Source organism: Cupressus sempervirens, chromosome 1 (assembly GCF_028749045.1).
Source record: "Cupressus sempervirens isolate cs-2001-9-10 chromosome 1, ASM2874904v1, whole genome shotgun sequence".
Lineage (NCBI taxonomy): Eukaryota > Viridiplantae > Streptophyta > Pinopsida > Cupressales > Cupressaceae > Cupressus > Cupressus sempervirens.
In genome coordinates this window covers 405,095,404-405,167,492 of record NC_143118.1, presented here as the reverse complement: position 1 = coordinate 405,167,492, position 72,089 = coordinate 405,095,404, and the positions used below count along the sequence as shown (strand labels likewise).

Genomic DNA, 72,089 nt, shown 5'->3' with positions numbered 1-72,089 from the left:
ATCATATTCCACAAACCAAAAAACTAAATCAAGATCAATAAGGCCACAAATATAGTAGATGATAAATTTTTTGCTACATCTTAGAGTGCTACTACTTCTTCCTCTATTTTTCAAATGAATTGTAAGTTTAGTCCTCTATCTAAGTCTTTACATTCCATTATGACTAGGTTGGTTAGTGCTAATATGATTACACTTCCTCTTATTAAATAATGCTTTCCTCCAACTACATCAAGTCCACATTTTAATCCTCAAGATTTTCATCAATTTCATCACCAACCTAGAGATGATATTGAGGCTTGTTATTCTTTGAAACATAAGATTCAAGATTTGACTTGTGCTAATTCTTTATTTGTTTAGGGTCAAGTATAAGGAGCAAATTGGTGGTACCTCCTAATCAAAACCTTAAAATCTACACTAATTCTTTACCTCAACATACTAATACTATTGTTCAGCATCCTTCTTCTTCTCCTCCTAAAGTGAATGTTTCTTATAATACCTTATGACAAGAGAATGATAATATTGTTAAAATTTTGGAAGATGTGGTTCAACCTCCACCTCCACCTAAAGAAGACATTCCTTCTACATCTAATAATTAGCCTAAACCTAAACCAAATTGTAAGCATCCTAGAGCCCTTATTATCTCCTTCATTGATGTTGATAAGTTTAAAGTTGTGGATGGTCCTCTCTATATTGCTACTTGGATTGCTAAATTTATTTCTTATGGGTGTATTGTTGATCCTATTGCAATGGTTAATGTCATCATTGAGGAATGTCTTTTTAACAATAGGAACAATAGTTATCTCTATGACTCAACTTATACTTGGATTCAAACTTGTGATGGTTTCTTGTATCCTCCACAAGGTTCCATCTCTTTTCATGTTGAGATATGTGGTAAAGTGGTGAATAGTACCTTTTTTTTCATTCCTACTTCAAATTAGTTGCAAGTAGAGCTTGGTTTACCTAGGTTGACTATCATGCAAGCTATTGCTTCTCCTATTCATAAATGCATTAAATTTCCTTGTGATGGTGAGATTAAAAAGATCAATCTATTAGAAAGTAAAGTCCACAAAGATAACTAAAAGGGGGGTGAATAAATTATTCAATTAAAGAAACCCTTATTAACCTTAGTGAATTTTAAAAATGTAATTAGCAAATGCAATAACCACAAGAAGATAACCTTACACAATAACACCATATTTGTTAACTGGAGAAACCCTTGATCAGAGGGAAAACCTTGATGGGGATTGTACCCACAAAATGATGTACTAATATATAAGTTCCTTGCAAGAGCATGGACTGTGTTAGTAGTCAATTAAATGCATTCGATTAATATTGGTCCCTATTATGAGACTTTGAATCCCTCTGAGAAGATTCCAACCTAGTTAGGAGTTGTGTCAGGCCTATTAGGAGTTTCTAAAGGAAGAAGGACCCACTATGCAAATAGGTTCAGGGTCAAGATGATCGTATTCATTATCCAATTGGCCTTAGTAGTATTCCTTTCAAAATAATACCAAATAGTCAACTGCCCTCTAGCACTATTTTCAAGATTAATCACTTCGCTCACTCACTTTGCCTCTACACCAGGCACTTCTCAATATTAGATTCATTAGATATTACATCAAATTTTGATCACATCCATCACATATAATCCCTTAGATTGCTTACTTCCTTTTAATAATTAATTTACACTTTTGTACTTCACATTTTTTCACTTACAATCAAGGGGAACATTTTTCCTTTATACCAAGTCCTCAAACTAATTATTGAGTCGACTTGAGCCTTTCCCAATTTATAATTGCAATATATGACCATATTAAATTAATTCAATACATGTTCCATTACATCTTTTCATAATTACATAAAATTCTCGGCTCACAGTCTTCATAATTCTTCACATGTGCAACCTATGTCTTAGCATGATTAGCCACGCCATCTTCAGAATGTCTTCTACCTTGAAGCAATAGTGCTTAACCAGATTATATCCATGCTACGAGATATAATGCAATTACTATAAATCACTTCTCAAGAACTATGTATGTATAGTCTTCAATAAATCTTGAATAACTATCACCACTCTTTGACTTTCTACATGCACACTTAACCATGTCGTTAGGACACTATATGGAACATGTCCTCAACTGTGCATAATCTCATTTGTGATCATCAAGCCTCACGAACTCAATCTCTATGTGCTACTTTGTCATCCTTCACAATATTACCAATATGTTGATATCAATGAAAAATAGTGCTATGAATGCCACATACAATCCGATAGCTCTTATTTTCACTGTGCCAAAAAATTAAAATTTTATTGTGAAAATACTTTGAATTGTGTTGCATTATTAGGGTTTGTGCTTTATTTTTTATTAGTTTCCAGAATGAACCCTACCCTAGTTATTTTTTCCCTAGCCCAATGTTGAAAATCTTGCCCTAGTGGAATAATGTGATATCCTAAGGTTGTGTCTTCACAATTGTCATGAAAAACTCATCAAAATTCACAATCATTTTTACCCTTCCCTAGGTTTTATTTCAAGCAACAAATTGGATTTCATTTAAATCATATGTTAGGATCCTACGATCAAGGTTTAGGTGTCTAATCGTGAGCTTAAAATTTCCCTTGCAATGTTATGATGTAGGAGTTAGTGAAGGGTCATAGGGGTAATGTGAGTCTCCCAATATTAAGATATGTTATAAGTTTGTAGCATTGCAAGTGTTCAAAATGAGGTCTTTGATCTTATGACTCACCTTGTGCAATGTCATCTTAAGTGTTTGATGGAAGGGTTTAAAATCAAGGTGTACAATGTTATGACAACCAGATGATCATGGGATCATAAAAGTAGAAATGGAGGTTCTTGACCATACAATAAAGTGGTGATCATAAGATCACAAGGATATCAAAGAGCAAAGGGTTGTGGAGAGTTTTGATCTTACAACAAATGGGAGGTCAGGACATCATAAAGGCTTTCAAGGAGACCTCTAAAGATACAAAAAGCTTATGATCATAAGATCATAAGAGAAAAATATGAGGTGTCTGATGGCACAATAGAGAAGCGATCGTAAGATCATAAGATAAAAATGATAAAGCAAGGTGGGGCCAAGTGCATTTACTTTAAGTTTTGAGAGACATGGAAATTCATATCTTTTGATGCTACAAGAGGAAGTAGATCGTAAGATCTCAATGGAAACTCAAGAGCTTTTTGAAGGTACAAAGCAGTGTTATATCGTAAGATCATGAGGATAGAAATTGAAGCTTCCAAGGCTACGGTAAAGAAAGGATAACCATCGTCATGTGATCATAGGTAAATGATAGTAGCTAAAGGTAACCTCTAAAGTTTCGAAGTCAGTTTAGTGATTGTGATAGGGAGGTCATAAGGAACTAAAAGTGGAGACACAATGTTATGCCATAGCTGTGCTCGTAACATATTAAGTATTTGAAAGGTAACTACTAAAGTTATGAAGTGGTCCAGTGAACCGTGATCATAAGATCATGGGGCAAAGGAAAGAAAGATAAGAAATGCCCCTCCAAAGTTGCAACCCTTTAGGGGTATATACCTTACAGAGCCTAACCCTTACCCTTTAGCTCAAGGGCATTGTCCTCATCCATCTTGATTGGCGCTTGGCGTCTTGAGCGTATTTACCCTTCCCTTCCCTATGATTACCTATCCTCATACTTACCCTATTTGAGGCCCAGAACGAAACCTTTATGTGTGTCGTGAAGGTCACCCCTCTTCGAGGACATTGTCTGCATCTTTTGATGCCTGGAGGCCATGGGCATCCTTGTTTAGGAAGGGCCTTGCCAATAAAGATTTTTGCATAAGATATCTAAAGTTATAGTATTCAAAGGGTAAATCTACCCACCCAGACTATAGCAACATGCTATTCCTTGATTTTGTTACTCAGGTATGTTGTAGTGCCAGAATGACTTAAGGCTAATTAGTAGCTATGGTGAGGCTACTGTCGGCAAGCCTCATCCTTTTTAGGTGGGGATCACCACTATCAGCATCCTCTCACAGTACCTTCATGAGTTGGGTATCTTCATGAGTCGATATCCCTATTAATCCTACCCTTTACAATTGTACCCTTTCTTTCCCTATCCCCTTTCCATGAGCAGGAATATTCTCTTCTTCAAACAGTATCCTTTTTCATGAGCAGGAACCTTCTCTTTTTCAAATAGTATCCTTTTCCCCTATTCTGATATTCATGAGCCAGTATCTTCATGAGCAGGAACCTTCTCTTCTTTAGACAGTATCCTTTCCCTCTCCCCTTTCTTTCCCTATCCCCTATACAATTGTCAAAACTGTGGTCGACCAATTTACCCTTTCTTTCCTTGTCCCCTGTAAAAATCCCCATCAATGACCCCAAACTCCATATTTTATGCCTATAAATCAGCCATTGTGGCAATCAAAGATAAATCCCCATTAGTGACCCTAAACTCTTGATTTTATGCCCATAAACTATGTTACGAAAGGGTTTATTAACTGCTTAATATAACTTCATAGCTCTTGAAGGTGTTCATTGTTTCTAGTGTTCCACCCTTAAGATACATTGTGTCTTGTGAGATTGTAAGAGATTTAAGGGTAAGTTCTAAAGACATGATAAATGGTATAACATAGGATCATGAAAGTCATTTTCAAGGCTTACGATAATGTGATAAAGGTTTGAATTCAAAGGATCCTAAGATCATAAAGCCAAAGTTCCCCACTTAAGATAATATGAAGAGCTTACATTTCAAAGTCGGTCGTAAGATCGTAAACCTAGTTTGACATGAAAAATGAACTTTTCTTTTCTGAGCTAGAAAATGATAGAACACCCATGGCCAATGAAATTTTAGTAAAGTACAAAAGCTCCTGAGCTAGATTGTTATGTGGATGCTCCATCTGAGGTGATAGACAACATTGAATTTAAAACTTGAGCATGCATAATATCAATGCACAAAGAAGGTTGATGAAAGTATGCACAACATAAAACATTCCATAATCCAGTAACCATTACCATTTGCAGATTATTATTTTCAGAGCTAGTTGCAGAGCTTTTCAATTTTTCATTCTACTCTCAAGATGTCTGACAAAGAAGTAGAAGAGATACAAGCTTCAGACATGGAAGTTGCAAAAACTTCAACTTCTAAGGGAGGAAAAACTACACAGAAGAAACCTAACCAGTTTGTTGAAGAATGGATTAATTTATTCCCAGAATCCTCTAATGCTATCAATGTGAATGACCATGATTTCAGAGACCCTTATACATTTTTCAGAGATGCTACATGCCCTAGAATCATTTTTATGAGCTATTCAGATACTTTTATCACAACCAAGCAGAGAAGATCCCTATTTGCAATCCCTAGAAGAAGAATCTGGAAAAACTTATCTTTCTAGAAGTATTTGTGGATGTTGATTTGGTAAAGGTCCTAATCAAATCATACAACCCAGCCACTAAATCATTCCACAAGTGGGATGGAACCATTCTATGCACATTGGACCATGCTTCTTTCATTGAAGCATTTGGATTAGATAGTGCTATGAGAAAACCAGTAGACCTGGTTGACCTGCATGAGAAATTTGAAACAAACACCAAAGCTTACACAGGAAATTCTATGCTACAGGATATCCCCATGGACCTCAAACAAGTGGGTGATTACTCTGAAAAGGTGGAAAAGAAGATGCCTTTGGACAAATTCAAGAATTGCTTTGTGAAAACAATGTATGGTGTCTACAAGGTAGTTGGCATAGATGAAATTGACATGGTATATGGAGCACAATTTATCATTGCCAAAGATGTGAAAGACTCCTACCATGGTGGAGAATATGACTATATAGAGTATATTTTGGAGAAAATAAAAGAAAATATTAGACTGGCACAGAGTGGAGAAATGGGAAATTTTAAGCTTCACCATTATTCATTGTTGATGCACCTGATCTTATACAAGAACGTGGGGTACATAAGCCCAGATTTCATTGATCAAACATCTTATTCAAATTGAGATTTTTCAGTTCAACTATGGACACGAGTATGGGATAGTCCCTATCACTACTCTAATTCTATTTCATTTTTTAAATAATTTTAGTACAGTTATCATGAAAATGTTAGACCCAAGTTACTTTAGGGAAACTAAGATATTGAAGAGTCTTTTAGGGCACCTAAGATATTGAAGAGTCTTTTAAGACCAGCCCTACTCCCTGAGAATAAAAGATTAGATCATAATTGGGGAGATATCTTTATTTCTCCTACCTTCTCCCTAATGAGAGTTTATGGTTGTCCTCAACCACCCCATATATTGCCAAAATTCAATCCCCCTAGACTGGCCATCATTGAATTCATGTGGCAATTATTCATGGTAAACAGGGAGTATCTATGACCAAAGGTGCATAGAGGCACATTTTTATGTAGGTGCTTTAGGGTAGGGGACTTTTCAATTGTAAAAGAATCTCTAGATCAAATTCATTCTTTCCTCCACCACTATAATCTGTCAACTGGCCCTTATAGGATGTATGACCCTAAAAATTGGATGAGGAACACCCTTAAAGAAACCAAAAATTATGTACTACCAAGTACCAAAGAATTTCCCCATGAAGACCTCATTCCCAATATTGTTGTTGAGGGGGAGGTAGCTAACAAATTGTCCAAATTTGATGATGTGCTAAGGGTAGAGAGGGAATTGAAGAGAATAGATCCCAACTTCCATGCGCGTGCATTTGTCAAGCAGCTGGCAGGGCCCAATCTTTTGTGGTACTTCCAAAATTTATGATCATTGGGGTTGGGTTGGGAATATGCATGCCTACGGGCACTCATCATTGGATGAGCATGGGTAGGGTAGGGTAGCATATGAAGGGGGCTTCTATCTCTGCAACCCAGTGTCTATTTTCAAAGGGTTGGCGTGCAGAAGCTTTAATCAAGTGATAATTAAATAAAATGTGAGTGGTAATAAGACTTAAGATAATAAAATGTGTGAGCACCCGATTAAGTTTGAGGACACAATGTGTGAGCACCCATTTAATTTTGTGGACACACGGTCCGAGCTTGGGCTTTTTGATGCCAAGCGACTCTCCATAATGTCAATTCCTACTTAGTAGCCCATTGAGTGTCTGACCAGGACCTGTAGTTTATGCATTGTCTATGTTCTTGGTTTCAGTCATCATACTATCTAGCGTGAGTGTTAACCATGGATGTTGTGCTTTTTGTGTTTTTTTGGTTGGATCATTATCTCCATCAGCACGATGAGAGTGGACCTATGAGTTCCATGTGGTTGGGAGGCATAGCTACCTATACCACTGTTGGGGACTGATGTACAGAGATGGTCTTTTTTTCCTAGTGCGACCATTGCTAGATGTTTTCACTTGATACTTTGAGTTTTGGAGTATGCTTTCTTGTGATTCATACTTTCATTAGAATGCTTGGATATCATGTTTAGATGATGCTAGTTTATTTGAAACATTCTTTTATTATAATGTTTAGCATATGATTAGATGATGTGAACTGTTTCGTTGGTGTATCTATTGCTTCTTTGTTTAGCATGTTAGATTTCCTATTTGTATGAGGTTTAGCATATGATAGATGATGTGGTTGATTTATTGGATTATCTAATGCTTTACTTTTAGCATGTTAGATTTCCTTATTCTTATGTTGTAGCATGTTTTAGTTGTGACGTCCTCATAAGATAGCACCGTAAATTTGGTCGGTAGTTTGGGATGTTATGCACGGGGATGGCTAGATCCATGACGGTCTTATGATGCTATTAATGGTTGGGAGGAACCACGTACTTAGTTTGGTTGTTCAGTTATTTTCATGTTATTTCTGTACATTGCAATGTTATTGAACTGTACACTGTAATGATGCTTTCAGTACATTCTTTTACTACTATTGGTTTAGATGGATAGATGTTCCTCTTTCTTGTTTCATGGCATCTTGTTGTTTATGCACTCGAGTGTTCATTCCTCGATCTACATGGATCCAATACTCCCTGGTGTGGAGAGAATTTATTTCTCATCTTTTTTACCTTTATGTTTTTTGGCTTACTGATTTGTATACTCGTGCAAAATTGTACTTTCTCATGCGAGAATGCAAATGTTCGCATGGTGTGTTGTGTTTCCTCATGCAACTTAGGTGAATCCTCGCACAAAACCTCACACTAGCTTGGGTGTTTTGGCTGCTACGCCAAGCATATCCTCATGCGAGATGGTGTTTCCTCATGTGGCTCTATGTACTTTCTTGCACAAAGAGGTACTTCCTTGTGCGAGACTATCATTTTTTATTCTCTCACGTGAAAGACATGGGGCATCTATGCTATTTTTTGGAGAATGCAATTTGGACTTTTGAGTACCCTCTAGGAATGCTAGTGGTTCCATGATTTGATAGATCGAAGATTTTGTGTTCTGATGTCATCTTGGGTTTTCGTTTTTCAGTTTGGTCGTGTCAGTTAGGTTGTAGTGTTTGGAGATCCATTAGTTGTTTGGATTGTTGTTGAAGTCTTCTAAAAATTAGCAACCCCAAGATTCAATATAAAATAATTCTAAAAAATGAAACCCTCTAAAAGAAAAAGCATAGATTTGAAAACCAAGCCAAAATTCTCATAAACAAAATAGGGGCATGAAGATCTAGAGCTCTGATACCATGTTGAAGTTGATGAAAGATCAGCCCCATAGCTCCCAAGGATCACCTACATGCAAACACCTGTTACAGAAAGAGAGAAGCAAAAGGCTATGGAGGTTTTAATTCCTAGATCCATAGATGAGATATTCTTAATGAGAAAAATTAGAAATTGCTATTATCAAAAGTGAATTAATAAATTACAAAGAGATCAATCCTTATAAAAGGAGATCAAAGCCCTAACAAGTAAAACCTAGGCTGCATGATAATAATTAATAAAATAATTCATTATTATATGCCTAAAGTTTATCTTAAGTAAACTAGAGATAATAAGTGACTTAATAATTAAATCAAAATGACTTAATTAATAAGCCAATATCTTATTACTCTAGCAACCATTTGTGAGTGACCCCTTCCAAGTGATGTGTTGCAAATTTGATTTCCTTATCCTCGAGCATCATGTTAAGATGGAAATATTTATCTTCCTTTTGTACTCATGCTCATGTAGATGTTAACCAAGATCAATTAAAGGATGATAGATTTATCATGGTTATCTTTTGTTTAAGATATTCATTGTACTAGACACAACTACTATCACTAGGGTATCAATTTGAGTATCTATATAATCCTTGAAGAATGTCTACTTCTAGATCTGCATTCCTCTAGTCTTGCCTTAGATATTCTTGCATTTTGTGGAAATTTGGTTATCACTCTCTGTGATTTGCTTTGGTTTTCAATAGAAATGTTAGCATCAATGGTAGGCAGTCTGAACAATGAATGTTTGACCTCTTAATAATGAAATTGTCACCATGTCCATGGTGTTCTAAATTTGCTTTACTTTATGAAAACTTCCACAATGTTTACTACATGGCTTCTTGCCATTGTTCTACTTTGATTTTGACTTTTTTCAGTTGCTTTAACAATGTGGTGATTGCAAAGTTAAGTTCCTAGGGTTCCTTGAATTTTATTAGTAGAACAAGTACCAAATTCTAGTGTATATTCTTAAGGAAAAATAAATTGTAAGCGAGTGGAGTGTTCTCATATGTACTACAGTACATCATTCTTAAGGCCTTTCCAAGATAACCTTTCCCATATTTTTCTATAGGACTACAGATATCCTAGGTGTCTCTTTGCATGACAATGTCACAAGTTTGGTTGGTTCAGTTGGATCTGCACATGATATACCATAGAATTCAAATTCTTGTGCTGGGATTGTTGGTCATGCTTTTAGTATTGAATGTTTTGTTGCTACTATATCTTTGGTTTTTTTTGGCCATGTCTCTCAAGTGGATGTTGACCCTACTCCTAGTTATCATGATGTTATTGGCCTTCCCCTAGTGGATGGTGGGATTCTAGTATTTGATTATTTGCCTTGGTAGGTTGCAGAAGCTAAGGTGGAAGAGGGTTGGACATCAATAAAAGGAAACATATCAAGATCTTATATTCACTCTTTCAACATGAAAATTTGTTCCCACAAGAGAAAGGCTAAAGGAAAATGTCCACGTCTTGTTGGTAGTTGGATTGGAGTCTTAACTCCTTTCTTTTGTTTCTTGTTGCATGCTTGTATTTTTTGTGCATCGTAGTTGCGAGTTGAGGGAGCCTATTGGTAAAACCCTCATTTTGGTATTGATTTGTTTCTTAATTTAAGATTTTATGGATTATCTTATATAAGCTTCTTGTATTGGATTTTGAGGCCCCATCAATATTTTACTTTAAAATCAAAAAATAAACCAGTCTTATATCTGTCTATTTTTCCTTTAGCATTGCACTTGGGCTTGTAGACCAATTTCACCCCAATAAATTCCATATTGGGATGCATCCCATTTCTATTCCTCTCTATTATATGTGCTCCTCATCCATGGTCTTGCATTACTTATCCTATTTCACAGAATCCTCAAAATAAATTGGATCACTATGAAAAAATAATGTGAATTAATGTTTTCATTAAACTCTTAATTGTGCCTTTCATTTTGGTTGATTTCCCTTATACTCTTGGTCTTTCTTGGCAATAGGAAGGCAAGAGTGAGGTCAAAATACACATTATATTTATTTCTTTGTGGTGTGGATTATTTTAGAGCCATCTAGAGATTTCTAGAGCTATGTAATTCAAATCTATTTGAAGCTCTCAAGAGCAAATTATATTATTGTCTGTATTGCTTTCCTTTCTACCTATTTATGTCAAGATTTGTCATGAGGTTTCCAAAGATATTTGTATCTATGAATGCTTCACCTTGTTAGTCATCATACTCATTTTATTCATTATCAATTGGCACTCTACTTGAAGTTCGTGAAGATGCATCCATTGTCATTCTCAATGCACTTTGCATCTCTAGTTGTGATGATCTTCTTGGTGTATGGATTATATAACCTATATGCATTAGATTGGGGGCTACAGCTTGAGAAGATACAATTCATACCGTTTTCATCAAACTTTTGTCTTATTTCCTTTAGCACATGTATATAAGCTACCCACTCAAACACTCTAACATGTACAATTATCTATCAGCATATTACTTATTGTGTCAACAATGGTCATATCCTCCTCTTAGCCACTCCATTTTGTTGTGAAGTATAACCAGTAGTTAGTTCCTTTTTCATGATATATTTCTTGCAAAAATTTACAAATATATTGGAGGCACACTCTCGCCCTCTATTTGACATTAGGACTTTCAAATAATATCCACTATCTTAAAGGTCATAAATGTGTACTCCCCTCAATGGAAGTGATTTGCATAGGGCCAACTAGATTAGTATGCACAAACTCCAATGGTTTTATTACCCTTCTAAACTTTCCTAATTGAAAGTGAAACCTATGTAGCTTCCCAAAATGTAAGCCTCGCACTTGTTACTAGACTCTACTACATTTGTAAAGTCATCTACCATTCTTTTCTTAGACAACAAACTTAAACAAACGTCATAGCCAAGATGTCCATAACTAAGATACCATAACTAAAAGAGTTCTATGGTCACACTTTTTGAGGTCAATTTTTGTTGTATTGATATGCATGCTCGGTAGGTGCAGCAATGGACTACGAAGAGAAACATGTATCTATCATCAAAGTAAACATTTTCTTAATTTTTCATTTTTCAAAATGTCCACACCTCTCACTCATCCAACAGCCACATTATTTGGGTCTTCTCATGTGGTTAGTATTGTTCAACCTTTGTGTGCTCTCTCAAAGGTTGCTTAACCCCTATATATGTTGTCTCCCCCTGGGGTCTTACGAGGACTATTGATACTTGTGGCATTCATTAGAGCCTTGTGCATGTTTCCTTGGGTTGGGAGCTCCTTCAATTTTTCATAGTGGGAAACAAAAGGATCTATCTACCATTCCTCGATTTGGTTTGGTAGTTTCTAGCATTGGGAGTGATGAATTCTATAGCTCAAGGGTTGTTAAGAGGATTGCGCTAAGTGTTCTTAGTTTTTGTCACATATCTTTTTTGTGAACTTGTTATATATTGTGTTTGCCAACACCTTTATTTTTTTGTGGTTCATAAGGGCCAGCCCCCCTTGTCTGGCTATTGTTATAATAAAAAACATCTAGTTATTTTTCATTTGAATTTCTACTACTTTCTTACTCACATTTTTCACAAATTATATGTTGGTCATTCTCTGTCAACAAATTGTATCTGTTTTGAATGAGTTGTCTAATACTCATCATATTGTGCTTAATATTAGGAGAAAAATAGATATTTTGAATATCATTCTTCTAACCTTACTTGGTGCAAATCATAATACATCATTCACCCACAATCTCATTGTTTCCCTTCTTTATCTCAAACTTAACATTTTTATCAATGAAATAAAAAAAGACTTTCATTAACACTCATGTGGTTACTATAGTCATTATCCAAATAAAAAACTTTAGGACTTCCTTCTTCACCAATCTTGCACATGATGAAGGTTTTGAAGTGATTACTATCAGCCACATTTACATTTTACCTTATCATTTTTTTCTTTTTTCTACCACTTGCTCACATAATGTCCTAAGTTATGGCAATAATAACACTCACCATTGATTTATCATACCTCTAATTCGAGGAATTTTTCTCCTTACTTTTTTTTGAAGTTGTTCTATCAGTTGATTTATTCATCATAGTTGCATGCTCATCCTAGATTTCTCCTTCAACACTTCCTTGTTCAAATTTGTCACAACCTCTACCACTTGAGCTTCTTCCAAAATTGTATTCATTTCCCCCTGCCTCTTACATTGGCTTGAACTTTGAAGCGTTTCTCATAGAAAGAAATTGTGGACATTTTTAAGTGTTTCTTGTGGATTTGGAGAAACCCCATCAACTTCTACATGGTCAATGTGGAGATATCCTTTGACACGTCAGTAAAAATCACTAGTGTGTCAAATATTCAGGGAAAAAAATTAGAGGATTTTATTCACTATCCTCTCACCTTTTACCCTTAACTAGTTTAACAAATCAATGACTTTTGTCTGAAAATATAAAATGGACTCATTACCCTTCATTTGAATAGTCTCAAAATCTTGTAAAAGGCGTCTAGAGATTCACAAATCTACTTTTAGTCTCCTTATGATTTGTTTAAAATATTTTCCAAGCTTCTTTGGCATATTAATGTTTTTCTATGAACTATTGCCTTTATCAAGATTGCTTCTATCAAACTCAATGTCTTAGCACATTTCATCATTTTCTTCTTCTATTGATTCTTCTAATTGTTTTTTATTAAGGAAGACAAGTTTTGAAGGGTGTCTGAAACCCTTTACAAATCAAAATATTTTCAATGAAGCCCAAAGAAAAATATAACAACCCAAGGGTGAAACAAGTTGCCAACCAAAACTAGGTGACCAAGGTGTCCACACAGATAACACAATACACTTCTACCACGAAAAAAAGTTTTGAATGCATGCCTGAAACCCCATGGTTACAAAAGAAATAGACAATTAGTCTTGAACCATGTCAAACCACAAAGAACAATAGGCCACAAGGGCCAGTAGAACCAAACAAAAAGGTCCAGCCTCAAAAAGAACAGGCGAGCAACAAGTTATGAAAACCAAGCCTCAAGATTTACATTTTGGTACCATCTTTTGAGAACATAAAGACATATCAAATGATGGATTGGAGGGCTTGACTTTTTCTCCTTTTACTATTGTTCATTCATCCTCCACTTTCCCAATAGCCTTCTAGCACACAAGGTCATCACCACCATAACCAACCCCCAATACCCTCATGGCAGGAGAAGAAACACCACCACCACACGATTTATGGACCATAGCAATAGAAGGGACAGTAGCCATGTCCTAAGATAGAGCCATAAGAGGGGCAACAATCGAATCAATAGTTACAGCATCCAAAGGGGGGAGAATTGTATTGGTCACCGCTGTAGGGGCAACATTTGAACCATTAGGGATAGCAACAAAATCTGCCACCAAAGAAACTTGAGAAGAGACTACTAACCCATCCCTAGCAGAGGAAACTTTTTGAATTGTGTAGTGGTCATCTGAAACCCCCATCCACCAAGAAGGTGACTTCTTCGATCTAACCTTTTCAGAGGAGCATCACATAACGAGGCGGCTGATCATATGGCATTTCCTGCATCTAAAGGAAATGCCCTCATAATCAAGAAGCTAAATCCAAGAGCCTTTTGGAGAGGCCAACTTAATCATCTCAGGGAGCCCCTTGGAGATGTCAATCTCCACAAGAATGCAAGCATATGTAATCTAAAACACATTAGAAGACACGGTATCAACTAGCAGAAGTCCCCGAGGGCCTCCCCTGCAACCTCCAGGATAGAACCTAGCCATAAGTGAAGGGGAAGATTTGGCAACCTTACCCATGGAGGAATCTTATTAAAGGATTCAGTCGACAGGTCAAAATCCTTATACCAAGGTTTAGCCATCAAGGGGAACCTCTCCTCCCAAGAGAAACCATGGTGAAAGATGACATTTCTATCTTCAATAGTAGCAAATTTCACAATAAAAAACCCCTTGCCACGGGGTAAATCTAAACTAAATCCAAAATGATAGACTCCCAATATTTGGATATCCAAGCATGCAAATCCGACAAAGAGGGCCAAAATCCCCTAAAATGAAAAATAGAAATTGTAGAAGAGAAGTCCTCCGCATATGTGGAAATTCTCATCAACTATATCAGACTCTAGATCAATCATAATCAAGTTAGTTACAGCAATAGGCACAATAGCACAAAGCCCCAAATGCATAACATGACCTCCAATACCAACCTCATAGGTAGCCACATCAGCATAAGAGATGGTGGATCTTCCCACAGCACCTCAAGGTATAGCATCAGGGGAACAGAGAGCCACCCCAGCAGGAGCCATAGGAGTAGAAGCCCCACCCCTAAACGCAAAGGGGCCGCCCACTGCCATGGCTAGAGGACGAGACCCTGCCCCATGGTTCGCCAGAGAATGGGTGGGAGAAAATGCAGGTACAAACCCAGCAAAGGCATCGTCATCAGAGACAAAAGCGGGAGCAGGAGAAGCGATAGTGAGAGTAGCAAGAGGTTTCTTCTGATTGTTTTTTATTAAGGAAAACAGGTTTTGGAGGGTGCCTGAAACCTTGTACAAGGCAAAAGATTTTCAGTAAGTCCAAAAGCAACAAAACAGCAAACAAAAGTGAAACTGGTCACCCCCAAAGGGTAACCAAGGTGACAGAAAGCCTATCACCAGCCAAACCCAAAAAGCCTACGAGAAGACAAATGAGAGCCAAATATTACAATGGAGCTCACCATTTGCCCTTAGATTTTGAGCCTCCCTTTCACGATCGGAGATTCATTTCTAAAGGAGGAGCAGATGACTTAGTTTTCTTTCTTTTTACCGTAGTCCAACCATCCTCAACCTTAGCTGCCTCAACAAGCCAATCCCCAGAAGAAACTGAACAATGATGCCCACAGGTCGGAAGCAACAACAATCTCCCTAGAAGAGCCCTTAGGCAGCTAGCCCCCCACAAGACCAAGAGAAGCATCTGGTACAGGGGCAGGGGCAGGAGAGAGTACATGGCCCTGAAGGACCAGGAGGAACATCCAGCACAGGGACAAGGGTAGGAGAAAGAACAAGGTCCCGACCAGGAGTCCGGACTTCCTCTGCAACCACCGTAACCGAAAGATCATCAGTAGGGGAATCATCCACAGAGTCATCCACTAGGTCCTGAGGTGCATCCATGGATTTAACCACCATATAGTGTTCAAAAGAGACCCCTGACCACCAGGAATGTGGTTGCCTTGAATTAGTCTTCTTCATAGCAACACAGCGAGGAGCAATGTGACCTGTCATATGACATTTTCTATAGTGAAAAGGGATACCTTCATAATCCAAAATTTGGGTCCAAGAGCCCCTTGGGGAGGCCAAACAAATCTTTTTAGGAAAGCCCTTTGAAATATCCATCTCTACAAGAATTCGAGCAAACGTTGAATGGAGAATATCTGAAGTGTCAGAATCCACATATAAAAAATCACTAATGGCGTCCCTAATAGTTTCATAAATAGAATCTAGCCAGAGATGCATCGGGAGGTTCAGAATTTGGACCCAAATAGGAACCCTATTAAAGGATTAGTAAGCGGATCAAAATACATATGCCATGGTTTAGCCATAAGAGGAAATCTGTCCTCCCATGAAAAACTGTTATCGCACAAAATAGTCTTCCTGTCTTTAACAATTTTAAACTTTACTATGAAAAATCCTTTAGCCATCGAAAAGATATGGACTTCCCACTCTAAAAGAGGTTCCCAATGCTTGGAGATCCAAGCATGAAGATTGGCAAGAGAGGGCCAAAAACCCCGAAAGTGGAAGATACCAACAAAGGTAGAAAGATCTTCTATCGTATTGAAAATATCAAGGACTGTATCTGGATCCAAAGGAACCATAATAGGTTTTGATACACTTACAGGGGAGACTTCACGAGGACGAGCAAGCCCAAAATGAGCAGCTCGGACAACACCATGAAGACCTGCCCCAAATGCAACCACATCTACATAAGAGATAGCCCTATCCCCTGAACGCATTGATCCAGAACCAGCTGAAATAGTGGTAGAAGGCATAATGGCACACTCCCACACCCTAGAACAATAAAAAACAACACCAGCAACCAGCAGCGAGCAACACGAACTGGAGACCCAACAAACAACATTGATTGTTGTTGAGGGTTACAATATGAGTTAGGTCGGTGACATCCACAAACTCAACAATCATGAGTTTCCACAAATCATTTGTGGCCTTCATCTCCAACCAAATCTCCTCCATAATAAAATTTTAATACCTAGAAAATCGAATGTCCAAACTCACAAGGATTTAGGGCCAAAATGCATCTAATACCAACATATAGATATAAACTATCCTAAAATACAGAGCTTTGATGCCATAAATTCAACTCTAGACAAGGAATAGAAATCCGCAATAGAATATGAATTCAAATGAAAACAAGAACAGATGACTTGAAGTATGTAATATTTATTCATCGCTTTCTATTAAACCTAGAAATAATTTTTACAAATAGATTTATAACTACAAACTCAAAAATAAACAAATGAATGATTGTGATCTAACTTGCAACACATTAAGGTTGCAACCAAACTATCTAGAGCTTCTTAGAGCTCGTCCAACTAACTAAAGAAATCATTGCTCAATCGACAAATGATATAGTTGATGATGCTACAATCTTTTCTAAATCACATAGAGCGCACAAAAATTCTCATGTTTTTGCACAAACTTGTAGAATATGGAAAAACATTATTTCCTTTTTCACTTCTTGTCCATTTGAATTCCCTGTCACAAAATGATTTTTGACATTACGCATTCTCTATTTAACATCAAGAGTCAGATTGAGATAGCATTTACTTGGGACCACCTAACAGGTAGGTAGTGAGCGAGAGGAGAATTCATAATTCATCATTTAGATTGATAAATATTTTCTCAATTTGATTGTGTGCAATATTTGTGGATCAACATTTCAAATCACTCCATGATCCATCATCAAGATTAGAAGAGCTAGAGGAAACAAAAAGATATTAATATAGAGGTTGGTAGTAATGGTACAGACTCAAGGCAATCAAAAAAAAATACAATTCTATCATCGAGCATAATCAAATAGATTTGAAAGTTTTACGTATGTAACCAAAAGATTTTAAGGGGTAATCGTTATTATTTTGACACACGTCTATGAGAAATATAATAATATAAGTTTTGTAAAATTCTATTTGAATATTTCAAATCACCTAAATTTTTATAGCAACTTACTTGGCAAGACCCCTTCTTGTAACTAAGGATTCAAGGCCATGTCATCAATTATGATTTCGCACCAATATGCTTTCTTCCAAGGTTTCCAAAGCAAACCAAAAAAATTAAGATCGATACGTGTGCATTAAGTCATGTTTTATTAGTGTGTTGATGTTTCATTACATGATTTGTTATTGTTTATAACTAAATGAAACATTTCATTCAATTATGGATAGTCATCATAAACAATAATAACTTCAAGATTAAAATTGTTGATACAATATTGTCAAAAATATTAGAAATTAAAATAACAAATGTGTGCATTAAATTAATAAGTGTTATTATAGCTATCAAATTGTTCTCAGCTACTAAATCCTCCCCACAATTGTTGTCATTTGTTTTCTCATCTGTACTACAAGTTCCTAACTTAGTGATGTCATTTAATTTTGCATGTCTCTTGTGTGTGCTTTCAATTGAGGATTTTCTACAACTTAAATCTAGTGACTTCCCTTCTATAATTTTGCAACATTATCACATGGATTCTTTCGATCTTATGTCTCTATTTGCACCTCACCTCCTCAAGATGGTGCCAAGAATACTAATGCAAAAGTGGTTTGATCTTATAGAGGCCCTCACATTTCATCGAGCCTACACGTTCTTTCTAGTGGGGTAACCCTTACCTGGTACTCCTTCCTCACTTATTGTCATTTGTTAACAAGTGTTAGATAATAAAAACATTTTAAAAGTCAATCTCTCATCTACAAATTCAATGATTTTTGGTCTTCACTTCCAAAACTAAATATATGCGTTTTGGAATTTTGAGACCCCTTATTGAGAACAACTTTGAGCTTTATAGCTATGCTAAATAGTTTTTAGTAGCATCATTCTGATTGGGTGATTATAGGAGGTGAGCATTGGAGGGTGTTGTTTGGTTGGATGGAAAGCATTGGGTCTCTCTCAAGTGAAGTATTTATTCGCTTCAACATTCTTACAAATCCTTAAGCATTATTTTATCTACATCAAACTTCTCAATCTCCCTCCCAATAAATTTTTTGTTTCAAATCTATTGAGAATGCTTTTGTGTGATATTTTATTTGAAAATAATCAATATTAACTATGCTCATACAACTTTTCTTGCATTCTCATAGATACTGACACCTCTATGAATTGTCCAAGGGATATTCTTCTACTTGTTGGGAATAGTTTGTGGATTCGAACACTCCTCAACTACGAGGGTTTTCCCTTTCAAAGGAGACTTTTCTACTAACACTTACCTTCATATTTCACTAGCTCTTGCTACAAGAAAGGTGAGTTGGTGGGAAAATGCCTAAAGTGAGCATCTAATTGTTGATGGTTTTGGTTACATGTGATGGAATATTAATTGATGGTTTTGGTTGCATGTGATGAGATATTAAAGATGGTCGTGGAACCTATTATGACTTAAAAAAACCTTGACAAGATCTATAGTATTCGTAGTATCATCAAAAGAAAATTTCTTAATAATCCATCAAAATACTCACATACTTCCTATTTGACTCCGATAGGATGTCCCTCCAAATGTTTGCAAGGACTTTTACATCTCCTTAACAAACTAGTAATTACTGAGGCAACATTTTGGATCAACAAATGTGATTGGGATATTTCACAAGACTATCGAAGACACAAAATAAATGATGCAAAGAATTTTTTTAATTGGCTTGATGTACACAATTATTTATGGTCGTCTTATAGACTTGCATAAATGGTTGTTAGATTCATTGATGCTTGTTATAGGGGACAAAGCTAAGCTCTATTATTACAGTATGGGATTATTTATTGGACCTATCAGGATTAAGGTGTCATCTACCTTAAAAATCCTATTACATGGATCCAACATCCTGGGAAGTGTCCTAAAGCATTTAAAATTTATTGGGGAAATAATTTGTAATAACTAGAAGAACATATCTTAATAATCCATCAAGGAAATCAAATGCATATCTTAATAATCCATCAAGGAAATCACATACTTCTTATTTAACTTTGATAGGATGCCTCTCAAAAATGTTTGAGAGGGCTTTTACATCTTGTTGACAAACTAGTAACAGGCCATATTTTGAATCAATAAATGTGATCATGATACTCTACAAGACTATCAAAGGCATAGAAACAATCATGGAAGATTTGTTGATATTAGCTTGGTGTACATATTTAATTATTTATGGCCATCTCTCCCTAACTTGCATCAATGGGTGGTAGATCCATTAATGCCTTTACAAAGGACAAAGCTTTGATTATCCTTGCACTAAGAGATCCTTTGTTCAAACTATCACTATTAGGATTAAGGTGGCATCTACCTTGTAAATCTTATGACATAGTTCCAACATCCTTGGAAAGTGGCGTTGTAAATATAATCCTCACTATTATTTGTACTACATAAGGGTTGATTGGTTCCACTAGTAATAGTAAGAGTGGGTTGTGAAAACAATTATTTAATATTGACTTCCCAACGTATGGGTTCTACAATAAGATATTTAATGACCAAGGAAGAGGAATAATGGGTGACCAATTAAGCTTCCCCAAGTTGGATCTTGGAAGAGGCAATAGGGGTCTCCTCATATTCCATCATTTATTACATTTAACCTAAATTTATCATGCAAGAATGGAAGCTTTAATTAAATGTTTGTCTTGGAAGAATGGGTGCCCAAGTTGGAGTAAAAGGTATTAAATGCAAGCATAGTAAGATATTTTGTCATGAGGAATTAAGAGGCTTATTTGGAACTCTCTGTGTATTATTTTGCTACCTTATCTATCTCAAAGATATTGGCAATGTGATTGATCATTGGCTTAAATATTTTGCCATACTACCTAGGCTCGTGTTTTAATCGACATTGGCCCTTTCGAAGCTCTTGCTAGGGTTATTGACCTTATAGTGGAGAATAGGCCTAAGACTCAAGTGCTTTTGATTATGAGGGTTTTCCATTCATGTTGAAAAGATATTTTTTTCCACTATACACATTGCTACTAATTCCCACCTCTCATCATAGTTAGCAAGTCTAGCTAGCTAGTGGTGGAATTCTCATACTAAATACTACACTACTAGAGAACATTTTACCTTAAGGATTATCTTATGTTGCTTCCCTAAACCTAGATTTTCTTGATTGAAGGAGAAGTTACTTCTATGTACACCATTATCCATTTATGTTCCATCATCTAGGTTTTAAAAATTAGATGCCCTTTTTCGATATGTGGTGGAGCAAGTCTAAGCTCCTCTCCCTTCCCCAGAATCTAAGCATTCGAAAAATGTTAGATCCTAGACTATCATCTAAACAAGGAAGAGAGATTTTCCTAGACATTTTTGTTTCTAAAACATACTTCAATTGTACAATCAACCGGTTCGATGTTGTGATTACTAATCCTAAGATAATCTTTCAATTCATTACTTTGTGCTATTGTTCATGGATCTATGGCTATTGTGTCAACTTGTTTTTGCCAAAAAATTTCCACCCATTCAAACCCTATTTTACCCATAAAATCAAAAATCATGAAGAATTTTTTGTATTACATATGTTCCTTAATGGTGAATTAAAAACTATGGAAAACTTGGAAAAATGAAGCAAACTTATAAATACAAACACTAAACAAGTTGTAAAGCACAAGAGAAGCACATAAACTCTCTTCTATTTGTTTTGCAAACACAACAACCACCAAGTTTTTTTTTTATTTGCCAATTGTATGATATATACTATTTGGTTCCATCAACAATGAAGGGATAATCATTTTGTCATTGATTTATCATCATATTAATGACAAAGAAAGACCAAGACGAGAAACCACTTTGGGTTCACTCACCAATTAGACCAACATCAGAGTGACCACCATGTTCAAGAAACAACGAAATTGAAATACACAAGCTCAATGTGATCGTGTGAAAATTAAATGATAGATGAAACATGGAAGACAATCTCCAATGCTCCAGGATGATGAATAAATGACAATTACAAAAATGAAACCTTTAAACACCATAAGCCACCACCTGCATATCACTACAAAACACCAAACCCATCCAAAAATAACATATCATCAAAATATCAACTACAACCATAGTGTAAGACACTAGGAACCATGGTGAACACTGGTGAACACCAAATTCCAACATGAACACCACCTAAAAACTATCCAACATGAGGAGAGAACATATCATCAAATGAACTGTGACAAATGACGCAACCACAAAAATACATCGACATCAATACTTGCCAACAAATGCATTGTTTGACACCACCCAAAACAATGTGAAATGTACCAAATTAGAATAAGGCACATTTGAATAAATCATCCTCACCACAAAGATCAAAGTAGCAAGTACAATGCAACCAAAACATAATGTGCATAGAATGACAATTTTAGCTACTACAAACCGAGACAAATAACAGCACACCAAAGGAATTGCCACAATACAACCATTGTAGATAAACAATTAATCATATATTAGTATTGCAATGGACATAGCATGGGTAACACAAGCAATGCCAACAAGAAGCAAGAACTACTAACAAGGGATCAAACCAAAGAATAACATGCCACAACAATCAAAAAGGAAGAAATAAATAAACACACGAGGCAACATTGAGGGAAGGATAATGCAAGCATTTGAGTCTTGTGGTGGACGAACCCAACAAAACATGGCTTTATATCTAAATCAACAAACAATGCCCCAACAAATGTGCTCGTCATATTTAGTTGTCACTTGGCACAAGCCATGAAATGCTATAATGTCAAAATCAACCAATGATGCCAACAACAAATGTGCACAACACATTTAGTTGTGACTTGGCACAAGCCACGAAATGTTGTAACTGGTGTTTTTATAAACCGAAGTTATCCATGAAAATGTGCATATACCTTAGATCTCTATGCAGCTAAAATGTGCATAGCAAGCTTTCGTTAGTTGGTTATACATTATTTTATATTAAAATAAAGAACAATGATCTTGTTACAGAGACACATGAGCATATCACGTGCAAAAATACCACAAAATTTAGACCCAAATGTACTCCAACTAGAACAATCTGCATCCTTCTTCCTATATAGCAACTAACTTGACAGGACACTCGGAACACTTTTCTTTTATACTGTCATTTCCAAAACATTAATCTGCTTGCCAACAACCTTGACTCTCTTCTATGCATGCATCAAATCTTTTCCATGCTCGTACATTCTCCTTGGAATACTTGCAGCGCAACATGTAGTAATTGCATTCAAAGCCATTCATTTAAAGACAATAAACCATAATGCATCCATAGATCAAGATATTTAAGCATTCAACAGAGAAGGTATAGCAAGAAAGCCTAAAATCAAGGCTCCCAGTAATTGAATATCTTATATAATATGTGCATATATCTGATGGCATGGTGATATTTGTACAATATAGAGCCAACATTTGCATTGCTATACAACATTTAGAAAGATCCGTAAAAGCAATGTTTCAAGCCAGGTTAAGTCTTAGCATCCAATGATCGAATATTTTCAAATGATTAACTCAAGACGGGTTGTTACTCACAGGTCATCTCTTTTACACAATTCTCATTCGTTATTTTTTTTGAACATTTGCACTTAATGAGAAGGTTGAGGGTATATAGTTGTTCCTCTCTGCAATGGATATGAATGACATGGGTATCAAAGTAGAAGAGGACGGTTGATGTTTGTAGAGTTATTAATGTAAATGGTAATGCCAAAACAACTGTAATCCTTGAAGCAGGAGGTTCAAGTGCTTCGGATCTACTGTGCAGATATGGGGAATGGAATTCTTGGCTTGATGGTGACTCGTAGCAAAAGTGCCCTCTATCAGTGACCAGACCATACCGATTTTCTGTGGAAAATCAATGCCTCAAGCACTTTGAAACGCAAAAATAATCCATTGGGTTCACAAATTTGTTATACCCAGCAACTATGTCCAGGGGCTCTCCTAACACACTGTCAGTGAAGGAAATAACAGAGTGGGATGGGGTTGCAGCTTCTGGAATGAGGTACTGGGGCATGTGTTTGTGGTTTTTACCCTCTTATCTGTTCCCTGGTTTCTGTTGCTTGTATGCAGAGGTTACCAAGAATGCATTGCTTGTGTTACTCTTGGGCATCGGGTGGTGATTTGTGGATGGGCGATGCCCCTTTGGTATGGATGGTACACTTGTTCTTGTATTTTGGATTTTTCACTACATTTTTTTGTACTGACGTTCAATCTTCTCAGGCAGAGGCCCCTAAGGACTCCACCAAAAAAATACATTTACACAGATTTTAAAATATCTGGAGCTCTGTACTTTTAGTTTTAAATACAATTATCTTGTCCTCAATTTTAAGTAAAGAAAATTAAGAAATTTAAACAATGTTTCCAAAACATCTCAACATTTTTTGCTTTACAAGTTTAAAACAATTAACATGAAACCTAATGATACAACAATGTAAGTGGTTTAAAAGAGTACACCAAACAAAACTTAAGGTCAAACCACATACTACTCGTTGGAAAATACATTGATGTACTTGGCATAGAGCATCTGAATGCAACAGCATTAACAGTCTTAACAAAAGCCTCGGCAAGCAGAGCATATTATCCACCAACAGTCATTGTGTATGTACAAACAATTTTCCATAAAATACATACCACCAAAATCTATACCACAAATGTTTACCCATCTGTCAGCTAGAGATGTGGTAACTCGATCAATTTTTTAATACATGTGTACTTCAGAACTACACGTGTAAACTATGCTAGAACTGTATTAAAAACAGCATAGAAACAACTAAAACCTTAATCTCATAGTGATCACTTTGAATATATATTACCATCAAAAAAATGTTGAAAAAAAGAGTTCAAAAAACAATTTAACAGTGTTTCTCTTGAAAAGAGCAATGGAAACTTTGGCTTGTAATAAATATACGATCCTCACAATTAGAGGAAAGAAAAAATACTTCGCTGGTGCTGTGTAGATCCGAAGCTTTCATCACTCATCAGACTTTCCATCACTCGTAAAGCCCTTCTTCTTGCCAAACATCTACAAGAAAATCGATCATCTCCTGAAAAGAATCATAGTGAAATCACAGTGAAGTCCAATTATGCATGTTCAGATGATATACTACATTAATTTAACATAGATCAATACAAGATATCTTTCCATCTACATGCAATAACTTCACTGTTAGGACACTGAAAACATGGAACACCACAGAAGGTTGAACAGAGTACTCACTGGCAATGGAATGGGTTGTGCGAAAGGCTGGTTGGTTGCAAGTAAATCATCATAGGTTGTGGTCCAACTGCAAAGACGTATTGAAGGACACTTGAGTACTTTCATTATACAAAAACTATAATTGGAGTAAATCTACAGAATCATAATTGCATTTAAAAAAATATGCTCCATCACTTGGAACAAAAAACTATATTTAGTGAATTGCATATATAAATGAACTATGAATTTTAACCTACACATAGAAATCAGTTTCCCTCACAGGCACATTTATCTAAAGCTTCCTTGAACCTCCCCTATGCTAGGTTGTTCATCTTGATAAACTCATATAAACCATAATATATAGCTAGAATGTAAACATTGACCTATAAGCAGATATAAGTCTTCCTTACTGACAAGATTAGCTAAACTCTCTTTATTTGATAGTAGACATCTATAAACACCTAAAAGATGATTATGATCTTTACATCTAGATTTTTAATAGAATCATTCCACGAGTTGTGACTAAGAAACCAGAAATAGTTACATACAAATGCAAGGCCACTCAATTTTCAGTTCTAATATGTTCCTTGTTATCAAATGGAGTTACAAGATGCTCTGATTTCTCTCACAGGAAACACCCAACTGTTGATGTAGAGTTCTTTAGAGTTTAGACAATAAACACCAATGTGAGTTTTTCCTGTTTACTTGAGTTTCTTCAAAACCAAAAAGACTTATTCCACTCTTCCAACCTTAAAATTTCTCTGAATATTTCATTATCTTCCTTTCCTGCAAGAGAAAATTTTAGCGAAGTAAAAATTCTATAAATTATTAAAAACAACAGCCAAAAAGATTAGGAACTTTGGAAGGGTAAGATAAGTTTGGAAGTTTCAGGTCTTATGATTAAAAAAAATTAAAATGAATAAAATAATAATTAAAGAGGAAAAAATAAACAACGAATTCCAAAGGAAATTTTGCTTATGCATTTCAAAATTTCTATTTTCCTTACTTTTCCTTTCATGTTACATCCATCTCATGGCGAAGGTTCCCTTTTAACTTGTATCAAAGCATACTTATGGGAGAGAAAATCATCAGGATCAGCCAAGGCAATAAAAAATCTTTCAGAAATAAAAAACAGCAAAACCAAAATATTAGGATTTAAAAATAGACAGGAAAAAAATTCAAGAATTTGAAAAAAAAAAAAAAACAGAAAAATTTAAAACGACAAGAAGATAAGATTCATGAAAACTCAAGAACACAATTTTCATAAAAACCCTACACCAAATGTAAATGGACAATCTATAACTCGAAAAAATACCTTGCAAATAATCAAAGAAAGACAAGCTAGATAGAAAAGTAAAGTCAAGCAGAGAGAAGGTATGGCAAAAGTGAAGAGAGAGAACTGAAGCCTATTTGTGAACACTAGTTTGGGTGGTTCCCTGTGGTTTTGTATTTTCTGCTTTTATAATTTTTGTTCTTCCCATTGGTAGGACCTTTTCTAGGTTTATCTTTCTACTTTTGGTCATCCATGGATGTTAATACAAAAATACAGCAAATCAAATGGCTTCCTAAGAGTAACTTTATCTTCCCTACCCTTCCTCTACTGAAGAGCGTAGAAGAATTGGGTACTAGGAAATTGGGAATGGCTTCTGGCATGTCCTACTCTTTATTGGGAATGGCTTCTGACATCCCAATCTTTACCCACATCACGGTCTCTACGATTTTCCCTCTCTACAAACATCCTTCTTTCAAGTCCTACAAATCTTATGTTGTTTTCTTCTCATTTATTTGTAGATTAATGTGTAGAAAAATTTATTATTTGGGATGGCTTCTGGCATGTCCCACTCACATCATTGTCTCTACCAACTCCCTTTGCTGTGCACATCCTTCTTTCACCTCCTATAAATCTTATGTTGCTTTCTTCTCAAGTGTAAGTGTCACTTATATGTAGAGTAATGTGATCGAATCCTTGATAGAATCACCCTTTTTAAGTGCTTCTTACTAACTACAATTTTGATCTATCAATGTTTTGTAATTCCCTCTTCTGATCACAGTGATGTTGATTCATCTTTTACATGATCATTTAGTTCAATCAAATAATGGATGGAAATTTCTTCCATTCATTTCGCACTGCATTCATGGTACCATTAGATTTCATTGTCACTTTGCCAACATGCTTTTTCAACAGGTTCTACTTTGCAGTTTGTCAAAACACCATGTACGCATGATTTGTTTGCTCCATATCACATTGTGTGCATGAATCTTAAAATGACATCTATACAGTCAGAACTTTAAGTTGCCATCGGCACTTTCAAACAGAAGCAAACAAGGTGAAACAAGTGTAATAGAACCCTATCCTGACAAAATACTCACCTGTAAAAGTCAAAAGTAGAAAAGGCTAGTCAAATATTGGTATGACCATGATTAAATAAGATTTGTCCAATCTAATCACAAAACCAACATTTCATGATTAATTGCAATTTTGTCCAGTCTTCTGCTTCCATGGGATCAGGAACTCCTATTATTGTCCACCCCTTTCTTACAGTGTCCTGTGAAGGGCAGAGATGCAACTGTTATCATGTATGCAGGCAAGTAGATAAACACAATCCTAATATTACATGGAAATGGTAAGAATCTAAGATCTACCAAATCCTAATCAGTATATGATATATGTATACACCAATGGTTGTGTCCATCCACACAATATCTCGATGCACATGTCAACTTTCACAATTAGTCAATATTCCACCATCCATCTATTGCACAATTGGTAGACTGGCCTTCAAATTTTTACAGAGGTGAAGAGCACAATTATTTTCCAAATTTAACATTAGGCTCCTCTGAACCTATGACAAGAATAATGATAAAAACGTCTACAAGCAAGAGGGAGAAGAAACAATCAAGAAAATGCTGGGGCAAACTGGCCTTGAAAAACATATGGTCAAATACTGCTTCAAACAAACGGAGAAAAACGTGCATGAATCATAATGTTCTATAATAAACTCATTAAAATGCCAGTTACTAGGACAATCTTGGAATCCTGGCTGATAAACTAATAGCCTCAGTGATTGATCAAAGTTATTTACAATCAATCATGTTTTCACTTCAAACAACTATGAAAGTAGTGAAAATGGTTACCGAGTCCCTTAGATTTCTTTGAATGTCTCTTCTGCAGCAGGTAAATATTTTACCCATGTGCCAACAAAAATGTACTAAGAGGTAGTGTCTGACCAGTTAAAGTGAATAACAATTCTAGAATTTTATATAAAATGCAATGGCCTTCATTCAGTTCATTGTTTCCCTCTATTTAAACCACATACTGAGAAGAATGTACTGAGAGGTGGGGAGTGACCAGTAAAAGTGAAAAGCAACTCTTAAAACTATATTAATAATAAAATGCCATGGCCTTTACCCAGTCCCTTGTTTTCCTCTAATTCAATAATTCTCACTATCAAGTTGTTTCTACAAGTTGTGCTTTCAATTTTCTCTTAGATATTCAAACTAAGAACCGGTAAACAACCCTAGCTACACCAGAGCTAGGAAACCTTTATTTTCTGTTATGATAGAAACTACCTATTAGGTTGCACTTAGCATGGGCAGACTCACAATAGATACTATGAAAAACAGCCAAGGACTAAGCAGACGATTCTGCTGCAGCAGTCTGAGAAATCTTGCATGATCAGTGACCCAAAAAAATATTGGTCAGCAGTTGAATGGTCCCATGGAAACGGCCATAAGAGAAGTGGTAGTGTTCTCCAGCAATATTCAGTTTATAATAAGATTTACACGTCAAACATCATTCTTGACCTTTGCCAAGTGCCATAAAGAAGTCAAATATTGAAGAACATAGTTCACATAATGGACAATGGGGGTCAGAAATGTCTACACCATGCAGAAAGGGATCCTCACATATCTTAATACCATTGTTGTCAACTCACTCCAGCCATGATAATTAAGGTGAATTAAATATTAATTATTAAATCATTAAAGAAAAATATATTTTGAATTTACACAGCACAAAGTAAATATCTTTGATACTATGTTAAAAATATGATCTTAAGCAACTGGCCATTAAATACAAAATAGAAAATAAAATACAAAGTAAAGAAAGTACAAAAATAGCATATTACACAATATGTATGTGGGGGAAAGCCATTCAGGTCAAAAACCTATAAAGCATCATTAAAAAGTGAGAAAACTTGCAATAATGTTTGCATTAAACAATGACGCAATGCAAAGCCGAGAGAATCCCCAAAGGAGATGTCCAAGCCCCCAGCGGAACACAATAGCAATACAAGATCGGATACCAAACTCAACTCTTTATTCGTAAAACAACTGATTACATACAATGTGCGGGCTGTAAGGCCTTCCCGGTTACGGCCAAATACAAAGCAAGCAATAGTTCTGCAAGCCCTCGCAAGATCCAACCCAACCCTAGCTAGTCCAGATCTGCAACAACACAACAATCTGGTAGAAACTCCAAGCAAGATTTAAACTTTGCTTGCAAGCCACCAAGCAATCTCCTTTTTTCTAAGCCCACACTAAGCTACTAGTTGTGCTCACAAATTCACAACTCCAAATTCCATTATGAATCTCTGCTCCCAATGCATTGACTTCACTGGACTCCACTTCTTAAAACACTACCCAAACCCCTCTTTTATACTTGCACGGCCACAAGTTGGCATGTTACAAATAGAATCATCCAAAGCCCAAATAAACATAAAATGCCTTAGTCAACTTACAATAAGCATTAAATACACATAGTAGAAAGAACCAAGACCCTAAATAGGTCCCCATACACCCCACGATCACGCGCAACACATATTAAATGCATAGTCCAGCCGATCAAACCTCTCAAGAAATTTGTTTGGTGAGACAAACCACCAAGTGTCAACAAAAACCACCCAGAAAGCCAAGCATCACCAATTATACCAGGCAAGCATGTTCACCGAGCTCCTACAACAAAACACCGAGTAAAGGTCCACCGAGCAGATCATCAACCAAGCACCTTAAGCAATCACCGAGTTCCTTCAATCACCAAGCTCCTCAAGCAAAACTACACCCAAGAACTCCCCAAAAATGACCAAACATCGCCATCTTTCAACCGAGTCCACCCACTCCAAGGTCAAAGCACTCCAACATGCAGGAATGCCAACTACCCCAAGATGCTCCCGCACCAAACAAACATATCTAGAAACTAACTTTCATAGTACCTTTTTCCCTTCTTTCCCAATATGAGATCACATGCATACACAATGCATTCATAAATATTGCTCTTGGGCAGTTTGGCCACACTTCTTATATATTGCTGTATATGTAACATATTTGAAATGTGATTTTTTTGGTATAATTTCCTATATTTAAAGTAATTGAAGGAATTTGAACTTTATGTTTAGCTCATAACCTTATAACCTTTTGTCGATTCAAATTAATTTATTATTTATAGAAATAAACTTTTAAATCACCCTTAACTTCATATTACTCTTATAAGATTGGGGCCTTTTAAGTATTGTTTAAGAGAGCTTGCTATAAATATGATCCCCCAATAAAGATGAAGCTATAACAAGAATGAGAATATCCTGCTTCAACCACGAAGCCCTCCCTTACCCATGCTATCCAATACAGAGCTACTCCTCTTTAACCCTTTATCATTTTCATCAAATATTAATTTTAAGAACATTCAATAAAATATTTGACTTATTATCATTTGATTTTTGATTATTATCATTTTATTTTTTATTATTATCATAACTAAATCTTGAATTTCAACTACCCAAAAGAATTAATTACTTTGCGCTCAATTTTTCTGCCAACACCTACCTGTTGTCTATGCATCAAATAAATTCTAAATTTCTGTTTTTAGTTTTTACACTCAGCTCAATACAGTTGATAATGCTCTAATGTATCAAAGACCAGATTAATACAATATAAGAGACCAGATTAATACAATATAAGAGATGGTCTGCCTTGGGGATTTAGGAATTAAAAACGGATCTAGCGAGTTGAGAAATGACAATTAAATAGTGTGTCATAGCCTTTGTATCACATTATGGGTCCCACAAACCTGGAAGGATCTTAAAACAGCGGATTTTTTAATTTGGATTTATTTTTAAAAGCATTGTTTTTCTTTAAAAGCTTTCTTTTGAAAAAAACTCACTCACCTAGGCTAACCCTAAAAATGGATTCCTTTTAGGAATTCGGAGTTTGTTTAGAAGTGGTAAAATTATGAAAAATAGCATGTATCATAAAGATTCCTGTGGCTCTATAACTATTCCTCAACCCCAACCTTTATTATAACAGGGAAGTCACCGAGGGTGCTATATACAGACCCCGTGAGGGGCACTGCCCCCCAACACCAGTGGGGTTTCCCATCCATAGACCCTAGTTTTTAAAAAACAAAAAAAATATGCTGCACAAAATGAAAAAGCAACTATTCACATTTTACAATTCAATCTTGAGTTATTAAGATTTATAATATGGTATGCCAAGCCAAGCCTAATTTTGAGTAATGCCATTATTATATAAACCATCCTGACTTATGTCAACCAATGATCAGAAAAGTGGCATTGCTTTATGCTCAGTTTTATAAATTTGTGCACAATATAGTATTTTATCTGTTCCATAGCTTTTCCAGGAGGGGGGCACAAAGGACACATTTCCAGGATGACAAAAACCTCTTTTGAGGGACGGCAAGGGAGGGCAATAAAAAAAGAGGAAAAATTTTAAAGCATAAGACCAAAAAAATAAATGTATACATGTTTTAGCCTGATCCGTTTAAATAGCTACATAACATTCTTAAAATAAACAGTCATGAAAGTTTTATAAAATCATAGACTTCAACATTAAATGTGCTGAAGAGTAAAACAAGTGCTAATTTTAATAATATTAAGCAACATCTAATAAATTATAAGGCTGATAATGAAGGTTTGTATTTTCTTAGCGTAGAGTTTTCATGCACTTCCATTTAAGTTTTCAAGGTTAAAAAAGTGAGTATTGGTGTATCGTCCATGGGCATTGCACTTCGTTAAATTTTGAAGTCTTGTGGTGTACTGGTGCAAGTGCACCTCGGCAAGCACTTGGACACATAAGGACACCAGGCATCTTGGAGGATGATAAGGCATCAAAGGAAGTCATTTGGAGCATTTTGGAGCCAATAATAGCCTTTTGTAATGTTAAATCCAATGTAGTGATCCAAAGTCCTAAGGATCACTAGATAAGGACCCTAGGACCAAACTCATGTAGTTTGACAACATGGTGCCTAGATTGGTCAATTAGGACTCTAAAGGGTTTGATGATGTACTAAGGTCACAAGATGACCATTTCCAAAGTTATAGGTTTCTCGGAGTTCATTTAAATAGAGTTTGAAATTCAAATTTTTAAATCATAACGGCTAGTGCAATTTTTAAAAGAAAGTTTGTTTAAGGGTCTTAATACACTTGTAATCACTTGAAACTGATTGGAATTGGTTGAAACAGTTGAAATGCAACTTATATAGCCTGGTCAAGGCATGAGGAAGCGGCATGGTACAGAGAAGACAACATTTTCTACAGACTGGTATTTGAAGGCAATAATATCATTGGTTTCTGCAAATTTCCTTATGGTAGTTTGATTGCTTATGCTTTTGCGAACTTCTAATGATTGAGGAACATCTATAAACACCTTTAAAGCATTTTGTATTTAATTAAGGTGTATTGTGTTCTGCTTCCCCATTGCATTTTCTGACAGACTCGGGAATGGCTGTTTATGAGAGTCCTGATTGTTTGAAAGGTTTAATGGCCATTCCATGAATGGAAAATGCAACTCTCATGGAATGACCTTAACCTAACATGTATGATAGATATATAATCATTTAAGTAGGAGATCTACTCAAACAAGGGAATATTTTATATTGGAATCCATTGGGGTATGTCATTCTAATGGTGAATCAACCTTTGTTCGATCAAGATTGGGTTTGGAACGCTGACATTGACAAAGCCCCAGTTTAATGAGGGTTTTAGAGAGCAATTTGGGCCTTTCGTACTTGGAGAATCCATAGGACCAAATTCACTGCATTTTCCTTTGATAGGAGTCATATTGTAACTCTGTTGTAAGAGCCAACGGGTTTAAGTATTTTTTATGGTTACTTTGTGAAAGTAGGGTAATTTAGGCCTCAAAACAGCCACAGTTGGTCAAACTGATGAATTGCTCCGAAACAACCTATGCTGAGGTTTGATATGTTGAAGTATCCCTAAATGGTTGTCAGAATGTGCAATTTGTTTTGAGGGTCATTTTGAAAGTTTGGAAGAACAGTATTAAATTCAGTCACTGGACACCTAATAGGTAATTAGGCCTATTAGGACAGCATTTTGAGTTTGCCTATAAGATGAGCACATGAAACCTTGCAAGTTGTTTGTTCTAGCTGGATTGAGTGAGGAGAGGTCCTTAGAAACCTTGGAAGCCCTTGGAGAAGTTAGATTGCCATTTTGACCACATTAGCCATTACTTGCTGAAGGAGACACTGTGGGTTTGGGCAACTTAGAAGCATTTAAACATAAATTTGGCCTAGAAGCCTTAAAGCTCAGATTGCTCTGCATCAATGTGGTATCAGAGCCCAGTAGAATCTTTTGGGAGCCCGGAGAAGGATAGGAGTATCTGTCTGAAGAGGAGTTTGAAACATTTGGAGAAGAGGCTAAAGAAATGCCTCCAAGAATGACCAATGCTGAGCTTGCCAAGATTGTGGCGAAGCAAGCAGAGGATGATAGGAAGATGAAAGTTGAGTTGGAAAAGTTGATGAGCAAGATGAATAAAACCAAAGGAAACAATGAAGAGGAAAAGGGTGAGGAAGATATGGTGGGATTGTCTGCAAGCAGATAGGTGGAAGAAGAAACTACTGAGGATTACTTCATGGCCAAGGATGATGGACAAAATGAGGGAAAAGTTCCTTCCTACAGACTACAAAGTGCAATTATAGAAGAAGTTGCAAAGTTTGAGGCAAAAGGACATGGATGTCCAGAGTTACACCAAGGAGTTTCATAGACTTGATGTCAGGGTTACCCATGACGAAGACAAGGAGGAGAAAGTAGCAAGATACCTAGGTGGGTTAAGGTTCAGCATACAAGATGAGATTAGCCTTGCTACACCTAGCACTGTGGAAGAGTGTTATAAATTAGCCAGCAGAGCCAAGGACAAGAAAGGCAAGGATGTGGAAGAGGTCAGACAAAAAGGGGCAAAGGTCACAAAAACAATGAAACCCAGAGGCACACTGGCAGTGACAAGGCAAGGAGCCTATGTATGATCAAAGAAGTGGACAAAGAGGTGGTGGAAGGATTTGGTGCAGGCGGAGGAACCACGGCCTTGACAGGGAAGTGTTATAACTGTGGTGAAGGACATCCTTTCTACAAGTGTCCTGAAAAGGATACCAAGAAGTCTGATAAGAGAGTGACTTTGACACAAGGGGCAAGAAAGGAAGATTGCAAATTTAAGGGTAAAATTGTTGAGTTGGATCCATAAACTAAAGGAGATGTTTTCATGGTGAGAAAGGGATCAGTTATGCAGCAATCAAGGAGACCAAAGGTATCTATCTTTAGAACTCATTATTTAAGTCAAGGCAAGATATGTAAAAATGATAATAGATTCAGGTTCCTTCGAAAATTTGGTTGCCTATGAAATGGTTAACAAATGTATTTCAAGAAGTTTGCACATCCTAGACCCTACAGAGCCTCTCGGGTGATTGATGAACAGAGCCTTGTGATTAGGGAGCAGGCTTCTGTAGAGTTTTATATTGGTGAGTATAAGGAGCAAGTACTATGTGACATAGTATCAATGACATGTTGTCATATCCTATTAGGAAGACCTTGGCAGTCCATAAGAAGGACAATGCATGATGGGTACAAGAACACCTACCTTATTCATAAAGATGTTAGGAAGTTTATTCTTAGAAATTTATAGGGCAGTTTCTCACATGAGTCAAGAGTTATTTCTTTTGGCAAGAAGAAATATGTTGACTTGCAGGGTCACATAAAGAGAAGATCGGAGGATCAGAAGATTGGAGCATCATTACTGGTATTGAAAACTGATGGTTTTGACAGAGAAAACAAGATAGCAGAAAGGCAGAGTAATGTGGTGGGAATGGTGTAGTTGTGGGCACACATTGGTGTCCTATTGTTTCACAAGTACAAGACAGTAACGGTCTGTCCATGGAGGGCAGGAACACGGGTCATTTGGATCCTAAAATGCAGGAGAGACGGTCCAAACAATTCTAGGATAACTGTCCCAAACAAAAGACAAGTGATGACATTAATGGCAAGTTTTCTTTTCATGTTTCTAACAAGTTTGTTACACCTTCAAGGAGATTGGATAAGAAGTTGTTATTGCAACAGCTGCCTGGAAGAGGACAAAGTTGCAGAGTTCCTTCTAGAAGACTTGGAGGTGTGAAGACAAGACCCCTTCTCTCTTGGGGCAAGAGCTCTCTTATTGGTGGGGAGTATGGTGCAGGTACACCTAGGCAAGCACTTGGGCACATGAGGACACCATGCATCTTGGAAGATGATAAGGCATCAGAGGAAGTCAACTGGAGCATGTTGGAGCCAATAATGGCCTTCTGTAATGTTAAATCTAATGTAGTGATCCAAAGTCCTAAGGGTCCTGATAAGGACCCTAGGACCAAATTCATGTAGTATGACAATATGGTGCCTAGATTGGTCAATTAGAAGTCTAAAGGGTTCAATAATGTAATAAGGTCACAAGATGACCATTTCCAAAGTTCTAGGTTTCTAAGAGTTCATTTAAATAGAGTTTGAAATTCAAATTTTTAAATCCTCGCGACTAGTGCCATTTTGGGGGAAAAGTTTGTTAGGATCTTAATACATTTGTTATCACTTGAAACCAAATGGAATCAGTTGAAACAGTTGAAATGCACCTTATATAGCCTAGTCAAAGCATGAGGAAGCAGCGTGGTACGGAGAAGACAACATTTTGTATGGACTGAGGTATTTGAAGGCAATAAAATAACTGATTTATGCAACTTTCCTCATGGTAGTTCAATTGTTTGTGCTTTTGTGAACTTTTAATGATTGAGGAACATCCATAAACACCTTTGGAAGCATTGTGCATGAATTAAGGTTTCATTGTGTTCTGAATCCTTGTGTATTTGCTGACAGACTAAGGAATTTGAGCTGTTTATAACAGTCCTGATTGTTTCAAAGGTTTAATGGTCATTCCATGAATGTCAAATGTCTGATTCTCATGGAATGACCTTAATCTAACATGTATGATACATGTATAATCATCTAATGAGAAGAAAAAGTGGAAATCGCTGGTAATCACCATGTATGCTTGTTTGAAGGAACACTAAGTTGGTGGCTAATGTACTGCAGTAGGAGATCTGCTCAAAGGAGGGCATATTTTATGTTGGACTCCATTAGGGTATGTCATTCTAATGGTAAATCAGCCTTTATTTGATCAAAATTGGGTTTGGAAATTTAGCATTGAACAGGCCCTAGTTTCATAAGGGTTTTAGAAAGCAATTTGGGATTTTTGCACTTGGAGAGTCCATAGGACCAAATTGACATCATTTTCCTTCGATTAGAGTCATATTATAACTCTGTTGAAAGAGCCAAGGTCAGGGGTTAAGTATTTGTTATGGTTTCTTCGTAAAAGTGGGCTAATTTAGGCCTCAAAACAGTCACAGTTGGTCAAACTGATGAATTGGTCCAAAACAACCTATGCTGAGGTCTTGATATGTTGAAGTACCCCTAAATGGGTGTCAGAATGTGCAATTTGTTTTGAAAAGTTTCAGATAAAAGTATTAAATTCAGTCACGGGAGACCTGATAGGGAATTACACCTATTAGGACAACATTTTGAGATTGCCTATAAGATGAGCACATGAAACCTTGGAAGTTGTTTGTTCTAGTTGGATTGAGGGAGGTGAGGTCCTTAGAAACCTTGGAAGCTCTTAGAGAAGTAAGATTTGCATTCGAACCCCATTAAGCCATTAGTTGCTTAAGGAGACATTGTGGGTTTGGGCAACTTAGAAGCATTTAAACATGCATTTGGCCTAGAAGCCTTAAAGCCCTGATTGCTCTGCATCATACACTCAACCTGTTGGTTGTATATGCCACCTCCTCCCTCTCATGTACCCTACTTATACTAATTCTCCTGGCTCTGATTTGTCATTCATGTGGTGTCATGATTTTAACCTCTCTTAAGGCTATTTTACTTCTTCAGCATTTGCATTACCCTCTTGGAGACTACCTCTGTAATGCTTTCTTGATTTCAAGAATCATTTGTATTTACAGTTTTATTATATTTATTCCTACAACAGTTTTTGGGTTTCAATCTGTTTAACAAATTCCAACAGAGACAAGCTGTCAAACTTCTCCACCCTGCCAACTCAAAAAAACCCAAAAATATGCATCGATCCTAAAACTAAAAAGAATATCATAGAAACTAGATGGCAGCATACAATGGTCTTTGTTATACAAAATTATTCTTTCCAACAATTATTATTGCCTTTACATTAATGGAGTCCTTAAACGGAAACTATTTGCAAATATATTATGCACCAACCAAGAAATTAATCCTGGAAAAAAGATAGAAGGGTAAAATATCTCCCACACCCGCCTAGATAGCAGGAGTATGCCCCATGAACTAGATGTGCAACAATGGATGTTTCAGCAATGATTATTGTAGGACAAATCCCATTGCTGTGGAGGCATCAGTGACTTGATCAACGTCCTGCACTTTCCTGTGCAACCCCTATTTTTCATTTTTTTAATCAAAATGCTGAAGATCTTATTTCCTAGCATTTTATCAAACGTTTCACAAACAGTTCTTGTGTGTAATGGGGGTTTAGGGAATGCTGAGGTGATGTTTCTTAAGCATCCTCAATCCCTATAACATCCCAATATAAGGACACCTAAAAATTGGGAAGGAACGCATCCTCAGGTTATAGGATTATTTGTATAGATTTTTAATAGTACAGTACTATATATGTAGTATGGCTGAATTTAACCATGTCAAAGGGAAAGAAGCTTGGGAATGATCTGCAAATAGCCAAACCCCTAAACAACAATAGAGGTCCATTGCACTCATATTGCAAACTTAAGAGAGGTCATGAAAATAAAGTTTATAATATATAATAAAGCCAGGGGAAAAAATTGGCAAGCCGCCGAACTCAATCCTGAACCAACAAATAGATGGAGATCCATTATACATGTATCTGTAACACTAACTTTGTATTGTAAAGTTGATGCCGATGTGTATATTTATTCAGAATTTTGGTTCAAGTGATTGTCGCAATGTTTTCAATAATGATAAGTTACAATTTGTCTATTTTTATAACTACTTTTTTGAATATTATTAGTATCATTCCAGTCGTTAATTTTTGGAAATAGATTGTTATCCCCACAACTTGTCCACGATTCTTCACATGCCCCAATCCTAGAGACTTCATAAAAGACTGGAAAAGACCATTTCATCTTACTGTTCCGTACCCTGCTATATATACTATACCTTTTTGAAAATTTCATAGGCTTTTAAGAGAAGGTTTACACCTAATGCAACTAATAGACTTCATATTCGCACCTAGAGAACTAGTTCCAATATTCAAAAGATTCTTTTTATTAGATCTTTAATCGGGACTAGGTTTGGCAGGAAAACTAAAACTAGTTAATATTATTTAATTGTTGTGATCTACAAATTAAAATCACAATATGTAATGTGGCATCTGGGATTTCACAGGATTATTAATTGTTCCTATGTATCTACTTTCAACCTGGTATTACCCATAGCCAATCAGCTGATGCAAGATTATGTCAAAGGATCAATTAATGAAATGTTTTACCTCGAGTGTGACAACTAGAGAACTAAAGACCATATTATGATTGCAATAAATCAAGTTGGGTCTTCAAGTACATTAAAGATGTCAACTAGTGTGCATGTGTAATATTTTCACATCTGTCGTGATAGCATGCTAATGGGTAATTAGTTTAAGGAATGTATTGTTCATTTTAGTGATTATCATGCAGACACTGGCTCTAATGCTCATTACTCCACCTATTATACAGGATAAACTGTGGTCATAAGCAGCGAGTATTTAAAATCTTAATAGAGCATAAGTGAATGGCCACTATTTTATGTTAAATAAAATATTGATATTGTCTGTTGCTGACCACAATTTTACACTCGAAAAATTACTAACACATATGTCATGATAGCATGCGAATGGGTAGTTAGTTTAAGGAATATATTGTTCATTTTAGTGATTATCATGTCAGACACTGGCTCTAATGCTCGTTACTCCACCTATTATACAGGATAAATTGTGGTCATAAGCAGCGAGTATTTAAAATCTTAATAGAGCATAAGTGAATGGCCACTATTTTGTGTTAAATTAAATATTGATATTGTCTGTTGCTGACCACAATTTTACACTGGAAAAATTACTAACAACTGTGCACATTAGGCAAACATATTTAATGTTCCAAATCAAACTTCATATTTTTTTTTTAATTTCATTAATTTGAAATCAAAGATGTCTTAATGGTTTCAGTTGTGTGACACTTTAGCACAACTCTTTGTGGCCTTAACAAAGATTATCAAGCATATCAATCAAATCATAAGCAGAGAGAAATATAAAGAAACAACCAACACATACCTTATTACAGGTTCTTTGCTCAATTGAGGCCGATTTTGAGGACGGTTTCCTACCCATTGCCTCCTATTCTCATTCCACATATTCAAAGCTGCAATTTGCGTGAAAATCCACATTTTATATTTGAAAACATGAATAAAGCATTTTAGAATGGATCATAAACACTACACACAATCTATTCAAAACAATAACCAATACAAGAAACAACTCATACAAAAGATGGTGAACATCCAGATTTTCCATAACATCCACAATCTCAGGGACTATTATAGAAAACTCGATCTATATTGTATTTAATGTTTCTGAATTTGAATGTGAAAAAAATTCAGTCAACATTTTGGACCACACACCATGATCTGTCATCACGATGTAGGGTACTAGAAATCAAGAGAAGAGAAGGCACTTCATGTTTCTAGTTGCTTAACATTTTAACACTCCAACCCTTTACGGCCTTAATAAAAAAAATTACACACCTCTTGATTCGCTCTCTAAATTCTAATAAGGGATAATGGAGTGCGACCCAAAAAATTTATGAGAAGTCATTTATAGTTAAATCCAGAAATATTCAATACAATGTTATGGACTACATAAATTTGATGTCTTCAATTGAGCTATAATTATATATTTGTTTATCTCCAGCAACCAAACAATATCCTGTAGCTCAGTTCATCCTGAGATCATTACATTTATACAACATTCTAGAAATAATTGTCTACTACAATATTATAATGTTCCTTTAATGGTCATCTTAGTCTCTAGTTTCTTTAGGTAATTCTATTTTCTTCTTTAGTTCACAGTTTTTTCATAATAGAAACATCATCTTTATAAATCTATACAAGAAGCTTTTATCTCCTTTATTTAATACAAAATAGGGCATCAAAGCGGGCTTACAGAATTTCATAAAATCTGGCAAATTTTATAAGAAATCAAGACTCTTTTGCTTTGGAGATTTTTTTCTAGAAATTTGTTTTTCAATTTTTTAATTATTTTATGAGAATTATGTGGTTCATCTTCAAAGATTTTTGCTGAAAATCATAAGAATAGTCGAGGGTTTTGATCCTGATTTTCTGGTTTGAGCAGAAGTTTCTGATTTTTTTAGGGTTGTATATACTCGCATGTTTGTTGCATGTACTTGCATGCTCTTGCATGTGCTTTTTGTGAGTTGCATATAACTTTCATATGTTGTTTACTACACAAAGTCTTGTGTTTTGCCACGTGAAGGCCTCTCTGATGAATTTTCATAACTTTTTCCCTTAAAAAGTTTGATGGGTTTTCATAATTTTTTCCCTTAAAATAATCTTGATGGGTTTTCATATTTTTCCCCTTCAAAATTTCTAATCAGTTTTAATAGTTTTTACCCCTGAAGATTTTTGTGTTTTCATTAGTTTTTCCCATTAAAAATATTTTTGGTGGGTTTTAATAACTGTCCCTAGAAAAAAAAATTGTGTTTATATTTGGTTTTTTAATTTTATCTCAAAAAATCATTTCTAGATCTTGTAATTTGCAAAGCTATGTAGGATTCCTTTATGGGCTTTAAGCATTTTTTCTGGAAAAAAAAATGATGATTTGTAATCTTGAGTTTGGTAATTTTTCCTCACAAATCATGTTTTTTGGCAATTTGTTTTGGGGCATTGTACTCTTGTGCAAACATTTGGAGTGTTTGTTGATTTTTCCTCTAAATTGTGGCAGTTGTTTTCGATGTGTCTTTAGCTACTAGAGGGATGACTTTGTTATCCAACATTTGATTGGATGTTTTGCGATGAATTTTGGTCAATTGTTTTCCAGATTTTGGGAAGGTTAGTGACAAACTCATCAATTGCAAAGTTAGTTGCACGATCTTGTCTCTTCTTATAGAGTGCTATAAAGAAGGGGTCAGCTTTCTTTATTTTGTCTAGAAGGATATTAGGTACTCTTGGTCATTAACATCCTGGAGATCCATAGAGAGTCTCAACAATACCAGAATGTTCTGAAGAATTTGGAAACACAAGACATTTACAGTTTTCTTCAAGGTAGTTAGATGATGACCATTAAGGAAGGGTATTAGAATATTGTAATGTTTCATTAATGGTGTCTTTGTAAATCTACATAAGGAGCATTCATCTCCTCTATTTAATGCAACATCAATTCACTATAACACTGTCCACCAAAAAGCTTTGGTTCCTATCGAGCTTTGAAATTATCCACAAGAATATGCATCAAATAACTACCAAAAAGAGACAAATAACTTACTCATTTATTGGGGAGTAGTAGTCATTAATACCATTTGCTAATATATGTTCAAGAATTCCAACCCTTTCATTATGTTATAATCTTTGTCAAAATTACATTTGCACCTTACATGTGTTTATACAATTGTTGTGCCCAACTACACAGGCTTGTTGAGTTTCATAGCTCACTACACAAGAAACTATCTAGATAAGATGCAACAAGTGGGCCTAACAATCTCCTAATATAAAGGATATACTATATGAGTTCTAATGTAAATCAAAGATAACTAACCCAACTAACTATTTAAGGTAGAAGAACTTTACCTTAAAGTAGCTAAATCAAATGCTAGCTTTCTCCGCCAGCAAAAAGAAAGCAAACAACTTCAAGTTTCAACAATGTGTAGCCAATTTGTCTGGCCTTATTTGATGAAGAAAGATGGTCAATGTTGTATCCTATGTAAAATGATGTGCATGCTTGTTTCTAACATCAACTTAGTCTCTTGGACTCATCTAATGTCCCCTTTCTCAAATAGGATTTAATAATAAATAATAATTAAGCAATGGAACACAAGGACTCGCACCCCCTCCCAAACCTTGAAGTACTCATCCCCAAGACGTCCTCACACTGGGTACTTGGAGTACACGAGTACCCCCACCTCTGCCATTTCTGCAAACCACGCCACTACTGGGATGGATACTTAAATTTCTATTTGAATTTTGATTTTTGAATATCACTAGAGTTTGTACTGTGTGTTACTATGTTGAATGTTCAATGATTCTGTTTCGTATTGCAATTTTGTTATGTTCAAGTATTTTAATTTGGTCCGTTATACTAAAAAATCATTTCATAACTAGCATTTCAAGTTCTATATGAATAGTATACAACACCTCTCCCTACCTCGTCATCCCCAAGTCGTCGTCTCCTAGCCTTCCCCCTTTCATCTCAGGCCTATTGTCCCCCCATCCCAAAAACTTGTCCCATCATCCTTACGTACCCCAGTGCTAGTGTTACACTATAATTAAGTAATATAATTTATTATTTAAAAGATAAATCAATATTAAATATAAAGATATTTAAATAAATAATATAATGTAATACAATATGATTAAATCAATAATATCAAAAATATCAAAACCAAAATAAAATTAATTAATTAATCAATTATAAATAATTAATAATAAAAAGATTAAATAACTACAAAAATACTAAAAATAAAAATATGTACATATAATATAGTAAAATTGGATTATAACATAATTAAACTTAGTTAAGCTAATAAAGGGTCAAGAGGCATGAAAGGAAAAGTTGTGTCTCCCTCAAACATGAGATATACAAAAGGGAGAAGAGCTTCATTTTGAAGGAGGGAGAAGAAGGAAAAAAAAAGAGCATAGGAATTAATAAAGAGTATTAAATCTGAAATGTTGTGACTCTTCTAAAGGGGAAGCAATGATGAAATATTGTGACTCTTTTGAAGCGTAACAATGATGAAGGGTTGTAACTCTTTTAAAGGGTGGTAATTATGAAAGGTTGTGACTCTTCCAAAGGGCAACAATAATGAAATTTTGTGACTCAAAAGAGTAGTAATTGTAAGAAGATTGTGATCATTGCAAAAGGGCAAACATGATGAAGAGATGTCTTCTCCACATTGGAAGATATAAAGGAAGAATGTTTCATTTGTGGGACAAGGGAGAGAAACTAAGGGAATAATATATTACGCTCAAAGACAACAATGAAAAGCGGTGACTCAATTCTAGTGAAAGGTGGGACATTTTCAATAAAGTATAAAAGATATTTCATTCCAAGACAAAGAGGAAAAGAAACAATAAAAGATTATTAATCAAAAAATTTGAGAGCGAAAGGAAAATAGACAGTGATCTTGAAAGGGGACATTACAATGGTATCAAAGCATGATCATGTCATCCTATAAAGTTAAAGAAGAAAATTATATACAGATTTCGTGAAGGAACCATAGTATATTGGAAAACAGAGATCTCAAACCTCTAAAGAACTAGGAAAAGATAAAGTCTCCTGCCTACAAGAATTCTAAGGATGAATGCATCCTAAAGGGATATCAATAAAAGCCTGGGAAGAGATAAGATCCCAAGGATTATGTAGATGGATAAGTCCGAGATTGGAAAGACATAAAGTCTCTCTCAAGAATTATAGAGATGGATATGTCATGAAGGGATATCCATAGAGGCCTGGGAATAGATAAATTCTCTCCCAAGAATTCTAGAGATGGATATGTCCTTAAGGGATATCCATATAAGCATGGGAAAGATAAAGTCTCTCCTAAGGATTATAAAGATGAAAACATCCGAAAGGGATATCCATAGAAACCTAAGAGGAGATCAAATCTCTCCCAAGAATTATAGAGATGAATACATCCTAAATGGGTATCCATAAAGGCCTAGGAAGAGAGATAGTCTCTCCCAAGGATTATAGAGATAGATGCATATTAAAGGGGTATCCATAAAGGTCTGGAAGAGATAGTCTCTTACAAGCATCATAAAGATAGATACATGTCCTAAAGGGATATCCATAAAGGGTTGGGAAAAAGATGAAGTCTATCCCAAGGATTATAAGGTTTAGATATGCTAAGTAAAGAATATCCACAAGGCATTAGGAGGAGAACGTTATAATGAGATGTAGCATAGTTCAAGGACTATTCTAGAATGGTTATGAGGTAACTACAGCCCTAAGAGGTCCTCCAAAGAGTTGGAACTTGATTATAAACTCTCCCTAACAATCAAGATTATCATCAACACTCATCATGGAGCAAGGCAATGCATAACAAAGGAGAAGGAAATGCATTAAGATAAGCTTCAACTTTTGAATTATTCTCCTTATTTTAAATTTAAATATTATGATATTCAGATTTGATGAATAACCAGTTCTAACATCAAGCAGAAATTCTCATTTCAGGGTCGTCAAATTGGATATTAGAAGCACCACTTACACCAAAAGTTTGCATTGCTTGAGGACAAGTAGTTTTGGGGAAGGGTGGACTGTGATGTCCCCTTTCTCGAATAAGACTTGATAATAAATGAAAAGTTGTACTGTTAAGAAGATATATATCTTTTCAAAGAGACATGACTCCTATTTGAAAGATATAAGTAAAGATACGTCTTCAGGTGAAAAATGTAAGAGATATGTGAAGAAGTAGAGTGAGCTGTGTAGAAGAAAGAATAAGAAGTCAGCACGAGAAGAGAATGGAAATATAAGAAGGGTGAGTAATCGGTGAATAAATAATTCAAATAAAAGTGAATCTATGTAAGTGTGAAAAAAAATATATATATATATATAGAAAGAAAAAGAGAAGTTTGGAGAAAGAAGTGGGTTAAAAAGGAGGAAGGTAATAAAAATATATATAATTAGATTTTTATCTAATTTATATATTTATCATCTAGAAAAATAGAAAGTTCAAGAAGACTAAAAAGAATATACAATCAGTGGTGAGGATAAAATTACATATATATCTTCATTAAAAGCTGACTTCAAGGGATGAGTGTATATTCATAAAGTGATAAAAAGAGAGAAATTGTGCAATACAAGTATCCATCATTAGTTGAGTAAGCAACATCTCCAAGGTAGAAAAACAGTTTGTGTGCAGTGGGTTGGTGCTCACAAAGACAGAAGTAGGGAGTTAGTGCTTCCAATGAGTTGAAGCCTATGAAGTGTGGCAATTGAGTTTCCAGCAAGTTGGTGCTCATAAACGTGGGGGTTGGAGCCTACAAAACATTGTAAAAGAGAAAGTTAATATATAAAGAAATTATTTGTCATGGTTTTCTCCCGCATTGGGTTTCCACGTAAACATTGTGTTATTGTGTTATGTGCATAATTGTTGATTCCAACTTTTAAAGTTATTTGGATAACATGTTTTAAATTGGCAAAAGCTTTCATTATACTGATTCACCACCCACCCCCCACCCCCCCCCCCCCCCCCCACAATATAATCGTGTGCTCTTCACCCACATCCATTAATACTCTGCAATATCGTTCATCAACAACAATTTTCTATCAACTAAGGCAAGTTAACACTACTATTTAGGAAGAGGCATGTCAGTGGAAACCATGAAAGTTTTCCATACAATTTTCTTCAGCATGCCATGTTCTTTGCCATGCAAGCTTTACTCGTTTAAATTCATGAGAATAATTTCAGCGAAGACGGTTCACATTTGTTACATCTCAAATTTTTGATCTTTTAAAAGTAATGTCATAACCGTTGTAATGGTTAGTTAGATACTCTTGATATCATGATCTTGTGAAATGGAAGTTACGATTACCGAATTGATTCATTGGAAAATGAATTGTTAGTTGATTTATGTTATTTTGGCAAAATGAATACTTATATTTTAATATGAAGATTTGTGGTGGATAGCCATTGTGATAGTTATCAGTTATTTTATTTTATTGATATTTTGATTAAAATGGAGGAACATGTTATTACTGTGGAAAAATGCATTTTGGTTGCAGAAGCAGACAAAGTGGGGAAGCATTGCTAAACGAGAGTCAAGGAGTGGGGCACCAATTTAGTCCATCTTCACACTATCAAGTATGGGCTCTAACTAACTTGATGAAGGATTTAACGACTAGGCAAAAGAGCACACCTTGGAAATCATGAGCTACTTGGTCAACATTATAACAAGAGAAATAATAAAACTTTAATACCACGAAAGAACTATTACCTCTTTTCATTTCAGAGACTATGTGTGTGTATATATATGTGTGTGTGTGTGTGTGTGTGTGTGTGTGTGTGTGCATACATGACTAGAGAGAATATGATGATTAAAAGAAATTACATGTAAACTCAAATTACATACGCATATAGATATATATAGGTAGGTACCATCCTAGACAAATTATCAAAGGCACGATGACATTATATCATATGTGTGTGTGTGTATATATTTATTTAAAGTTTAAACATTATATTGTGCAAAGATTATGGAGAACAATACACACGCGCACGCACACACATGCACACACACGCACACGCACATATATATATTTCTATATGTTCCAACATGAGCGTTCCCACCCTTAGTGGCATATTCTTTTTAAAATTTGAATTCAAATATTCTTGTAACTGCAAGTCGAGCACTATTCTTGTAACCGCAATAGGGAGACTATATTTCCATCCCTGCGGTAAGGAGAGCTCTCTCTCCCTCACGCATTCTTTCTCTCCATTCACACGATTCTCTTAAGCTCTTCTTATTCTTTGTTTACTTCAGAGCATATCATAGAAATTCAATACCAAGTCACTCGTGTGGAGCAGTAGATTTCACAGTGGTTGTTCTGCACCAACACCTGGTCTTATATCTTCTTCTATATCCAAGTCACGTATTTTCCCTCATGTCATTCACATTGTGAGTATGCATTTTGATTGGTCACTATCATGTTATTCGCATTGTGAGTAATGCATTTTCAATTCAAGAAAGGTTCATTTTCTTTTCAAATGCAGTGTTAGCATTGAGCATTGAGCATGATTAGCATTTGAGAGGCTACGACATGCTCCCTATTTCCCACTCTTATTTTGATCGGCTATTTACATAAGCATCGACTACTATAAGTTTGGGAATGGAATGCCCAGCCGATGGAATTATATAATGCTCTATGATGTGCAAAATCTGCTTGCAATAACCTCTATTTTTTTGCTACTTGATATGTACCAGTTGTGTATGATTTCGACATAATTCCACAACAATCCTCTAATTTAATGGAATCTCATGACTATCAGCAGTCTCCTAGGAAGCACCCAAGGCCTAATAGAGCCAAGTATAAATGGGTGAAGAGGAGAGGAATTCTGCAAGAGAAAGGAAAATAGAACTATCAATCAGTGTCTTAAATATTGATCAATTTAAGGAAGAGAATTGCACTAGTCCAAGTCAGCTCATGTTTGTCCAAGATGTAATCAATTGTCAAGTCGAGCGGTGGTGATCGGGTTGTCTAATACCCATCTAAATCCTTGGCCAAGGTAGTTTAGAGGCATGATTGCCATAAATGATCACTAGAGGTTGAGAGTGCTAGCTAACAAAGGAAAGGTTGATGGAGGTATCCCTCAGCCTTGTTTGTTGCTTAGCCGACACTCTAACACCAGTATGTTCAGGATCGCTGGACTATGGTGCCCCAATCTATCTCGAGGTAGGGAGGGCCTTTCTCGTAAGAGATTGTGTGGGGATATGTTACAGTCCGCCGTTGGGAGGTTAAGCCTATGTCAATGCTTCTCTTCTTTGCCAAATGTTGAGGCTTGTACAACACACCGTCAGTTTATTCAGTTAGCTTAGTATGTATCCTAAATCTTTTACTTGCACGTACCTTTATATTACTTGAAATGTATAGTCATAGATGTGGTTGAAATGATTTGTATCTTTTAAATTGGAATCATAGAAATCAGTTAAGAAAGTTAATTTAGTCATCTTTCATATGAAATGGGTATGATAGTTGTTTAATTTTAGATTATAGTTATGATGCATTGTTTCTCAACTACTTCATGTCATTCCGTTATGATATTGAGTTATAATCCTAGAATGTGTACTTATTTCCAGCTTAGTAAAAATTGTATGTTATAACATTTCTTGTCTATGAATTTCCAATTTTGATGTAGTAACACAGAAGTGCGCAGAAAAGATTTTTTTTCCTAACCTTTTTGCTATTTTGGCTTGGTTGCTACTTCTTTGCCCACTCAACTTTCCATATCCATTTCCAAAATTGGTATTTTCTTTGGAAGGTTTATTACTAGAAGAAGATTGCAGTAGCAAGCTGATAGTACTATATTTCTCCAGCAGTTATGAATCTATGAAGTTACCCCAGTGATTAAATACCCAGAAAATTCGTCTCATAATTAGATTTTTGGAGTTGTGATAATCTTACTTGTACTTCCAATGTTGAATTAACTAAGTACTGTGATTAATAGATTCAAATTTGTTCTTCAGTTTCATCTCTGCCCGATTCTATCAATCTAAGCATCCAAATTATCCTTCTTAACAGGTATTTCTTCTATTTGAAATGTTCACTTTTCCATGGATTTTGCTTTGTTATCAGGATGAGGAAACAAATTAATTCACATTTTTTTTCTTGTCATTATGAATTTAATTTTCCATGGTAAAGGATTTACCTAATGAAAATCTATTTCATGAAAGTAATAAATTATCTGAAATTTTCTTAGAAAAACAGCCCCTAGGCTTAAAATTTGCATAAAGGTGAAGAAGCTAAAAATGCATCAGTACACATTCTCAAGGAATTGGCCCTGTTCTCGAACCGCAATCTACCAAAAGAAGGGCTTTTGTCCCTCACTATCCTTTTAACATCTGTGGAAATTGCTCTAGCAATCTACATGCATTGGTCCGAAAGGAAACACATTAAAAGGATAACACTAATTGTCTTGCTTTAAGATGCTATAGCTTATTCTCTCCTATACTTGTTGTATCATCTTGAAATTTAGTTCTAAGAATCAAATCTTCCACTTTGACGGAGAATGACAATCGTAAACCTGAATCTTCCACTTTGACGGAGAATGACAATCGTAAACCTGGAGTCCAACACATTTATGTCATCTCACACATATTTATATTATACATGCTCTTGACTTAAAATCACACAGAATATCCAATGAACCTTCCACTTGAATTGTCCCACCATCAATTAGAATAATCTCTCTCTTTCCTAACAACCTTATATGAATATCATCAATTTCAAATACCGAGTATCTTATCAGACTTTCATTTTAAAGTTATATGATAAATGTTGCTTCCATGTATTTGGCATGCACTCAAAAAACTAGCTTAGATATCTCATATCTCACATAATGGCATCCAAAATCCACACACGTGTACCATCTCATATACATCCACATTATACATGCTCTTATTGAAATCACACTAAATGTCTAATGAACCTTCCACTTAAATGATCCTGTCATTGATTAGTCAAACCTCACTCTTTTCTAACAACCTTATATGAATGGCATAGATGTCAAATACTATCTTATCTTATCATGACTTTCATTTCTAAGTTATATGATAAAGGCTTCTTCTGTGTGTTGACATCAATGCACTTCAGAAACTAGCTTAGATATATCAAATCGTGCATAATGTCAATCAAGCCTCCTTCCCTAGTGATCCCAACATTTATTAAAATGTGCTTATTTTCTTTCCTTACAATAATGTCTAAGAATGTCAAACTTCAGTTATTGTTGATTGTCGGCTTTCTTAACAATGTACAACCTGTTTCCATGTAATGGATACGATGGAAAACATCTAAAAGCAATAATCAATGAAAATAGCAAAATATTTGAAATTTCTTTAATTTGTTTACGAGTTTTTAATTTAAAAAAATTGTAGAAGTTGGCAGAATTTTGGCGTTTCACTGGGCAAATTTATCCAGAATTCTTTGGAGAGATAATAAATTACAAATTTTGGTCATTATTATAATTTCCATGTAGTATATGCACTGTTAACAAAATTCTCAAAGTCCCTATCTTCTATCCAACAATTTCTTTCCAACCAGATACAATTGATGAATCTTGTGAAGCTGGACATTACATTCAAAGATCAAACATGTGAACTCAAAAAAGAACATAAAACAAAGTTACACTTTCAATATGTCATTCATAGATAAATGTGATCCCTCCTCACAAAGACTGGCCATCCTTAAAGCTTCTTTTAAACACAATCACAAAATAGAAGTCATAGACATGGCTGAATCACTGAGCTAAAGTCTTGATACCCATCATACTAAAATCTATAAAGTTCACTATCCACTCAATTTTACTGAACGTGACTAGTTTTTGTGTCAGGGGTTTTGGTGGTGCACTGCATCTCTAGACACTGATATATTGCAAGATTCAGCTGGGCTCAACAAGACCAACCAGGTGACCGTATACCTGAGTGGATGCCCTTATTTCCCATCCTTTGCCTGGTATAAACTTTGAGACTTCACGTTTACCTTCCAAAGATCTTTCATCCATTCATCACTTAGCCTAACCTGATCCCCTTAATCTGTTTTCAAGTATCTTGGTGTTTTTTAAGAAAAGGTCAAATTACAACTACTAATTTGACCCTAGGTTCAAATGTTATTTTGCATTGCAGAAAGCCAACTAACTCAACACTAATTTGAATTGAATTTCTTGCAAAAATTGGTCTAAGAATTCACATGTATAAATAAGGTTCCCAATCATTACTTCAAAAAGATGAGAAAACATCTTTCTCTTTCTACTTGCATTTAAAGAAGGTTTTCACTATACCTAATTAATCCATTTTAGAGGACAAAGGGAATTGGTCAGATGATTCTTGTACATGGCAAAAAACCAATAAAACAATACAAGAGCATTGTAGACCACATCAACAAGTGATGCCCTACCTGATATGCTATGGATTTTTTATCCATATAAGCTTCTTTTGCAGCCACCAAACCTTGTCATGCGGTTGCTTTGGTGGAAGGGTTGGATTTATGAGCTAAATAGTTTCCCTCAAAGTTAAATATCCCTTTGCCTCATCTTTCTTGGTAAAATTTAATTAACTTTATCATTTTTTCTAGCATTCTTTATTGCATCAATTGGTTTATGCTAGCACAAATGCCCTCATACTGCCTATATGTTTATCATTTAAATGTGTACTGAGAGAAGCCCTTCCTTTTACTACACCTAGAGACTTGCTAGGAATGATCCTACAAAGTGTATACAGACTCCAAAAAAAATTGAAGTTTATTAAACATCAAATATTTAGATATTTTAATGAGGCTTTACTTTCTCTTCCTTATCCAATAATCAGACTGACATCAAGAGAAAATGCCATCAGAATATAACTTGGTATCTTTCTCAATGAACATAAACTAAAATGAACTCAAACAATGCCTCAAAAGGCAATTCAAGATTTGCTTAAACCAGTAGCATGTTAAAGGGAGTAAAGAAGAGCCAACCTTAAGACTCACTCAGTCCTCACATTCAGACTTATAACATGACAGAATTAGAAGGTATTACTATTGAATTTTACCTCATGCAAACTAGCAACTCTGGGTTTTAATAAAATTGTTACAGAAAAAAAAACTCAGAATATTTAATCCATACTTATTAATGATGAGGAGACCTTAAATGTGAGTGAGATAAAACCCTTCATTTTAGCTGTAGATTGCTCTAGGTTTTCACGATTTTGAGCAGTGTTGTGAGGTTCTCACACCATCAAAGCATTGCGAATGGGAACCCTCTCAGTTTTTTCTCTAGGTTGCTCTAGGTTTCGAGAGTCAGGTTGGATAGTTTCGTCAAGTGATATTAGAGAGAGGGTGAGGTCAGTCAGATCTTAGAGTTTTGTGGGGGAGAGTAAAGTCTTCAGCAAGGGAATGATTATGGGATTACTGATTTCGAACTAGGCATGAGAATGAGACAATAGGAAGCAACATGATTTGTTGGAATAAACAGGCCCAAAGATTGCTGAGAGAGGGGAGTGAATGAGTAATCAATCACAAACCGATATTCAGATCTGATTAAACATATTCTTCAAATGCATGCAACAAGAAACATAAACTTGTAAAGAAACAAATAAACACCCACACAATAACAACACATACACCAAGATTTTTTTTGTGGAAACCCAATTGCATGAAAAACATGGTGGGATTGATGCCCACGAATGTAACGCACTCTTTTGAAGTATGCCTGGTGAGGAGCTTAGCCTCGTTAAGAGCTTACAATAAGTCTTGTTAAAGACTGACCCTACTAGAAGTCACCTTATTAAGGGATTTCCCTTTAGCCTTGTTAAGAGATTTACCCTATTAGGAGTAGCCTTGCAAGAGGACTTCAAGCACTAGCTAAAGTGTCACCCTGCTAAAAGATTTACAGAAAAAATGTTAGGATCTACCTTATTAAGGGATTTTCTTGCTGCAACTCTTTGGAACAATATGTGAGATGATCTGGTGAATAGCACAACTCCTTGCTAGTACAAATTCATTTCAGCACATGCAATATCCTCACAATCATATACACAATTACTGTGAACCACACAGCTTGATTCTCACTATGGCAACACCGCACACACAATCTTTGCCCTCCACACACACTTTTTTTTAACCCAAAATGATATTTATTTATTGCATCAATTCGGAAATTTTTCCACTGCCTTAACTTTGAATCTGAAATTCAAATTCCCTGCTTAGAAATCCGCCAAACATATTTTAGTTGTTCTCCAACCAGCATCGCCATCAAGATCCAATCACACAACAATTTGACAAGAAAGTCAAAACATATTACAATTCCCTAGGTACATGTATGCCTTCATGAATCTTCAATCAACTCGACCTATACAGAACATACACAACTTTCCACATCAGCATGGACATGTCATCGTGCCACCTTTTAGTACCAATCAATTCCAAAAGCAAACCACATATCAACAATCAACAATCTAACCAATTGTTCTCCATTGTTATTCACTACTATCTCTGACAAACACCAGAATCCAATTTCTTCATTTTTCAATCTCCTTGGAATGTGTAATTGCAATATCAAGTGACTAATATCATCAAGACTCCAACGCCCCAACCACAACACTGAAGTCCTAAACAGTACACCACACCAATCAAATCATATTCTTTATTTTTGCACTTAAGCCAATTTCACTGTCAAATACTAATCAAATTTTAACATGTACTAAACGTGAAATGAACTTGTGCAGTCTCAGATATGTCAAAACAGACAATTCTAGGAACATTGTGCATGACCGTGCATAACACATCCTTTTACAGCTCATATATTTCCACATCTATCAAGACTAAGTACATCAAGAACATGAAGAATCAAGTAGACATACATTAAAATCAATAACAATCAACATAACTGATAGATCATGGCAGCAACACATGTCCTCATCTCATGAACACTTGTTAAGCCAACAATCTCTCTCTTTGGCATTGATGGAAACATCTAGCATTGACCATTTCCAAAGCATGTTCTTGAAATTCCAACAAGATAAAAGTCATTGTTCTTCATTCTTCTTCTTGGCTTCTCATGTTCTTTGGATCCTTTGCCTTCTGCAGCTGCATTTCCTCCATCTGATCTCATTCTTTTTCTTCTCCCCCTTTGACAACAATACTAAAGGCATCATACTTCTTGTCTTGCATCTTCACTGACTGCTCCCCCTAAAGAGTATTCCTCCTTCACATCAATTCATCAAAAAATAATCATGAGAGCTCATTGGATTGATGCAACGCATGCATCTTAATTTAGCTCTAATAGGGGCATAACCCCCAACTTTCTTCTAAGGTACTCAAAAGTATCCTTAGGAAGTGGTTTGACGAAGATATCTGCTATTTGTTCTTTTGTTAGAATGTACTCCAACTTCACCTCCTCCTACACCTTTTCTCTCAGAAAATGATACTTAATGGCAATGTGCTTGGTCTTTGAGTACATCACAGGATTTTTGAAAATGTTCATGGCACTAGCATTATCAGAATAGATGGTTATCGGTTCAATTATCTTCTCCTTAATTCCTTAATGATTTGCTTCATCCATGCTATCTCAGTGCAATCGATAGTTGTAGCTACATATTTTGTCATTGTCGTAGATTGAGATATACAATTCTGCTTTTTGCTTGTGCAAGACACAAGCCTACCTCCTAGAAAGAATGCACCTATCAGTCAAAGCATTCAATGAAAAATCTCCATCATGCGCATACCACAAACCATAAATAACAGTACCCTTAAGATATCTGAAGATCCATTTAAAAGAAAGGATTTGATTGGAACCTTGTCACTATCCCAATTGCATGTGCTATATCTGATCTACTGCGCACAACATACTATAACCTATTGATCATTAATTTCTACAAAGTAACATCAACCAGATTTGGCTCATCATCTTTAGAGAGTTTGCGACTCGTAACCATTAGAGTACCAACCGGTCTGGCATCTTTGATGCCAAATGTATTTAATACTACCTTCACATACTTGGACTGACTGATGTATATTCCATTGTCCAACTAAGATATATATGCAAACCTATAAAAAAACTCATTCACCAATCATTGACATCTTGAATTCTTTCTCATTTCATCAGCAAATGACAAAACTCATTTCATCATCTCCTCCAAAGATTATATCATCAAATACTTTTGTTATCAATACATTTTTATCATCAACGTTTAAGTAAACATTACTATCATCTAAAGTTCTATTGAAACCAATTTTGATGAGATAAGAATGTTATCTTTCGTACCAGGCTTTGGGGGCTTGCTTTGGTCCATATAATGCCTCGTAAAGTTTACATACCATGTTTGTATCCTATATTAATTCAATCCATCAAGTTGATCTATGTAGACTTCTTCCTCTAAAATTCCATTGAAGAAAGCTGACTTGACATCCATTTAATATAGTTTGAATTTCTTGAATGCGACGTATGCCAGTAAAATTTTGACACCATCCAATCTTGCAACTGGTGCAATTGTCTCACTATAATCTAGGCCTTCTTCTTGAGCATATCATTTGAATACAAGTTTTGCCTTGCTTTTGATCACCTTTCTTTCTTCATCTAGCTTATTTTTGAAGACCCATTTGGCGCCTATCACATTCTTACTTTCAGGCCTTGGCACTAGAGTTCACGTTCCATTCTTTTCTATCTGATCCAATTCTTCCATGGCCCTAACCCAATCATCATCTTTTATGGCCTCCTTGGTAGACTTAGGCCCAAATATGATAACAAACAAGTGCCTTCTCTGATTTTGTTTCGGGGTAGCACACTAGCAATCTTATCGCCAATTATCTAATTTGTAGAGTGATTCCTTATGACATACCTTGGACTAAGTTCAGATCTTGTTATTGCTTCTTTCGTCAGTTGAGTTGCTTCTTCTTCATTGTTTTGCACTACCAGTCTAGGTTCTTTCAACTCAAAAAATTCTATTCCCAGATTGTCCTCTATCTCTTCTCTGCTTGTTTCATCTAATATCTAAAGAAATTCATCAATTTTTACATTCACACTATCAATCATTTTGTTAGTCCTTTTATTAAGGAATCTACGAGATTGGTTTTGTAACCCAAGAATATACCTTCATCAATTTTGGGTGCAAACTATACTGGAGAATTCTCTCTCTTTATGTATCACTTACTACCAAAAATTTTGAAATACTTAACACTAGGAGAATGACCATATCGTAGTTCATAAGGTGTCTAGTTTGTTCCCTTCTTTACCAACACCCAATTCAAAGTGTAGACTATAGTACTCATTGCTTCTCTCCAATAGGTCTTTGGCACATCTCCTTGAATCAACATGGTCCTTGCAGCACCCAGAATCATTCTATTACTTCTCTCTGCAACACCATCCTAATGAGGACTTGGGGCAGACATTTGCCTTTTGATTCCATTGTCCTCAAAATACTTCATAAACTCATTGGATATGAACTCACCTCCTCTTTTTTATCTCAAGCACTTCAAACTTTTGCCTATTTCCCTTTCTACTAATGCTCTAAAAGCTTTGAATTTACTGAAAGCCTCAAGTTTTTCTTTGAGAAAAGTCACCCACATCATTCTTGAATAATCATCAGCAAACAAAATGAAATATCTATCTCCATTATATCTCTTTTGCCTCATAGGACCACATAAATCAGTATGCACTTAATCAAGTACATTCTCCAATATAAAAGATTTGCTTTTCAAAGATGAAGTAGTTAACTTATCAAGTTGACATTCCTTGCACATCGAGTTGTCTAGTTTCACAAGTTGTGACAATTCCCTTACTGCATTAGCCTTGCTTACCTTCACCAGACTATCAAATCTCACATGACAGAATCTTTTGTGCCATAACCAGCTATCTTCCATTCTAGCCACCAAAAAACTCTTGATAGAATTATTCAACTGAAATAAGTTACCTCTGGTTTGTCTTCTAATAGCTATCTCATCACCAGATTTTCCAATTATTCTGCATAAGCCTCCTTTGAATTTCAATTTGCAGCCCTTATCATTCAACTGTCCCACACTTAACAAATTGTGAGCTAGACCTTCAACATAATAAACATCATAAGTGGTTCCTTTACCATTAAAGGAAATAGTGCCTTTTCCTTTTACAGCACATGGTGTACTATTACCAAACCTTACAATTCCGCCATCAAATTCATTGAGCTCGATTGACTTACTTTTGTCACCAATCATATGATGTGAGCACCCATTGTCTATAATCCAATCATCATGAGGTCTGATGTGTGATGCAAAAGCCTTCTCCTCCTTTGTGTCTTGTGTAGGGTGATCCTCTTTTGCAACAAAACAATGTCTTTGAATTATTTTCATCAAAATCTTCATCTATTTCCTCATTGTACATCTACATAACATTGCTTTTTGAATTTCCTTTTGAACTTCTTGTGAGTGTCATTCCCCTTCTCAAGTACCCCATTTGGATACCTAGCAGCAATATGTGCAATCATTTTTCAAGAAAAACATATGAAAGGTAGTTTTACTTTATACTTACTTGTTCTCCAAGGTAACATTCTTGCTATTAATGCTTCAATTTCTGCTTGCTTCTTTTCTTTCTCCAAGAGTGCATCAATATTCCTTAAAAAACTCAATAAGCTACCAGATTTAGACACAATCTCTTTCCCTTTTCTTGAAGTGATGCTTGCTATGGAAGCCTTTTATTGAGCTCAAAAGACGTAAGCTTACTGATTAGTCTATCAACAGATAAAATTTCAAAAATTCTCAGTTCATTTATAGTGAACACTCTAATAGCATAAGCAGATAACAAAGTTCTCAACATCTTGCTCAGCACAGCATCATCTTCAATCTCTCCTCCTGAAACCTTTGATTGCAGCAACTACATCCTTAATCCTTGAACCATACTGAGCTATATTCTCTCCTTCTACCATCTAAATGTCATCATACTTGCCCCTGAGACTTTCTTCTCTAGCTTTCTGCAAATGTTTGTCACCTCCATAGACTTTTGATAACTTTCTCCAAAAAGCATAAGCAATTCTAAGAACTCTTACATCAATATATTCAGAATCTGAAACAGTACTTAGAATAGCCTCTTGTGCTTGTGTGTTTCTTGCTTTTCCTTTAATTGATCTCCATGTAGATCTCCTCTTGCGCTCACATACTCAGTTTCGACATGCTTCTAGTATTGATCGCCCATTTCTCTAAGGTGCAATTCTATTGTATTAGCTTAGCCCGATTAAGAGCTTACAGTAAGTCTTGTTAGAGACTGACCGTGTTAGGAGCCACCTGGTTAAGAGATTTCCCTTCAGCCTTGTTAAGAGCCTTACCCTATTGGAAGTAACCATGGAAGAGGACTTCAAACACTAGCTAAAGGGTTACCTAATTAAAGGATTTACAGAAAAGATCTGTTAGGATCTACCTTGTTAAGGGATTTTCTTACTCCAACTACTAGGGAACAACAAGTGAGATGATCTAGTGAATAGCAATATTCCTTGCTAGGACAAGTCCATTAAGCACATACAGTATCCTCACATTCACATAAACAACTAATGTGAACCACACAGCATGATTGACACTTTGGCAACAATGCACACACAATCTTTGCCCTCCACGCACTTTTTCCGAACACAATAATATTATTCATTACATCAATTAGAGTTTTCCAATCGCCTTAACTTTGAATCTAAAATTCAAATTCCTTTCTTAGAAGTTTGCCAAGCACATTTTAGTTGTTCTCCAACCAGCACCAACGTCAAGATCCAATCACACAATGATTTGACAAGAAAGTCAATATCACGAGGCTAGGCTAGATCCTGAACTATACCTGCCACCAACGATCCAAGCTCAACACCTGCACATACACTTGATAATGCAAACAAAATATCTTCTTGCACAACAGAATATGAACACAGTATTTGGGGGCAACTAAGTGGCTTTATTGATTTCAACAAATGGCCCCAAGTCCGGTCTACGTCAATTTCAACTATGTTGTTGATCACTACTTGAGTACTACACAAGCATTTTATACAAGTTCCTACCCCTAGATATGCATCCACTCTTGGAACACAAGCACACGCCAAATGGACCTCACCTACATGATTGTAGCTCCACATGTAGACTCCACATCCCCAACACCCTGTGTTGTTGGAACTTGTCGATGCAACTCTGACTCACTGTGAGTCGAGCTGGCTTACACAAATTTAGACGCAATCTCTTTCCCTTTTCTTGAAGTGATGCTTACTATGGAAGCCTTTTATTGAGCTCAAAAGAAGTAAGCTTATTGATTAGTCTATCAACAGATAAAATTTCATTAGTTCTTAGTTCAGTTATAGTGAACACTCTAATGACATAAGTAGGTAATAAAGTTCTCAAAATCTTGCTTAGCACAACATCATCTTCAATCTCTCCTCCTTAAACCTTTGATTGCAGCAACTACATCCTTAATCCTTGAACCATACTGAGCTATGTTCTCTCCTTCTACCATCTTCATGTCATCATACTTGCCCCTGATACTTTCTTCTCTAGCTTTCTGCAAATGTTTGTCACCTCCATAGACTTTTGCTAACTTTCTCCGAAAAGCATAAGCAATTCTAAGAACTCTCACATCAATATATTCAGAATCTGAAACAGTACTTACAATAGCCTCTTGTGCTTGTGTGTTTCTTGCTTTTCCTTTAATTGATCTACATGTAGATCTCATCTTGCGCTCACATACTCGATCCACATGCTTCTAGCATTGATTGCCCATTTCTTTGAGGTGCAATTCTATTATATTAGCCCATACCAAATAATTGTCCTTTGTGAACTTGGGAACCTCTCTTTTGAACATCTTGATGGTCAGATATATTCCTCAAGCGGTTAATCTTATCACAAAGAGAACCTTGGCTCTAGTACCAATTATTAGAAACAAGCCCAAAGATTACTGAGAGGGGGGTCAAACAATAATCAATCACAAACCGATATTTACATCTGATAAAACATATTCTTCAAATACATGCAACACAAAACATAAGCTTGCAAAGAAACAAATAGTCACTAACGCCAAGATTTTTCTTCTGGAGAACCAATTGGGTGAAAACGACAATAGGATTGATGCCCACAAATGTAATGAACTATTTTAAAGTACGTCCTGGGAGGAGCTTAGCCCATAGCTTACAATAAGTCTTGTTAGAGACTAACCTTGTTAGGAGTCACCTGGTTAAGGGATTTCCCTTTAGCCTTGTTAAGAGCCTTACCCTATTGGGAGTAACCCTAGAAAAGGACTTCAAACACTAGCTAAAGTGTTACCCAGTTAAAGGATTTACAGAAAAGATCTATTAGGATCTACCCTATTAAGGGATTTTCTTACTCCAATCGCTAGGGAACAACAAGTGAGATGATCTAGTGAATAGCACTATTCCTTGCTAGGATAGATCCATTAAGCACATACAGTATCCTCACACTCACATAAACAACTAATGTCAACCACGCAGCTTGATTGACACTTTGGCAAAAATGCACACACGATCTTTGCCCTCCACACACTTTTTCCAAACACAATAATATTTATTCATTACATCAATTAGGGTTTTCCAATCGCCTTAACTTTGAATCTAAAATTCAAATTCCTTTCTTAGAAGTTTGCCAAACACATTTTAGTTGTTCTCCAACCAACACTAACATCAGGATCCAATCACACAATGATTTGACAAGAAAGTCAATGTCACGAGGTTGGGCTAGATCCTGAACTATGTGTACCACCAAAGATCCAAGCTCAACACCTACACACACTTGATAATGCAAACAAAATATGCTCTTGCACAACAGAATATGAACACAGTATTTGGGGCAAATAAGTAGCTTTATTGATTTCAACAAATGGCCCCTAGCCCAGTCTACATCAATTTCAACTATGTTGTTGATCACTACCTGAGTACTACCCAAGAATTCTATACAAGTTCCTACCCCTAGATATGCATCCATTCTTGAAACACAGGCACACGCCAAATGCACCTCACCTACCTAACTGTAGCTCCACATGTAGACTCCACATCCGCAACACCCTGTGTCGTTGGAACTTGTCGATGCAACTCTGACTTACTATGAGTCGAGTTAGCTTACACAGGTAAGACACATGCCCCCTCCCTAAACAAGGACTCCAAATCGCACTACTTTTCACACCTTCGCTATCGCTACATTGCTCACTTCACATTGCACTGCACTACTTTGAACTTACCTGCTTGTTGAATGTTATTTTGTGCCTCCTTGGATTTCTCCACGATGAAACTTCGCATGTGAACAAAAGCAATCATTGTAGAATGTTCATATTTGAGTGGTTAGATTACTCTTATTCACCCATAATAGTTTCTGGCATGCGACTCAATCCATAATAGAAATCAAGTGAGTCGCAAATACTGAATCCGAGCGCACCCTCTCCGTCATGGATCAGCAACCCTTTATAGTCAAAACATATTAAACTCCCTAGGTACACACATGCCTTTGTGAATCTTCGATCAGCTCAACAATTATAGACCATAGACAACTTTCCACATCAGCCTGGACACATCATCATACCACCTTTCAATATTGATCAATTCCACAAGCAAACCACATCATCGTCCCACAATCAAACTGATTGTTCTCCATTGTTCTTCAACGCTTCCTCTGAGAAACATCAAAATCCAATTTCTTCATTTTTCAATCTCCTCTTAATGCATCATTGCAACATCAAATAACTAACATCATCAGGACTCCAAATCTCCAATCACAACACTAAAATCCCAAACTATAAACCACACAGATCAAATCATACTCTCTATTTCTACATTGCTAAGCCAGTTTTCCTATCAAATACTAATCATACTATAACATGTACTAAACTTGAGTACAGTCTCATAGATGTCATAACAAACACTTTTAGAAATCACTATGCCAACATGATTTTGACGAGTGAAGAAGAAATTGACACCACAATAAATTAATATGCAAACCCGAGGCAAAGCTCGGAGAAAATGGTAGGGAAGAGGAAATTTTCATAAAGGAAACAAAGATAACTTGGACTCCAAAGAAAAGAAAGCAGATCTGAACAAAAAAATTCAGCCTTTGGAAAATCTTGACAACAAGGTGGAATCCACTCCTCTCGTCAATTTTAGTGTTCCACGGGGACACATCCCCTATGGTTTTGGGGTCATACCCATACCACGGATGAAACAGGGACGAATTTTGGCCATCCCTTGAGTCATCCCCTTTTTGTCTAATTCGGAAACGTCCTCGAAACGGCAAAAAAAATTTGGCCATACCAAGGATGGCAAGCCTCGAAACTGCTGGTTGCCCCCTTTTTTCCAGCCAATCTGGTAAAGGCAAAACACCCCCAAAAAATCATTTTTTCTCTAATTTTTACTATCAGCGCAACCCCTAGTCGTCTTGAAGACATAATAAAAATATGCAACCCATATTTGGTCCATTAAAACACTAGTTCTTCTAATCATTTTTAGATCTGACATAATTGCTAAGAGGAAGAAAAAAAAACATAAGAGCAGTAGCAACAGTGAGGAAAGATTGCGTTTATTATTTACGAACTATTTTAGTTGGACTTCTCTTTATTTCATTTTAATTTCAGCATGACACTTGGAGCCTGTAGGCATTTTGATTTTTGCTATATATGTATGTGATATTGTTATAATGGAAGTACTTAGTATTTTCCATTTGATAATATTCCATGCATTGATCTTCTAAAATGTCTATTTTGAATGGTTTATCAATGTTATGATATGCATATTTGTATTCTATCTCTATATATTAAAAAATCCCCTATGTTTTTTTATCGTCGTCCCCTAGGGCCTCGTCCCCTAAACTTTGGCTTTGACCTGTACCCATACCAGAAACACATCCCCGTCCCCTAAAACGTCCCTATCCCCTAATCTTCGTGGAGCATCTGGGTCAATTTCAATCTTGACACACCCTCAATTTCCACCCAAGGTAAGATGGTCTCCCAATCAATTACAAAGGCAGATCCAAAGAAAGTAGATCAATGGTGAGAAGAAATCATGGCAAATGAAGCTTAAGACGTGAAAGGTAAGTAAGGTGAGTTAAATTTTTGGGTCTAAGAGTTGATATGCAAAGTGAAAATTCTTGACAGCAGGGTGGAATCCACTCCCCTATCAAGATTCCCAATCCCAACAGCCCTCAATTTTCTACTTCAACTTTTAGACAAAAGTTTGACTCATTACTAATTCTTATTATAAATAAACGTGTTTTCAAAGGGCAAACTGAACTTTTATGGTAAATTCAGTCTCCACTATGTGTGAAAGGCTACAAAATTAGATTTTGAACATGAAGAAGTTATGATGAACAATCTGATCTTGTGGCTTAAACATCTAGTAAGCTGGAATTTTGGACAAATCTTCACAATGGATGGTGAATATGAAAGGGGAAAACTATAAACAAGGGAGGGCTGAATCGTGATTCATTCATTGGAACAATTTGAAAGATCAGAGCATGGATGGTATGCAAATCCTCAATCAGCACACCAACAAAAGTGGATGTTACAAGATCAAGTTCAAAACTTCAAGCAAAAAGGAGCTCAAAGAAAAAAAAGATGAAGCTCAAAGTTGAAAATGCAAATTTAAGGCAAGACCAAGATGGAGTCCAAGAAAGCAAACAAGGAGACAGAAAAATCACAATTATCATTAACAAGAGTTTCCTCCGGAAATCCAAGTTCACCTTGAAAAAATCTAGCCACATTAAAAACTTCACAACTTCAAGATGATCACAATCGAGGCATTGAAAGATCATTATGTTTGCAAGTACAAAGGAGTTCAAAATCATGGCAATAAGAAATTTTCCAAGAACAAAGATGGAGAAAATTTGAGAAGATGAAACATTTTGAGAATATGCCATCAACTTGAGGCTTGATAAGAATATCGAGGTGGTACCCACTTGTCTTCAACCAATCAGAAAATTTAAGTTACACATGTTCAAGCACATTTAATCATATTATGCCATGTGTACATTTTTCTTACTTGCCCATAAAAGAAGTGTAATTTTCTTACTGACCCACAAGGTGCTGCCTCTATATAATTGAATGATAGTGGCAACCCTAATTAGGGTTTGTGATGGATCAATCTTTGCCCTTGATCTTGAATTGATCTGGGTCCTTCATTGTAATTGATCAACTATAAAAGGCCAAGACCTCAATTGTAACTCATTAATATTAGAGTAGGAGACTTGTTGAAACTGTTGTGATAATGCTATCAAAGTAATTGTTGATTCATTGCCGGTCTTCATGGTGGATTACTTGAGTTGCTCTAGAGTATTGCATGCTTTCTTCAATTCCTTGCTTAGAGTATATTTCATTTTATATTGAATGGTAATATGGTTTAGTTGAATGGAAGATATTTAATCTGTTTCCTTGGTGAACACGTTTAGACAAAACCACCAACTATTTGTTAATTGTATGTTTGCAGTGCATGGTCAAATAGCATTTATATAAACTTACAGCAATTATCGCTTGCACATTGATATCCATTGATGGATGGTGTTAATGGAATGGTGGTAGTTTGAAGTTTGAACATCTTACAATTACCTTAGGAGACTGCACTACCTTGGTTGACATCACTGGCTAGACTAATTCTAGTAGACTCACAAAGAAATTTGCAGGCTCTTGCATTCTAGGAGTAAAATAGCTTTCAAAACATTTATCCATTGTTGTTTGTTTGGTTGAAAGTGATTAAACAAGTTAAAGTCAAGTTTGTATTCATTGAACGAACAATGTAAGCTCCTTTGCAATAACCAGCATATCGCATCATTATAAGTGAAAGTCCATAGCAAGAAGGAACATTGAGATTGTCTCACTTGATCACACAACTCCAGAGAGTTGGAATTATGTGTTTTGTCCTGAAATACTAAGTATTCAATTCTGTACGTTCTAGTGGAACAAAACTCACATCAACAAGCATCAGCAATAATAATGCCACATTTTGGTGTGCAAGGCATCAAGCACATAGCATAGGCAATTTTCTTAACAAGGCAGCAATTGTGATGGCACCTAGTTTGATATGAGTTATTTATACTGTAGTTATGATCTTGACATGAAAGGATGTCAGAACTGATGAAAAAGTGACTTTATGCATAGAAATGTTACAATCCCGCCAGCCATTAAGAAAACTGATCAGTATTGATGTGATGCATATTCCTTCCTGATGTGTATTATAATTAGAATTTTGGTGGGCCAATTGAACTTTTAGATGGGAAAATATTTCTACTCCTTTAAATTCTAACCTTATTTAAGTTGAAAATTTTCTTAATGCTACTGACAGTTCTGACAAAAATTCAATGGATGATTTTGAAATGCCTATATGAAAAAGTCTAAAGTTAAGCACAAAAAGGCATTTTCTGGTACAAGTCTCAATTTTCTAGGTTAATCATTAACAATCCACCCATGCATTATAATAAAATCGTCAATTTGATGAACACTTCTGTGTCAGGATATTACATTTTAATTGGCATTAATACAAAAACTACTGAGTAAAATAACAAAAGGATCCATTAATAACCACAACCCTCACCACAGAAGGATATGTGGCCATCACACCCAAATTTTGCCATAAGAATTGAAACGATAGATGCCATTGGCACAATGCATATCAATCATTGATTTCTCCTTAGCATGCTAGATTGCAGAAATTATCCCTCAAGATGTAGTTTAAACTTTAAAGTTACTCCTTTTCACTTTATCCTGGGCTTTCAGTAGGCTCATTTTAGAACCATAAAGTATCAATGTTCTGTTTTAGTTAGAACTTAAGACAGGCATGAAAAATAGAATAATAACCTATTCAATAACCTTGTATCCACATTCAACAGAAAACGTACCATGATTTACAAAAGAAGCATTATCATCGGTTCTGTTTAATGTCTGTGCTTCTTCAGTTTGACTTGTGCTGCCAACTGATGGATTTTTTACAGAATGGTGATTGTTTACATTGTTTTCCATATCCTCTGGGCTTGAAGACCACCAGACTTTTTTTCCACTTGCTCCTCTTCTCGAATTCCTCCTTGATGATCTTTCTACAGTTATGGCTGGTGAGGGTTTAGCACAACCTCCAACACAACCACTGCTCTGTTTCAAAATACAATAAATAAGAATTGATCGATTTAAAATATAGATAGCCTAAGTGAAAAACAAATGGCTTGTAGTTCCTGTATTATTCTCCTTGGATAACCAAGGTGCTAAAATATGAGAAAATGAAATCAGATCAATACAATTTCCTTTTTACATTAGCCTCAAATTTGATAATGATATTTTGTGGTGACAAAGCAAGAGAACGAAAGGCAATCCTGCACAGATAATAAACTGCTACCTATAAAAAAACAGTATATGGTGTCATCTACTTTTGGAATTAAAAACAAAGAAAAATACCGACCCCATGCAAGCACAGAAAGCAACAGACAAGAATCTGAATTCCCTGCCGTATTCTCCAACAAGCATCACCATTAACAAATCCTCCAGACTCAGGTATCAAAATTTAGCTCTGTTAAACAAGTTGATGTAAAAAATTACTGTAATAAGTACTGCCTGACTGCCATGTTTCCTGTTCCAAGAAAATGAAATAATCAATACTTTCAAATTTGTGCATAACTACTTCTGGTTATAGGTCATGAAAAAGCAATTGTGACACAACTAGCATACTATCACAATCGAGTCATTTAAGGCACAACAAAAAAGTAACACTGTTGACAGAATTATCCTACAGAGTAGCAGGTGCGATTTATCACATCTTTGACCCTTTGACAGCACTAAAAAAGAACAACCATAATTACATATCATTATTACCCTTATTCTCTAACACAGTAGAAACAGAACATTACTACTGATGTACAGCTATCACACTAATTTAAACTACATCTGTATGGAACTCCGTGATGTAGAAAAATGTACTTGTGTTACAGATATCTTCCAGCTCTTTAAATCAGTTCCCAATCATAGTCTCTGCTTGCTTTGCTACCAAGACAATGAAAAATCCAGTAAACAAGTTTTGCTGATCAGGTTAGACTCTTTCATGGAAACGCGTGCATGGCAAGGAAATAAAGATTTCATAAATGCTTTGGAATGTGTTTGTTGCACTTAAATCACATGACAGGGAGATCATGAATGTACTTAACAGAGCCTTCAAATAGATTCACAGTTTTTTAGAGGCTTTACTCATAATAGATTCACAACCAGCACAAAAAAACTTTAAGGGTGAACAACATAAAAGAGCTTTTCAAAGGACCAAGACTCCTCAAGGGAGCCACCGTACTTATGCAGATCCACAACAAAAGGGACAGCCTGGAGAAATCACAACGGACTGAATAAGGGATCTTATGTTGATCCCTTAGACTTATGGTCTCGTGGATGTCATTAAAATCTTTCATTTTATTTCATGGTACGTTTCACATGGGATTCATCAAAATGCTAACTTTATAATCTTCATCCTTGTAAAGAGGACAAAGAACAAGGCATATTATCAATGTCAGCCAAACATGTCATTTTTATAGGTGTCTGACCATGATGTTACCCATAGACCTAAACATTCTGAAAACTGCACATAAGTTGCCAAGTGATCCTAATGTAAATACAAAAGAAGTAATAAAAAAAGGTAGAAATGCAAGTTAAGAAAGACATAATATCTATCATTCCTTAAATGACCAAAATAGGACTCAAAATTACAATAAAGTCATAATAGCTACAAAGAACGCAAAAAGAACACCAACCCCAAAAAATCATATGAAATAGATAAACTTAAATGCCATTACCTGCAGTTGATGAATTGAGATAAATCATACGACATCATCATGTTTCCTCAAAAGTGCCACTTTCCAGTACTCATTATATTTAGATAAAGACAATTCTAGTGATTTCTATCCTAAAAAGAGACTCAGATTACACAAAATTGTGGAAGGAAATCCAATTAAGATACACTCAATCTACCCTAAGAAAGCTTATAGATTATTCGTTAAGTGAGTTTGCACGGCAGGCTTTCCCATTTACTAGAGTACCCTTGTTCATTCCGTACATACTGCCATTTATACATAGTGGCGTAACGTGGAAAAGATGAATAACAGCGGAACTTGGTGAAGGAATTTATTTAGTTGCGTGGATCTTTCCCCTGCTTACTTTTTTCTATCTTCAATACAAAAGCACATACAAGATTGATCTGTAATACTAATACCAAAAGAACATTCAGATGCTTGCTGCCAACGAAAAGCTAAGGCACAGCTGTAAAAAGTGGTGCTCAATCCATAAAGCATTGCATTTCTGTTTTCTTCCCAAACCATATTTCTAGATATAGATCATTTTTTCAAATATATGCAGAATAATGCTAAATTAGTAATTCTGCTAGCTCAATTATGTGCTTCAGGCAATCAATGAACAATTTTCATGTGTACTTAGCTTCATAATTTCACATTAATATTCCGCAGGTTTCACCTACTTGAAGGCAAAAATATGCAAAGAACTTTTGCCCTAATATGTAATCAGATTCTGAATTTCAATTAAATCTGAAGTCGTATTTCTCAATTTGCTAATAACCCACTCGGAAGATCCAAGCTGTGCTCCTAGAATTCAATCCGTGTGCTAGACATTTTGACACAGTTTGATTTACCGTATAGCACCGCAAGAAGAGGCCAATAGGCTCTTCTAAATGACGATCAGACACCCTTCCACTGAAATTTCAACATAATACGTCAGAAATAAGTGGACCTATAAAATCATATTGCAGCACACAATGCAACACATTAAATCTACGAAAAGCCAAAAAGAAGCAGACAACAAAACGGTCTCATGAAAGGATTTGCAGAACCCTTAACAACCAACCGGGTCAAAAAAAGTATCTTTCCTTCTCCCTTCAAGGATTTCAAATTTTGAAGGAAATCAAAGCAGGCCCTATTAGTTTGCCAATGAATGATGCGTTATCTTGCGTTTTTCAATATTAAGAGGAATCTGTAAAACTACCTGCTATCCTCGCACGCCATTCCAATTGCTTTGGGCATTTAATTGAAGAAACGACTATGGATAGAAACCCTTTCAGTCCACAGATGCCTCATTTCTTGCTCTTTAAGAATTATATAAATTTTGTTTTTGTGTTTTAAATGTACAAGAGACAAACTCCAATGCACTCAAAACTACCTTACCGACAATTAGCGTATACAATACAACGCTGTAGTTGTCTTCCGACGTGGGTTTCGCTTCCATCGAATCGAATCCCGCCACGCATTCAATTGCAGAGTATTGTATGCTGTTGTGGAAGTGCCTTTAGATCACCAGATTAAATATGAGTTGGATTTCACAATCCCTGCCGATTTAATTTACTTTACTGCAGTTGGGGCAGCAGTTAAGGAGTGGTTCAAGAAAATCCAACACCAAACCCACTCAAAAAAAACAAGTTTTTAATCTAAATTTCTTATCAATTTTTGAGGATGGTGATGTCTAAAGGTTTGAATTTCTAACCCTCAAGTTATGTGACATGCTTATGTTTTTCATTCTAATTTTTTAAAGGAAAGAAGTTAGGGACTATAAAAATGTAGGTATTTTTGTCTTTATATACCTATTAGCACAGTTTGAGTACGTATACATCTAATTTACTTGATGATATGATTTAATTCATCATATTTAAATTTAATAAAATAAATAAGATGTAAGAGTTGACATTTTTTAGCATTACTAAAGAAAAGATCAAATTTACCATATTTGATAATTGGAAAAAATACAAAAGTTGAGAAGATGACAATAGGAGGTTCTAGATAGTTGAATTCAAATCTTCGAAATGCAACAATCGGTTGTGTTTTCAAGGCATAATAGTGTCATTTATGTGAGTATGTTAGGAATCTAAATAGCAATGTCTTTTTTACTAGATGTGGTTAAAGACTTGTGACGCAATACATTAATTTAAAAGAGTGAGCAAAGGGGTGTCAATGGCACATAATGGGAACTTGCTTTAGTCAATCCTCCATAAATTATTTCAAAATGAAGCAGTTGGAAAGTTGTAGGTGTGTAGCTCTATGGTTTTTGTGTAAAGTTGCAGAAATGGAGGTGTGTACTACCAATAGAGGATAGCCCAGATAATTTATAAAAGAGAAAAATGTGTGTAGACAATAGATTATACTCCCTTTCCATTTATTTTAATTATCAATATGTATGTTCATGCAACAACATATGGAATATAAATATTCCACTACTTGAAAGAATAATATCCCTAAGATGCTTCAGTATGAATTCATAGGTTTAATAATCACTTGAGTAGCCTAGCAAGTGGGATTTTTGATTATCTCATTCAAGTGGCTTCAATTCAATGCTAAAGAAAAACTACAAGATATTGATTGTTCAAATTGTGTGGATGTACCTTAGTATTCAAGGGGCTTCAATTGAATCCTTTAAAAAACTATATATAATGCCCCTCCAACCCTAACATGTCCTTGATATATCTATTTGAAGCAAGGAATGTTATAGGGACTTGTATGCTTGTTTGATAAGTGTATGGTCCTTCTTTAGGTATTTGCATAACCCATTCTAATCCAACTATAATAACTTCATGTTCTAGTTTGGAAATGATAAATCTTTTTAAGTATATTCTTTCATGAATAAGCATCTCTTCTTATATAGCCATGATATTTTAGGACCTAGATGTTGGGGGTGTAGACACCCAAATCCAATTACACAATTGAAGTAATCTTATTTAGATCGCTTAAAGTAGAAGGCATCATTAATTAAATATTTAATCATTTTACATCCTCCCCTTGTTGATTAATCTAATTAATTAAATATAGTCTAATTAGTAAATCAATATGATAACCAATAGTATGATTATTCATTGAATCCCCTTTCTCTATTAAATTAAATAATTTGTACAAGCCTATTTAATTGAATTCCCAAAATACCCTTCTTGATTATATAATATTCTTTAATCAATCCTCCACATCCCCACTTGTATCATTATCACCCTCTAATCCAAACCAATTCTAACCTTAATTATTTGCACAACTTTAAACATGAAGATTAAGAAATCCTAACCCAAACCAAGTCAACTCTACTTGCATCCTCTGACTCCCCAACCTAGATCATTAATGTCAACCTTAAATGCTCTTATACCTCTTTTACACAGTACATCCATATCTTACACCTTTGTCCCCTTCACATACCCCAAACTGGTCACATTTTCCCCCAAAACCCTAATTCTCTCACATGCATTCTCCTTATGACACTTGTCACAAGGCTATGCATTTGAGAAAGCACAATCTATGTGCTCCATTTTCCTTGCATCTTGGCCACTCCTAAAAATTCTTCAATTTTGCATCTTTACCATTCATTCCATCCTCTCCTTGCTTATAAAATGAATCATCTCTCCTTTACAAATCATCCACCTTTTATTAGTAAAGTTAGCATGCCCTTTTGAAGAGAAACTTCATCCAATATATTGTCATAATGCCAAAATCCCTTCATAATGTAATCACCCATTATCATTGTTGAATCCTCCTTCATCCTTTGAAACATTGAGAATACATTCCATTATTTGAACACATCTTCTTCACATTGGAGGTACTTAGAAGTGAGGTTTGCATTTATTCGATTTCTTTTGTAGTTTTTATTTGAAGGTCTAATCTTATTTGTAGCTTGGTTCTATTATTTTGAATGCTTTGTTTAACCATTGTATTCCTTTAAGTATTATTTTCCCTTGCTTATATTTTGGCACACTCCATGCGACCCACTTTTAAGGGTCATTCAAATATCCATAGTTGGTTTATTTGGTTTGCAAAACTAATCATAAAGTTACATTTTTTGTTGTTTCGAGTGTTCATGTGAGGATTTTTGCTTTTTGTAGGATTTAAGGCTTGAAAGGAATAAAAGGTGTCAATATTCTCGCTTCCAAAATTTATACAACAACAAATGCATTTGCAATGTGAGAATGTGAGGAGCGCAGCTATCGTTCCACAAAAATGTACAATTTAGCAATTTTCAAATTATCGAAAACATCGTGGGTTTTTTTAAAATTCCAATGTTTGATCTTCATGATCTACATAGTTGTAGTCGAAAACAAAAAAATTGGGAGAAAAAAAATCATTGAGTTTTTGTGAATTTGGAAAAAAAAAAGTTTAACTTTGTTCTATCTTTGGTACTTTTTTTTGTTGGAGACTAGCCTGTACCGAATGTGAGAAGGGTTAGTAGGATTGATCGTGCAGTCGGTAATAACATGATCCCACCAATTATGTTAAAACAATAACTTGAGACCTCTTATTTCTCTCCCTATATATTGTTAAAATAAAACATTTTGTAAGAATGCCATTTGAGCTAGCGAGAATGCATGTTGATCCTATGGGATCACTCTTTGTAAGCCTTTGAGCAAAAATATAAATAAAAT

The 72,089-nt window shown here is 35.6% G+C and overlaps 1 protein-coding gene across 5 annotated transcripts; it reads right to left on the bottom strand.

The window, feature by feature from the left end:
• Positions 1–24,243: 24,243 nt before the first annotated feature.
• LOC149578006 (uncharacterized) lies at positions 24,244–69,015 on the bottom strand. Of its 5 annotated transcripts, XM_089827302.1 has the most exons (7): positions 68,690–68,833; positions 68,340–68,400; positions 66,120–66,287; positions 65,569–65,810; positions 39,610–39,697; positions 24,997–25,063; positions 24,244–24,823 (listed from the first exon to the last, which is right to left on the bottom strand). In XM_089827302.1, exons 3-7 carry the CDS (start codon positions 66,188–66,190, stop codon positions 24,770–24,772), a joined length of 522 nt encoding a protein of 173 aa, XP_089683428.1. In that variant the 5' UTR covers positions 66,191–66,287; positions 68,340–68,400; positions 68,690–68,833; the 3' UTR covers positions 24,244–24,769. The 5 variants fall into 5 exon arrangements, with proteins under 5 accessions (XP_089683428.1, XP_089683420.1, XP_089683436.1 ...); XM_089827294.1 differs by lacking the exons at positions 68,340–68,400; positions 68,690–68,833 and adding an exon at positions 68,869–69,015; XM_089827310.1 differs by lacking the exons at positions 68,340–68,400; positions 68,690–68,833 and adding an exon at positions 68,864–68,962.
• Positions 69,016–72,089: the final 3,074 nt, after the last annotated feature.

What these genes read in the sequence shown, in the direction of transcription:
- LOC149578006 (XM_089827294.1), bottom strand. Translation starts at nt 66,190, where the DNA reads ATGGTGATGCTTGTTGGAGAATACGGCAGGGAATTCAGATTCTTGTCT. An exon ending in GCTTTCTGTGCTTGCATGGG is followed by an intron (nt 65,811 to 66,119) that starts GTCGGTATTTTT and finishes GAAACAGAGCAG; the next exon opens with TGGTTGTGTTGGAGGTTGTG. An exon ending in TGCTTCTTTTGTAAATCATG is followed by an intron (nt 39,698 to 65,568) that starts GTACGTTTTCTG and finishes CGCAAATTGCAG; the next exon opens with CTTTGAATATGTGGAATGAG.